Here is a 72089-nt window from a genome sequence, read left to right as displayed (position 1 = left end):
GGGAGGGAGAGAAGGGGCCGAGGGGGAGGGAGAGAAGGGGCCGAGGGGGAGGGAGAGAGGGGCCGAGGGGGAGGGAGAGAAGGGGCCGAGGGGGAGGGAGAGAAGGGGCCGAGGGGGAGGGAGAGAAGGGCCGAGGGGGAGGGAGAGAAGGGGCCGAGGGGGAGGGAGAGAAGGGGCCGAGGGGGAGGGAGAGAAGGGGCCGAGGGGGAGGGAGAGAAGGGCCGAGGGGGAGGGAGAGAAGGGGCCGAGGGGGAGGGAGAGAAGGGGCCGAGGGGGAGGGAGAGAAGGGCCGAGGGGGAGGGAGAGAAGGGCCGAGGGGGAGGGAGAGAAGGGGCCGAGGGGGAGGGAGAGAAGGGCCGAGGGGGAGGGAGAGAAGGGCCGAGGGGGAGGGAGAGAAGGGCCGAGGGGGAGGGAGAGAAGGGGCCGAGGGGGAGGGAGGAGGATCAACAGCATGTGAGAGAGGAGTGGGGAGAGAAAGAGAGGGAGGAAGAGAGAGAATAAAGAAAGTGAACAACAAGGAACACCTGCATCAGAGGTCAGTGTAGCAACTCCCCTCACCCTTCCATATCTCCCTCACCCCTCCATATCCCCCCTCACCCCTCCATATCCCCCCTCACCCCTCCATATCCCCCTCACCTTCCAATCAACCTCACCCTTCCATATCAACCTCACCCCTCCATATCCCCCTCACCCCTCCATACCCCCTCACCCCTCCATATCCCCCTCACCCTTCCATATCCCCCCTCACCCTTCCATATTCCCTCACCCCTCCATATCCCCCCTCACCCCTCCATATCCCCCTCACCCTTCCATATCAACCTCACCCCTCCATATCCCCCTCACCCCTCCATATCCCCCTCACCCTTCCATATCCCCCCTCACCCTTCCATATTCCCTCACCCCTCCATATCCCCCTCACCCCTCCATATCTCCCTCACCCCTCCATATCCCCCTCACCCCTCCATATCCCCTCACCCCTCCATATCTCCCTCACCCTTCCATATCCCCTCACCCCTCCATATCTCCCTCACCCCTCCATATCTCCCTCACCCCTCCATATCCCCCCTCACCCCTCCATTTCCCCCTCTCCCATCCATATCCCCCTCACCCCTCCATATCTCCCTCACCCCTCCATATTCCCTCACCACTCCATATCTCCTCACCCCTCCATATCTCCCTCACCCCTCCATATCTCCCTCACCCCTCCATATCTCCCTCACCCCTCCATATTCCCTCACCCCTCCATATCCCCCTCACCCCTCCATATCCCCCTCACCCCTCCATATCCCCCTCACCCCTCCATATCCCCTCACCCCTCCATATCTCCCTCACCCCTCCATATCTCCCTCACCCCTCCATATCCCCCCTCACCCCTCCATTTCCCCCTCACCCATCCATATCCCCCTCACCCCTCCATATCTCCCTCACCCCTCCATATTCCCTCACACCTCCATTTCTCCCCTCACCCCTCCATATCCCGCTCACCCCTCCATATCTCCTCACCCCTCCATATCTCCCTCACCCCTCCATATCTCCCTCACCCCTCCATATTCCCTCACCCCTCCATATCTCCCCTCTCACCCCTCCATATCCCCCTCACCCCTCCATTTCCCCCTCACCCATCCATATCCCCCTCACCCCTCCATATCTCCCGCACCCCTCCATATTCCCTCACCCCTCCATTTCCCCCCTCACCCCTCCATATCCCCCTCACCCCTCCATATCTCCTCACCCCTCCATATCTCCCTCACCCCTCCATATCTCCCTCACCCCTCCATATCTCCCTCACCCCTCCATATCCCCCTCACCCCTCCATTTCCCCCTCTCCCATCCATATCCCCCTCACCCCTCCATATCTCCCTCACCCCTCCATATTCCCTCACCCCTCCATATCTCCTCACCCCTCCATATCTCCCTCACCCCTCCATATCTCCCTCACCCCTCCATATCTCCCTCACCCCTCCATATTCCCTCACCCCTCCATATCCCCCCTCACCCCTCCATATCCCCCTCACCCCTCCATATCCCCCTCACCCCTCCATATCCCCTCACCCCTCCATATCTCCCTCACCCCTCCATATCTCCCTCACCCCTCCATATCTCCCTCACCCCTCCATATCCCCCCTCACCCCTCCATTTCCCCCTCACCCATCCATATCCCCCTCACCCCTCCATATCTCCCTCACCCCTCCATATTCCCTCACACCTCCATTTCCCCCCACACCCTTCCATATCCCGCTCACCCCTCCATATCTCCTCACCCCTCCATATCTCCCTCACCCCTCCATATCTCCCTCACCCCTCCATATTCCCTCACCCCTCCATATCCCCCCTCACCCCTCCATATCCCCCTTACCCCTCCATATCCCTCTCACCCCTCCATTTCCCCCTCACCCATCCATATCCCCCTCACCCCTCCATATCTCCTGCACCCCTCCATATTCCCTCACACCTCCATTTCCCCCCTCACCCCTCCATATCCCCCTCACCCCTCCATATCTCCTCACCCCTCCATATCTCCCTCACCCCTCCATATCTCCCTCACCCCTCCATATTCCCTCACCCCTCCATATCCCCCCTCACCCCTCCATATCCCCCTTACCCCTCCATATCCCCTTACCCCTCCATATCCCCTCTCACCCCTCCACACCCCCAGTCTTCACCAACTCCAACAGCCCGTGGCTCCTCTCCTCTGATCAGTAGGCCTGAGTTGGGGCCATCATGCTGGGACAGCCCCTTTGTTTAACCCTCCCATCTCCCTGATCTTGCCACAGTTTGTAGATCCATAGTTAAATGCTCCAGGAACGTCAGGCTTGGGGTGGGGTAGAGACTGGGCTGGGTCTAGGGTAGAGGTTGGGCTGGGTTGGGGCTGGGGTAGAGACTGGGCTGGGTCTAGGGTAGAGACTGGGCTGGGTCTAGGGTAGAGGTTGGGGCTTGGGTATAGGGCTGGGTTGGGGTTGGGTCTGGGGTAGAGAATGTGTTAGGATTGGGTCTGGGGTAGAGGTTGGGTCTTGGGTATAGGGCTGAGATGGGGTTGGGGCTGGGATAGAGACTGGGTTAGGATTGGTCTGGGGTAGAGGTTGGGGCTTGGGTATAGGGCTGAGATGGGGTTGGGGCTGGGATAGAGGCTGGGTTAGGTTTGGGTCTGGGGTAGAGGCTGGGTTAGGATTGGGTCTGGGGTAGAGACTGGGTTGGGGCTGGGATATAGGCTGGGTTGGGGCTGGGATATAGGCTGGGTTGGGGCTGGGATATAGGCTGGGTTGGGGCTGGGATATAGGCTGGGTTAGGATTGGGTCTGGGGTAGAGTCTGGGCTGGGTTGGATCTGGTGTAGAGGCTGGGTTGGGATTGGATCTGGGGTAGAGACTGGGTTGGGCCTGGGGTATAGGGCTGGGTTAGGATTGGGTCTGGGGTAGAGGCTGGGTTGGGGTAGAGGCTGGGTTGGGGTAGAGACTAGGGTTGTGGTTGGTGTAGGGGCTGGGTTGGGGTTGGGGTAGAGACTGGGCTGGGATGGGGAATAGGCTGGGTTGTTGTTGGGGTTGAGGATGGGTTGTTGTTGGGGTAGAGTCTGGGCTGGGGTTGAGGTAGAGCCTAGGGTTGTGGTTGGGGTAGAGGCTGGGTTGGGGTTGGGGTAGAGGCTGGGTTGGGGTTGGGGTAGATGCTGGGCTGGGTTGAGGTAGAGACTGGGTTGTTGTTGGGGTAGAGGATGGGTTGTGGTTGGGGTAGAGGCTGAGTTGGGGTTGGGGTAGAGGCTGGGTTGGTGTTGGGGTAGATGCTGGGCTGGGTTGAGGTAGAGACTGGGTTGTTGTTGGGGTAGAGGGTGGGTTGTGGTTGGGTAGAGGCTGGGTTGTGGTTGGGGTAGAGGCTGGGTTGGGGTTGAGGTAGAGCCTGGGTTGAGATGGAGGTTGGGGTACAGTGCTGGGCCTCAGCTATAGCTCCATGGTTAAATGCTCCAGGCCGTCAGGCTGGGATAGAGGGCTGGGCCTCAGCTATAGCTCCATGGTTAAATGCTCCAGGCCGTCAGGCTGGGATAGAGGGCTGGGCCTCAGCTATAGCTCCATGGTTAAATGCTCCAGTGACTCTGCCGTCCCTAGACATGATGAACACTTTCACAGCCCTCTGTAATAGGAAGGTTGTTACTGCGGTTGCTATGCATCGTGTTGGACGGCAACGACGGAAGATGACGGAAGATCATAAATCTACAACAACAAAAGGAATAAAAGAGGCATCACTCTGGAGAGAGGGAGAGATGGAGGGAGAGAGAGAGGGGGGCTAGAGAGAGGGAGAAAGGAGGAAGAGAGAGAGCGGGGGGGGGGGGGAGGGAGAGAGGGAGAGATGGAGGGAGAGAGAGAGAGAGATTGATGGAGGGAGAGAGAGAGGGGGGCTAGAGAGAGGGAGAAAGGAGGAAGAGAGAGAGAGGGCGGGAGGGAGGGAGAGAGAGAGAGATATTGATGGAGGGAGAGAGAGAGGGCGGGAGAGAGGGAGAAAGGAGGAAGAGAGAGAGAGGGCGGGAGGGAGGGAGAGAGAGAGAGATATTGATGGAGGGAGAGAGAGAGAGAGAGAGAGAGAGATATTGATGGGGGCTAGAGAGAGAGAGGGGGGCTAGAGAGAGAGAGAAGGAGGAGGAGGGAGAGAGGGAGGGAGAGGGAGGGAGGGAGGGAGGGAGGGAGGGAGGGAGGGAGGGAGGGAGGGAGGGAGGGAGGGAGGGAGGAATGAGAGATTAACACAGTAAAGATGAGAATGGCAGGCCTGAACAGAACAGAACACTCATCCTTTCCACTGATTCTCCAATGACTGGAACAGCAGAGGTCATTTATTAGGGATTCCTTTGTTGGGGTTGTTTTGTTCCAAGTTCCCAAAGTCACATCAGAACCCTTCAGCTGGTCTGATCTGGTCTCCATAAAGGCCAGTGATACCTATCAACAACTATTTCAATAACCACAATCATTTCAGGCTGAGAGTAACACAAAGCAACAATCATTTCAGGCTGAGAGTAACACAAAGCAACAATCATTTCAGGCTGAGAGTAACACAAAGCAACAATCATTTCAGGCTGAGAGTAACACAAAGCAACAATCATTTTAGGCTGAGAGTAACACAAAGCAACAATCATTTCAGGCTGAGAGTAACACAAAGCAACAATCATTTTAGGCTGAGAGTAACACAAAGCAACAATCATTTTAGGCTGAGAGTAACACAAAGCAACAATCATTTCAGGCTGAGAGTAACACAAAGCAACAATCATTTCAGGCTGAGAGTAACACAAAGCAACAATCATTTAAGGCTGAGAGTAACACAAAGCAACAATCATTTTAGGCTGAGAGTAACACAAAGCAACAATCATTTCAGGCTGAGAGTAACACAAAGCAACAATCATTTCAGGCTGAGAGTAACACAAACCAACAATCATTTCAGGCTGAGAGTAACACAAAGCAACAATCATTTCAGGCTGAGAGTAACACAAAGCAACAATCATTTCAGGCTGAGAGTAACACAAAGCAACAATCATTTCAGGCTGAGAGTAACACAAACCAACAATCATTTTAGGCTGAGAGTAACACAAAGCAACAATCATTTCAGGCTGAGAGTAACACAAACCAACAATCATTTTAGGCTGAGAGTAACACAAAGCAACAATCATTTCAGGCTGAGAGTAACACAAAGCAACAATCATTTTAGGCTGAGAGTAACACAAAGCAACAATCATTTCAGGCTGAGAGTAACACAAAGCAACAATCATTTCAGGCTGAGAGTAACACAAAGCAACAATCATTTCAGGCTGAGAGTAACACAAAGCAACAATCATTTCAGGCTGAGAGTAACACAAAGCAACAATCATTTCAGGCTGAGAGTAACACAAACCAACAATCATTTTAGGCTGAGAGTAACACAAAGCAACAATCATTTCAGGCTGAGAGTAACACAAAGCAACAATCATTTTAGGCTGAGAGTAACACAAAGCAACAATCATTTCAGGCTGAGAGTAACACAAACCAACAATCATTTCAGGCTGAGAGTAACACAAAGCAACAATCATTTCAGGCTGAGAGTAACACAAACCAACAATCATTTTAGGCTGAGAGTAACACAAACCAACAATCATTTCAGGCTGAGAGTAACACAAAGCAACAATCATTTCAGGCTGAGAGTAACACAAAGCAACAATCATTTTAGGCTGAGAGTAACACAAACCAACAATCATTTCAGGCTGAGAGTAACACAAACCAACAATCATTTTAGGCTGAGAGTAACACAAACCAACAATCATTTTAGGCTGAGAGTAACACAAAACAACAATCATTTTAGGCTGAGAGTAACACAAAGCAACAATCATTTCAGGCTGAGAGTAACACAAACCAACAATCATTTTAGGCTGAGAGTAACACAAAGCAACAATCATTTCAGGCTGAGAGTAACACAAACCAACAATCATTTTAGGCTGAGAGTAACACAAAACAACAATCATTTCAGGCTGAGAGTAACACAAACCAACAATCATTTCAGGCTGAGAGTAACACAAACCAACAATCATTTCAGGCTGAGAGTAACACAAACCAACAATCATTTCAGGCTGAGAGTAACACAAACCAACAATTATTTCAGGCTGAGAGTAACACAAACCAACAATCATTTCAGGCTGAGAGTAACACAAACCAACAATCATTTCAGGCTGAGAGTAACACAAACCAACAATCATTTCAGGCTGAGAGTAACACAAACCAACAATCATTTTAGGCTGAGAGTAACACAAAGCAACAATCATTTCAGGCTGAGAGTAACACAAAGCAACAATCATTTCAGGCTGAGAGTAACACAAACCAACAATCATTTTAGGCTGAGAGTAACACAAACCAACAATCATTTTAGGCTGAGAGTAACACAAAACAACAATCATTTTAGGCTGAGAGTAACACAAAGCAACAATTTGAGTTGCAGTTGTAGGTGTGACACCACTTCAAGCAGCTTTGCTGATACATGAAGCAAATGACATGCAAAAGCTAGACATGAAGGATCCACAACCGTATAGGAGCAGAAACACACCTGTATACATGAATGACCAGAACCCAGTTCATTTTAGATGGGGAGGACTGGACAGGAAATGGTTGGGAAGCAGTTTGAAGATGTGTCTCAAAAGTCCCATGGGCTCTGGTCAAAAAGTTGTGGACTTTAATAGGGAAAAGTGTACCTTTTGGGAGTCAACTTGAATGAGAAGCAGTGACCACGTTTACATGCCGCAGAGTATTCCACATAATAACTCATATGCCCCATAAGGTCTTAATTCAGAATAAGCTGTTTACATGTACCTTTTATATCTTGCTCACGAGTATCCCTGTATAAACCCAATATTCGTAATTTGATCAGGGACGGCCGAAAGATTTTTTGACATGGGGTGCAGGACAAAAAAGGTTTAAACCTAATTCCAATATAATTTGTGACATTTTGAAGGCTATTTGTAGGTCAACCTGTCTGTAATTAGGTACACACAACTTCTCTTCTGTCTGTACTTCATGCTCTAGAATACTAAATAAAGCCTTGAATATTGTCATGGATATTGTCATGAATTGATAGAATGAATCAACAATCTACTTTTGTCATTTCTGCTTCTCTCGCAGAGCCAGACGTTCATGGACCAGGGAGATTCTCTGAGCAAAACAATGACAAATGACAACAGTTTGTTTATCATTTTCCAGGAAATGGAAAGCTGTGATAACAGTCCAACATGTTTCTAAAAATATTACAGTTCGTCATGGAAGCATATTTTTATGTGGTTGAAAGTGAAATACTGTCAGCTTTTATATCGCTGACGTTTAGGCAACACAACACGGTCCTTTAGCGCACATTCGCATTTTCTCAAGATTAAATAAATCATATTTCCCCACTCCTGTTTAATGCAAGAAGCAATTCATTCTGCAGCTGTTAATAGTACAATAATCTACATGAGGTCTACAGTCAGCGTCCAGACTTCAGTTACCATTCCAACTATAACTGCTCCCATCTGAACAGCAAAGGAGATACTATGGTAATACTATATAATATGGTGATATTATATACTATGGTGATACTATAGAAATACTATATACTATGGTGATACTATATACTATGATGATACTATGGTAAAACTATATACTATGGTGATACTATATACTATGGTGATATTATATACTATGGTGATATTATATACTATGGTGATACTATATACTATGGTGATATTATATACTATGGTGATATTATATACTATGGTGATACTATGGTGATACTATATACTATGGTGATACTATATACTATGATGATACTATAGTAAAACTATATACTATGGTGATACTATATAATATGGTGATATTATATACTATGGTAATACTATATACTGTCATGATACTATGGTAAAACTATATACTATGGTGATACTATATAATATGGTGATATTATATACTATGGTAATACTATATACTATGATGATACTATGGTAAAACTATATACTATGGTGATACTATATAATATGGTGATATTATATACTATGGTGATACTATGGTAATACTATATAATATGGTGATACTATATACTATGATGATACTATGGTAAAACTATATACTATGGTGATACTATATAATATGGTGATATTATATACTATGGTGATACTATGGTAATACTATATAATATGGTGATACTATATACTGTGATGATACTATGGTAAAACTATATACTATGGTGATACTATATAATATGGTGATATTATATACTATGGTGATACTATGGTAATACTATATAATATGGTGATACTATATACTATGATGATACTATGGTAAAACTATATACTATGGTGATACTATATAATATGGTGATATTATATACTATAGTAATACTATATACTGTGATGATACTATGGTAAAACTATATACTATGGTGATACTATATAATATGGTGATATTATATACTATGGTGATACTATGGTAATACTATATAATATGGTGATACTATATACTATGATGATACTATGGTAAAACTATATACTATGGTGATACTATATACTATGGTGATACGATGGTAATACTACATAAAATGGTGATACTATATACTATGGTGATATTATATACTATGATGATACTATATACAATGGTGATATTATATACTATGATGATACTATATACTATGGTGATACTATATACTATGGTGATATTATATAAAATTGTGATATTATATACTATGGTGATACTATGGTAATACTATATAATATGGTGATACTATATACTATGGTGATACTATATACTATGGTGATACCATAGCATCCGCCAACTCCTGGACAGTCTGTGGTGCAACGTGGCGTTGGTGGATGGAGCGAGCCATGATGTCCCAGATGTGCTCAAGTGGATTCAGGTCTGGGGAACGGGCGGGCCAGTCCATAGCATCAATGCCTTCCTCTTGCCGGAACTGCTGACACACTCCAGCCACATGAGGTCTAGCATTGTCTTGCATTAGGAGGAACACAGGGCCAACTGCACCAGCATATGGTCTCACAAGGGGTCTGAGGATCTCATCTCGGTACCTAATGGCAGTCAGGCTACCTCTGGCGAGCACATGGAGGGCTGTGCGGCCCCCCAAAGAAATGCCACCCCACACCATGACTGACCCACCGCCAAACCGGTCATGCTGGAGGATGTTGCAGGCAGCAGAACGTTCTCCACGGCGTCTCCAGACTCTGTCACGTCTGTCACGTGCTCAGTGTGAACCTGCTTTCATCTGTGAAGAGCACAGGGCGCCAGTGGCGAATTTGCCATCTTGGTGTTCTCTGGCAAATGCCAAACGTCCTGCACGGTGTTGGGCTGTAAGCACAACCCCCACCTGTGGACGTCGGGCCCTCATACCACCCTCATGGAGTCTGTTTCTGACCGTTTGAGCAGACACATGCACATTTGTGGCCTGCTGGAGGTCATTTTGCAGGGCTCTGGCAGTGCTCCTCCTGCTCCTCCTTGCACAAAGGCGGAGGTAGCGGTCCTGCTGCTGGGTTGTTGCCCTCCTACGGCCTCCTCCACGTCTCCTGATGTACTGGCCTGTCTCCTGGTAGCGCCTCCATGCTCTGGACACTACGCTGACAGACACAGCAAACCTTCTTGCCACAGCTCGCATTGATGTGCCATCCTGGATGAGCTGCACTACCTGAGCCACTTGTGTGGGTTGTAGACTCCGTCTCATGCTACCACTAGAGTGAAAGCACCGCCAGCATTCAAAAGTGACCAAAACATCAGCCAGGAAGCATCGGAACTGAGAAGCGGTCTGTGCGCCCCACCTGCAGAACCACTCCTTTATTGGGGGTGTCTTGCTAATTGCCTATAATTTCCACCTGTTGTCTATTCGATTTGCACAACAGCATGTGAAATTTATTGTCAATCAGTGTTGCTTCCTAAGTGGACAGTTTGATTTCACAGAAGTGTGATTGACTTTGAGTTACATTGTGTTGTTTAAGTGTTCCCTTTATTTTTTTGAGCAGTGTATATACTATGGTGATATTATATAGGGATACTCGGTGATAGGGCTATATACTATGGTGATACTATGGTAATATTAAATAATATGGTGATACTATATACTATGGTGATACTGTATACTATGGTGATACTATGGTAATACTATATAATATGGTGATACTATATACTATGGTGATATTATATAATATGGTGATACTATACACTATGGTGATATTATATACTATGAAGATACTATGGTAATACAATATACAATGGTGATACTATACACTATGGTGATATTATATACTATGGTGATATTATGGTGATATTATATACTATGGTGATATTATATACTATGGTGATATTATATACTATGGTGATACTATATACTATGGTGATACTATAAACTAAGGTGATGCTATGGTGATACTATGGTAAAACTATATTCTATGGTGATACTATGGCAATACTATATACTATGGTGATACTATGGTGATACTATGGTGATACTATGGTAAAACTATATTCTATGGTGATACTATGGCAATACTATATACTATGGTGATACTATGGTGATACCATATACTATGGTGATACGATGGTAATACTATACACTATGGTGAAACTATATACTATTGTAATACTATATACAATGGTGATACTATATACTATGGTGATATTATATACTATGGTGATACTGTAAACTAAGGTGATGCAATGGTGATACTATGGTAATACTATATTCTATGGTGATACTATGGCAATACTATATACTATGGTGATACTATGGTGATACTATGGTGATACTATGGTAAAACTATATTCTATGGTGATACTATGGCAACTTACTATGGGATACTATGGCTCCGGGATACTATGGTGATACCATATACTATGGTGATACGATGGTAATACTATACACTATGGTGAAACTATGTACTATTGTAATACTATATACAATGGTGATACTATATACTATGGTGATATTATATACTATGGTGATACTATGGTGATACCATATACTATGGTGATATTATATACTATGGTGATATTATATACTATGGTGATACTGTAAACTAAGGTGATGCAATGGTGATACTATGGTAATACTATATTCTATGGTGATACTATGGCAATACTATATACTATGGTGATACTATGGTAATCCTATATGCAATGGTGATAATATACACTAAGGTGATTCTATGTTGATACTATGGTAATACTATATACTATGGTGATACTATGGTAAAACTATATACTATGGTGATACTATGGCAATACTATATACTATGGTGATACTATGGAAATACTTTGGTGATACTATATACTATGGTGATACTATAAACTAAGGTGATGCTATGGTGATACTATGGTAATACTATATACTATGGTGATACTATGGTAAAACGATATACTATGGCAATACTACATGCTATGGTGATACAATGGTGATATCATGTACTATGGTGATACAATGGTAATACTATATACAATGGTGATACTATTGAGATACTATATACAATGGTGAAACTATATACTATTGTAATACTATATACTATGGTGATAATATGGTAATATATTATAGAATGGTGATACTATGAAGATAATACGGTGATATTATATACTATGGTGATACTATGGTGATACTATATACTATGGTGAAACTATATACTATGGTGATGATATGGTGATACTATGGTAAAACTATATACTATGGTGATACTATATACTATGGTGATATTATATACTATGGTGATACTATGGTGATATTATATACTATGGTGATATTATATACTATTGTGAAACTATATACTATGGTGATACTATATACTTTGGTGATACTATATACTAAGGTGATGATATGGTGATACTATGGTAAAACTATATACTATGGTGATACTATATACTATGTTGATACTATGGTGATATTATATACTATGGTGATACTATGGTGATATTATATACTATGGTGATATTATATACTATGGTGATACTATGGTGATATTATATACTATGGTGATATTATATACTATGGTGATATTATATACTATGGTGATACTATGGTGATATTATATACTATGGTGATACTATGGTGATATTATATACTATGGTGATATTATATACTATGATGATACTATGGTGATATTATATACTATGGTGATATTATATACTATGGTGATATTATATACTATGGTAATACTATAAACTAAGGTGATGCTATGGTGATGCTATGGTAATACTATGTACTATGGTGATACTATATACTATGGTGATACTATGGTAATACTATATAATGATTTTAATTTTGGTTATTTGTGTGAGGTGCATCCGGGGTCTGCACCTTTTTTTTGGGGGGGGGGGGTACTGTCACGTCCTGACCAGTAAAGGGGTTATTTGTTATTGTAGTTTGGTCAGGACGTGGCAGGGGGGTGTTTGTTTTATGTGGTTCAGGGTGTGTTTTGTGTATGTGTTTAGGTAGAGGGGGTATTTGATTTATTAGTCCGGGGTTTGTTAGTCATTGTTCTATGTTAGTATATTTCTATGTTCTATCTAGTCTTTTGTATTTCTATGTTTAGTTAATTGGGGTTGGACCTTCAGTTGGAGGCAGCTGGTTATTGTTGCCTCTGATTGAGGGTCCTATAATTAGGAGTTTGGAGGCAGCTGGTTATTGTTGCCTCTGATTGAAGGTCCTGTAATTAGGAGTTTGGAGGCAGCTGGTTATTGTTGCCTCTGATTGAAGGTCCTGTAATTAGGAGTTTGGAGGCAGCTGGTTATTGTTGCCTCTGATTGAGGGTCCTATAATTAGGAGTTTGGAGGCAGCTGGTTATTGTTGCCTCTGATTGAGGGTCCTATAATTAGGAGTTTGGAGGCAGCTGGTTATTGTTGCCTCTGATTGAGGGTCCTGTAATTAGGAGTTTGGAGGCAGCTGGTTATTGTTGCCTCTGATTGAGGGTCCTATAATTAGGAGTTTGGAGGCAGCTGGTTATCGTTGCATCTGATTGAGGGTCCTGTAATTAGGAGTTTGGAGGCAGCTGGTTATTGTTGCCTCTGATTGAAGGTCCTGTAATTAGGAGTTTGGAGGCAGCTGGTTATCGTTGCCTCTGATTGAAGGTCCTATAATTAGGAGTTTGTTTTTTCATGGGTTTTTGTGGGAGATTGTTCTGGTTTAGCTGTTGTGCCTGACGAGACTGTCCAGTTCGTTTGTGTTTTTGTATAAGTTTTATGTGTTTTCCTTCTTCACCAATAAAAAAGAAGATGAGTATATATTTTCCCGCTGCGTCTTGGTCTCTACCCTACGACACCCGTGACAGAATCTCCCACCAACCACGGACCAAGCAGCGGAGAAGGGAGCAGCAACAGAAGGACTGTCGGGAATCATGGACGTGGGAGGAGATTCTGGACGGGTCTGGACCATGGCACCAGGCTGGGGAATACCGTCGCCCACCGGAGGAGATAGAGGCAGCCAAGGCGGAGCGGCGCTGGTATGAGGCTTTACGCGCCGATGGGGAAGCACGAGAGGCACCCCCAATAATATTTTTTTTGGGGGGGGCACACTGGTAGTTTGACGGGGCCAGTATTGAGCCGCAAGCCAACTCCCCGTGCTTATTATGGGAAGCAACTGGAGGGGAGAGTGCCGGGGTATGCAGAAGTGCGCACGATGCGAGCGATCCCAGCACCTCGCAAGTGCCGTGCTAGAGTGGGCATCCAGCCTGGAAGGAGGATGCCTGCACAGCACATCTGGCCACCAGTGCTCCTCCTAGGCCCAGGCTACCCTACGCCTGCTCTACGCACGGCAACCATCAGGCCTCTGCACAGCCCAGTTCGCCCTGTACCAGCACTCCGCTATTTCCATCCAGCCAGGACGGGTTGTGCAAGAGGTGCGCTCCAGACCTCCAGTACTTACCCATGGCCCGGTATATCCAGTTCCTGCTTCTCGTGCTGACCCTGAGGTGCGTATCCATAGTCTGGCGTCTCCTAAACCAGCACCACGCACCAGGCTTCCAGTGGTTCAGCCCAGTCCAACTCGTCCTGTTCCTGCTCCCCGCACTAGCCCTGAGGTGCGTGTCCCCAGTCTGGCACATTCGGTACCAGCATCACGCATCAGGCTTCCAGTGCGCCAGCCCAGTCCCGAGCTTCCGACGACAGTGCCTCGTCCAGAGTATCCGGAACCAAGAGAGACGGCCCACTGTCCGGAACCAGGAGAGACGGCCCACTGTCCGGAACCAGGAGAGACGGCCCACTGTCCGGAACCAGGAGAGACGGCCCACTGTCCGGAACCAGGAGAGACGGCCCACTGTCCGGAACCAGGAGAGACGGCCCACTGTCCGGAACCAGGAGAGACGGCCCACTGTCCGGAACCAGGAGAGACGGCCCACTGTCCAGAACCAGGAGAGACGGCCCACTGTCCAGAACCAGGAGAGACGGCCCACTGTCCAGAACCAGGAGAGACGGCCCACTGTCCAGAACCAGGAGAGACGGCCCACTGTCCAGAACCAGGAGAGACGGCCCACTGTCCGGAGCTCCCAGAGTCGGCCCACTGTCCGGAGCTCCCAGAGTCGGCCCACTGTCCGGAGCTCCCAGAGTCGGCCCACTAAGCCACCTCCACTGTAGGAGGTTTGGGGAGGGGGGGTGTAGCACAGTGCCGTCGTTGACGGCAGCCACCCTCCCCCCTCCCTTTAGTAGGGGGATTTATTTTGGTTATTGGTGTGAGGTGTCTCCGGGGTCTGCACCTTACACCAATAAAGAAAAAGATGAGTGTACATTTTCCCGCTGCGTCTTGGTCTCTACACTACGACACCCGTGACAATACTATGGTGATACTATGGTAAAACTATATACTATGGTGATACTATGGTAAAACTATATACTATGGTGATACTATATACTATGGTGATACTATGGTAAAACTATATACTATGGTGATACTATGGTAAAACTATATACTATGGTGATACTATATACTATGGTGATACTATATACTATGGTGATGCTATACACTATGATGATACTATGGTAAGTACTTTGATGACACTATATACTACAGTGATACTATATACCATGGTGATACTATATACTATGGTAATACTATATACTATGGTGATACTATGGTAAAACTATATTCTATAGTGATACTATGGTAAAACTATATTCTATAGTGATACTATGGTAAAACTATATTCTATGGTGATACTATGGCAATACTATATACTATGATGATACTATATACTATGGTGATATTATATACTATGGTGATGCTATACACTATGATGATACTATGGTAATACTTTGGTGATACTATATACTACAGTGATACTATATACCATGGTGATACTATATACTATGGTTATACTATGATGATATTATATACTGTGGAGATTTTTATTCAGTATATTCAGTACCAGTCGAAAGTTTGGACACACCTACTCATTCAAGGGTTTGTCTTTATTTTTCTATTTTCTACATTGTAGAATAATAGTGAAGACAATTAAACTATTAAATAACACACATGGAATCATGTGGTAAGCAAAAAAAGTGTTAAACAAATCAAAATACAGTATATGTTATATTTTAGATTCTTCCACCCTTTGCCTTGATGACAGATTTGAACACTATGTGTTATTTCATAGTTTTGATGTCTTCACAATTATTCTACAATGTAGAAAATAGTAAAAATTAAAGACAAACCCTTGAATGAGTAGGTGTGTCCAAACTTTCGACTGGTCCTGTACATTATGGTGATACTGTCGTGATACTGTCGTGATAAACTGAACCTGGCAGACAAACGACAGTAGAAGGAAAAGTCATTTACATGCCACAGTATCCAGTCTAATATCAGCATATCCTAAGCAGCTTATTACGGTTTCTACTCTGATAGCAGCTTATTCCGGTTTGTACTCTGATAGCAGCTTATTCCGGTTTCTACTCTGATAGCAGCTTATTCCGGTTTCTACTCTGATAGCAGCTTATTCCGGTTTCTACTCTGATAGCAGCTTATTCCGGTTTCTACTCTGATAGCAGCTTTTTCCGGTTTCTACTCTGATAGCAGCTTATTCCGGTTTCTACTCTGATAGCAGCTTATTCCGGTTTCTACTCTGATAGCAGCTTTTTCCGGTTTCTACTCTGATAGGAGCTTATTCAGGTTTATTTAAACTCTGATAGCAGCTTATTCAGGTTTATAGTAAACAGGATATGGTGTTTATATGCGGAAACTCAAAAAACAGAACACTTGAGCATCACAAGAAAAATTACGGGGTATTGGTGTGCATGTAAACATAGTCAGCGATAAGGGGAGTTCAGCTGCTCGGGCTCATTGGGTTTAGCTTGGTCCTGTAGCGCCCACTGCTGGTAACCAGGTGTAACGTCTACACATGGTGGATACGATTGGCTAGTGTTGTTTTTTTTTACTATTGTTCAACAAATGTGAGCTCAGCTCAGCTTGGTTTTAAGTGGTCACAGAATTATGGTGACATAACCATGCCCCAGCCCAGGCCAGTAAAGCATGGTCACCTCCTAAATAGCACCCTATTCCCTTTACAGTGCACTACTTTTGACCACTATGGGCCCGATAAGCTCTGGTCAAAGGTTGTGCACTACATAGGGAATAAGGTGCCATTTGGGACTGGCCCATGAATTCTGGAGGAGAGCTATCACTGTTTCCATGAGTAATCATGTAACGTATGAACAGAACAGAGTGCTAGATGTCAAACACATTTTTAAAAAAGTTTTTAAAATAATGAACCTTTATTTAACTAGACAAGTCAGTTAAAGAACACATTTTTATTTACAATGACGGCCTACCAAAAGGCCTGCTGACAAAACACAACGCTACATAAAGAGAGACCTAAGGCAACAACACAGCATGGCAGCAACACATGACAACACAGCATGGCAGCAACACATGACAACACAGCATGGTAGCAACACATGATAACACAACATGGTAGCAACACAACATGACAACACAGCATGGTAGCAACACATGACAACACAGCATGGTAGCAACACAACATGATAAAACACAACATGGCAGCAACACAACATGACAACAACATGGTAGCAACACATGACAACACAGCATGGTAGCAACACATGACAACACAGCATGGTAGCAACACAACATGACAACAACATGGTAGCAACACAACATGACAACAACATGGCAGCAACACATGACAACACAACATGGCAGCAACACATGACAACACAGCATGGTAGCAACACATGACAACACAGCATGGTAGCAACACATGACAACACAACATGGCAGCAACACATGACAACACAGTATGACAGCAACACAACATGGCAGCAACACAACATGGCAGCAACACAACATGGCATCAACACAACATGGCAGCAACACAACATGGCAGCAACACAACATGGCAGCAACACAACATGGCAGCAACACAACATGGTAGCAACACAACATGACAACAACATGGTAGCAACACAACATGGTAGCAGCACAAAACATGGTACAAACATTATCGGGCACAGACAACAGCACAAAGGGCAAGAAGGTAGAGACAACAATACATCACGCAAAGCAGCCACAACTGTCAGTAAGAGTGTCCATGATTGAGTCTTCGAAGCCTTCCCTGTAGCTCAGTTGGTAGAGCATGGTGTTTGCAACACCAGGGTTGTGGGTTCGATTCCCACGGGGGGCCAGCACAGAAAAAAATGTATGAAATTGTATGAAATGTATGCATTCACTACTGTAAGTCGCTCTGGATAAGAGCGTCTGCTAAATGACTAAAATGTTTGAATGAAGAGATTGAGATAAAACTGTCCAGTTTGAGTGTTTGTTGCAGCTCGTTCCAGTTGCTAGCTGCAGCGAACTGAAAAGAGCAGCGACCCAGGGATGTGTGTGCTTTGAGGACCTTTAACAGAATGTGACTGGCAGAACGGGTGTTGTATGTGGAGGATGAGGGCTGCAGTAGATATCTCAGATAGGGGGGAGTGAACGGGTGTTGTATGGGGAGGATGAGGGCTGCAGTAGATATCTCAGATAGGGGGGAGTGAACGGGTGTTGTATGGGGAGGATGAGGGCTGCAGTAGATATCTCAGATAGGGGGGGAGTGAACGGGTGTTGTATGTGGAGGATGAGGGCTGCAGTAGATATCTCAGATAGGGGGGGAGTGAACGGGTGTTGTATGTGGAGGATGAGGGCTGCAGTAGATATCTCAGATAGGGGGGAGTGAACGGGTGTTGTATGGGGAGGATGAGGGCTGCAGTAGATATCTCAGATAGGGGGGGAGTGAACGGGTGTTGTATGGGGAGGATGAGGGCTGCAGTAGATATCTCAGATAGGGGGAAGTGAACGGGTGTTGTATGTGGAGGATGAGGGCTGCAGTAGATATCTCAGATAGGGGGGAGTGAACGGGTGTTGTATGGGGAGGATGAGGGCTGCAGTAGATATCTCAGATAGGGGGGGAGTGAACGGGTGTTGTATGTGGAGGATGAGGGCTGCAGTAGATATCTCAGATAGGGGGGGAGTGAACGGGTGTTGTATGTGGAGGATGAGGGCTGCAGTAGATATCTCAGATAGGGGGGAGTGAACGGGTGTTGTATGGGGAGGATGAGGGCTGCAGTAGATATCTCAGATAGGGGGGGAGTGAACGGGTGTTGTATGGGGAGGATGAGGGCTGCAGTAGATATCTCAGATAGGGGGGGAGTGAACGGGTGTTGTATGGGGAGGATGAGGGCTGCAGTAGATATCTCAGATAGGGGGGGAGTGAACGGGTGTTGTATGGGGAGGATGAGGGCTGCAGTAGATATCTCAGATAGGGGGGGAGTGAACGGGTGTTGTATGTGGAGGATGAGGGCTGCAGTAGATATCTCAGATAGGGGGGAGTGAACGGGTGTTGTATGGGGAGGATGAGGGCTGCAGTAGATATCTCAGATAGGGGGGGAGTGAACGGGTGTTGTATGGGGAGGATGAGGGCTGCAGTAGATATCTCAGATAGGGGGGGAGTGAACGGGTGTTGTATGTGGAGGATGAGGGCTGCAGTAGATATCTCAGATAGGGGGGAGTGAACGGGTGTTGTATGTGGAGGATGAGGGCTGCAGTAGATATCTCAGATAGGGGGGAGTGAACGGGTGCTGTATGGGGAGGATGAGGGCTGCAGTAGATATTTCAGATAGGGGGGAGTGAACGGGTGCTGTATGGGGAGGATGAGGGCTGCAGTAGATATTTCAGATAGGGGGGGAGTGAACGGGTGTTGCATGTAGAGGATGAGGGCTGCAGTAGATATCTCAGATAGGGGGGGAGTGAACGGGTGTTGTATGTGGAGGATGAGGGCTGCAGTAGATATCTCAGATGGGAGGGAGTGAACGGGTGTTGTATGGGGAGGATGAGGGCTGCAGTAGATATCTCAGATGGGAGGGAGTGAACGGGTGTTGTATGTGGAGGATGAGGGCTGCAGTAGATATCTCAGATGGGAGGGAGTGAGGCCTAAGAGGGTTTTATAAATAAGCATCAACCACTGGGTCTCCCAATGGGTTTATTTATTTTATTTCACCTTTATTTAACCAGGTAGGCTAGTTGAGAACAAGTCCTTTATTTAACCAGGTAGGCTAGTTGAGAACAAGTCCTTTATTTAACCAGGTAGGCTAGTTGAGAACAAGTCCTTTATTTAACCAGGTAGGCCAGTTGAGAACAAGTCCTTTATTTAACCAGGTAAGCTAGTTGAGAACAAGTTCCCATTTGCAACTGCGACCTGGCCAAGATAAAGCAAAGCAGTTCGACACAAACAACAACATAGAGTTACACATGGAGTAAAACAACATACAATCAATAATACAGTAGAAAAATCTACATAATACAGCATGTGCAAATGAGGTAGGATAAGGGAGTTAAGGCAATAAATAGGCCATAGTGGCAAAGTAATTACAATATAGCAATTAAACACTGGAATGGTAGGATGTGCAAAAGATGAATGTGCAAGTAGAGATACTGGGGTGCAAAGGAGCAAGATAAATAAATAATTACAGTATGGGGGATGAGGTAGGTAGATAGATGGGCTGTTTACAGATGGGCTATGTACAGGTGCAGTGATCTGTGAGCTGCTCTGACAGCTGGTGCTTAAAGCTAGTGAGATAAGTGTTTCCAGTTTCAGCGATTTTTGCAGTTTGTTCCAGTCATTGGCAGCAGAGAACTGGAAGGAGAGGCGGCCAAAGGAAGAATTGGCTTTAGGGGTGACCAGTGAGATATACCTGCTGGAGCTCGTGCAACAGGTGGGTGCTGCTATGGTGACCAGTGAGCTGAGATAAGGTGGGGCTTTACCTAGCAAAGACTTGTAGATGACCTGGAGCCAGTGGGTTTGGCGACGAGTATGAAGCGAGGGTCAACCAATGAGAGCGTACAGGTCGCAACGGTGGGTAGTATATGGGGCTTTGATGACAAAACGGATGGCACTGTGATAGACTGCATCCAGTTTGTTGAGTAGAGTGTTGGAGGCTATTTTGTAAATGACATCGCCGAAGTCGAGGATCGGTAGGATAGTCAGTTTTACGAGGGTATGTTTGGCAGCACGAGTGAAGGATGCTTTGTTGCGATATAGGAAGCTGATTCTAGATTTAATTTTGGATTGGAGATGTTTAATGTGAGTCTGGAAGGAGAGTTTACAGTCTAACCAGACACCTAGGTATTTGTAGTTGTCCACATATTCTAAGTCAGAACCGTCCAGAGTAGTGATGCTGGACGGGCTGGCAGGTACGGGCAGCGATCGGTTGAAGAGCATGCATTTAGTTTAACTTGCATTTAAGAGAAGTTGTAGGCCACGGAAGGAGAGTTGTATGGCATTGAAGCTCATCTGGAGATTAGTTAACAGGGATGACCATGTATACAAAGATGACCAGTTTACAGAGGAGTATAGAGTGCAGTGATGTGTCCTATAAGGAGCATTGGTGGCAAATCTGATGGCTGAATGGTGAAGAGACATCTAGCCGCTCGTGACATCATTGAGGACCTTTAAGGTTGCAGTGACACATCCATAACCTGAGTGAAAACCAAATTGCAAACCAGAGATAATACTATAGACATCAAGAAAGCCAGTCAGTTGATTATTGACAAGTTTTTCCAACACTTTTGATAAACAGGGCAAAATAGAAAAAGGCCTATAACAGTTAGGATCAGCTTGATCTCCCCCTTTAAATAAAGGATGAACCGTGGCTGCCTTCCAAGCAATGGGAACCTCCCCAGAAAGGAGAGACAGGTTAAAAAGTTCAGAGATAGGCTTGGTGATGATAGGGGCAGCAACCTTAAAGAAGGTTCTTAACCATCTGACCCAGATGTTTTTTTGGGGATCAAGTTTAAGGAGCTCCTTTAGCACCTCGGACTCAGTGACTGCCTGCGGGGAGAAACTTTGTAGTGGGGCAGAGGAGAAAGAGGGAGAAGCATAGGGGATAGTCGCATTAGAAGGGGTGGGAGATGAGGAAATTTTGGATGGGCAAGGAGGCATGGCTGAGTCAAATAGGAATCCTGACTTAATGAAGTGGTGATTAAAGAGCTCAGCCATGTGCTTCTTGTCAGCAACAACATCATCAACATTAAGGGACATGAGCAGCTGTGAGGAGGAGGGTTTATTCTCCAGGTCTTTAACCGTTTTCCAGAACTTCTTGGGGTTAGACGCACAGAGAGAGAACTGCTCCTCAAAGTAACTAACTTTGCAGCTGCTCCTTAAAGTAACTAACTTTGGCCTTCCGGATAGCCTGAGTGCATTTATTTCTCATTTGCCTGAACGAGAGCCAGTCAGCCTGAATATGCGTGTGCCGAGCCTTTCGCCAAATGCAATTCTTGAGGTGGAGTAACTCTGCCAGATCACGGTCGAACCAGGGGCTGAACCCGTTTTTAATTCTCATTTTCTTTATGGGGGCGTGTTTGTTAACAATATCATTGAAAATATCAAAAAAGAAGGTCCAAGCATCTTCGACAGAGGGGATCAAGCTGATTCTATACCATTTTATGGAGGCCAGTTCATGAAGGCAGGCTTGCTCATTAACTTCTTATGGCTGGGTGGCAGTACTGAGTAGCTTGGATGAATACGGTGCCCAGAGTAAACTGCCTGCTACTCAGGCCCAGAAGCTAAGGTATGCATATTATTAGTAGATTTGGATAGAAAACACTCTGAAGTTTCTAAAACTGTTTGAAAGATGTCTGTGAGTATAACAGGACTCATATGGCAGGCAAAAACCTGAGAAAGAATCCAACTAGGAAGTGGGAAATATGAGGTTTGTAGTTTTTTCAAGTTTTGGCCTATCCAATATACAGTGTCTGTGGGGTCATATTGCAGTTCCTACGGCTTCCACTAGATGTCAACAGTCTTTAGAACCTTGTTTGAGGCTTCAATTGTGAAGTGGGGGAGAAAAAGAGCTGATTGAATGAGGGGTCTGCCAGATGGGCATGAGCTTCAGCGGTAGCTGAGTTCCATTGCATTTCTAAAGACAAGGAATTCTCCGGTTGAAATCTTATTGAAGATTTATGATAAAAACATCCTAAAGATTGATTATTTCGTTTAACATGTTCCTACGAACTGTAATGGAATTTTTTGAGTTTGCGTCTGGCCTGCGCGTCGTGAATTTTGATTTGTGAACTGAAGGCGCGAACAAAAAGGAGGTATTTGGACATAAAGGATGGACTTTATCGAACAAAACAAACATTTATCGTGGAACTGGGATTCCTGGGAGTGCATTCCGATGAAGATCATCAATGGTAAGTGAATATTTATAATGCTATTTCTGACTTCTGTCGACTCCAACATGGCGGAGATATTGTATGGCTTGTTTTTGTGTCTGAGCGCCGTACTCAGATTATTGCATGGTGTGCTTTTTCGGTAAAGCTTTTTTGAAATCTGACACAGCGGTTGCATTAAGGAGAAGTTTATCTAAAGTTCCATGCATAACACTTGTATTTTCATCAACGTTTATGATGAGTATTTCTGTAAATTGATGTGGCTCTCTGTAAAATCACCGGATGTTTTGGAAGCAAAAGATTACTGAACATAACGTAATGTAAACTGAGATTTTTGGATATAGATATGAGCTTTATCGAACAATACATACATGTATTGTGTAACATGAAGTCATATGAGTGTCATCTGATGAAGATCATCAAAGGTTAGTGATTCATTTTATCTCTATTTCTGCTTTTTGTGACTCCTCTCTTTGGCTGGAACATGGCTGTGTTTTTCTGTGACTAGGCGCTGACCTAACATAATCGTTTGGTGTGCTTTTGCTGTAAAGCCTTTTTGAAATCGGACACTATGGTGGGATTAACCTGTTATGGATAGGGGGCAGTATTTTCACGGCCGGATAAAAAACGTATCCGATTTAATCTGATTATTACTCCTGCCCAGAAACTAGAATATGCATATAATTATTAGCTTTGGATAGAAAACACTCCAAAGTTTCTAAAACTGTTTGAATGGTGTCTGTGAGTATAACAGAACTCATTTGGCAGGCCAAAACCTGAGAAGATTCTGTACAGGAAGTACCCTGTCTGACCATTTCTTGGCCTTCTTGATCATCTCTATCCAAAACAAGGGATCTCTGCTGTAACGTGACACTTCCTACGGGTCCCATAGGCTCTCAGAAGGCGGGAAAAAGCTGAATGATGTCTTTGGAGCCCCTGGCTGAAAAACATTAGCGCCTTTGGTAAGTGGTCGATCAGAGGACAATGAGACTGAGGCGCATGCACGAGGCGACCCCATGTTTTTATTCTTTCGTCTTTGAACGAAAACAACGACTCCCGGTCGGAATATTATCATTTTTTTACGAGAAAAATAGCATAAAAATTTATTTTAAACAGCGGTTGACATGCTTTGAAGTACGGTAATGGAATATTTAGATTTTTTTTGTCACGAAACGCGTCGGGCGCGTAACCCTTCGTCACCCTTGGATAGTGTCTTGAATGCACGAACAAAACGCCGCTATTTGGATATAACTATGGATCATTTGGAACCAAACAACATTTGTTATTGAAGTAGAAGTCCTGGGAGTGCATTCTGACGAAGAACAGGAAAGGTAATCCAATTTTTCTTATAGTAAATCTGAGTTTGGTGAGGGTCAAACTTGGTGGGTGTCAAAATAGCTAGCCTGTGATGGAGAGCTATCTACTCAGAATATTGCAAAATGTGCTTTCACCGAAAAGCTATTTTAAAATCGGACACCTCGATTGCATAAAGGAGTTCTGTATCTATAATTCTTAAAATAATTGTTATGTTTTTTGTGAACGTTTATCGTGAGTAATTTACTAAATTCACCGGAAGTGTTCGGTGGGAATGCTAGTTCTGAACTTCACATGCTAATGTAAAAAGCTGTTTTTTGATATAATTATGAACTTGATTGAACAAAACATGCATGTATTGTATAACATAATGTCCTAGGCGTGTCATCTGATGAAGATCATCAAAGGTTAGTGCTGCATTTAGCTGTGGTTTTGTTTTTTGTGACATTATATGCTAGCTTGAAAAATGGGTGTCTGATTATTTCTGGCTGGGTACTCTGCTGACATAATCTAATGTTTTGCTTTCGCTGTAAAGCCTTTTTGAAATCGGACAGTGTGGTTAGATAAAGGAGAGTCTTGTCTTTAAAATGGTGTAAAATAGTGATATGTTTGAAAAATTGAAGTTTTGGGATTTTTGAGGAATTTGTAATTCGCGCCACGCCCTATCATTGGATATTGGAGCAGGTGTTCCGCTAGCGGTACGTCTAGATGTAAGAGGTTAACCTGTCTGGGGTATGTGGGATGCTAGCGTCCCACCGGCGGGACACACTGCCAACAGCCAGTGAAATAGCAGCGCACCAAATTCAAAACAACAAAAATCTCATAATTCAAATTTCTCAAATATAGAACTATTTTACACCATTTTAAAGATGAACTTCTTGTTAATCCAACCATATTGTCCGATTTCAAAAAGACTTTACGGTGAAAGCATAGCAATAGATTATGTTAGGACAGCACCTAGACAAGAAAAACCCCACAGCCATTTTCCAAGCAAGGAGAGGCGTCACAAAAACCAGAAATACAGCTAAAATGAATCACTAACCTTTGATGATCTTCATCAGATGGCACTCATAGGACTTCATGTTACACAATACATGTATGTTTTGCTCGATAAAGTTCATATTTATATCCAAAAAACCCATTTTACATTGGCGTGTAATGTTCAGAAATGTTTTGCCTCCCAAAACTTCCGGTGAATGAGCACATCAATTTACAGAAATACTCATCATAAACGTTGATAAAATATTAAACTGTTATTCAAAGAATTATAGATACACTTCTCCTTAATGCAACCGCTGTGTCAGATTTCAAAAAGACTTTACAGCGAAAGCACACTGCAATAATCTGAGTACAGCATTCAGACACGAAACCAAAGCGCCATTTTGTGGAGTCAACAAAACTCAGACATAATATTAGAAATATTTACTTACCTTTGATGATCTTCGTCGGAATGCACTCCTAGGAATCCCAGTTCCCCAATAAATGTTCATTTGTTTCGATAAAGTCCATATATATGTCCAAATACCTCCTTTTTGTTCGCGCGTTCGGTCGAGTACTCCAAATGCGCCGTGCTCGCGCATTAAGTTCAGACGAAAAGTCAAAAAAGTTATATTACAGTTCATAGAAACATGTCAAACGATGTATAGAATCAATCTTTAGGATGTTTTTATCATAAATCTTCCATAATATTCCAACCGGACGATTCCTTTGTCTTCAAAAAAGAAAAGGAACACAGCTAACTCTCATGTGAGCGCGCGCCACTGAGCTCATGTCATTTTCTCACTCATCTACTTCCAGGAGCTCTTATTCTCTCCCTATTCACAGTAGAAGCATGAAACAACATTCTAAAGGCTGTTTAAATCTAGTGGAAGCCTTAGGAAGTGTAAAATGAACCCTAAGTCACTGTATACTGTATAGGCAATCACTTGAAAAACTACAAACCTCAGATTTCCACACTTCCTGGTTGGATTTTTCTCTGGTTTATTCCTGCCATATGAGTTCTGTTATGCTCACAGACATCACTCAAACAGTTTTAGAAACTTCAGAGTGTTTTCTATCTAAATCTACTAATAATATGCATATCCTACCTTCTGAGCCTGAGTAGCAGGCAGTTTACTACGGGCACGCCTTTCATCCGGACGTCAAAATACTGCCCCCTACCCTAGAGATGTTAACAACAAGTTTATCTTCAAAATTAGGCAGAATGGAGGAACTATTAGGCAGAATGGAGGAACTATTAGGCAGAATGGAGGAACTATTAGACAGAATGGAGGAACTATTAGACAGAATGGAGGAACTATTAGACAGAATGGGGGAACTATTAGACAGATTGGAGGAACTATTAGGCAGAATGGAGAATGGAGGAACTATTAGACAGAATGGGGGAACTATTAGGCAGATTGGAGGAACTATTAGGCAGAATGGAGGAATGGAGGAACTATTAGGCAGAATGGAGGAACTATTTGGCAGAATAGAGGAACTATTAGGCAGAATGGAGGAACTATTAGACAGAATGGAGGAACTATTAGGCAGAATGGAGAATGGAGGAACTATTAGACAGAATGGAGGAACTATTAGGCAGAATGGAGGAACTATTAGGCAGAATGGAGGAATGGAGGAACTATTAGGCAGAATGGAGGAACTATTTGGCAGAATAGAGGAACTATTAGGCAGAATGGAGGAACTATTAGACAGAATGGAGGAACTATTAGGCAGAATGGAGAATGGAGGAACTATTAGGCAGACTGGAGGAACTATTAGGCAGAATGGAGGAACTATTAGACAGAATGGAGGAACTATTAGACAGAATGGAGGAACTATTAGACAGAATGGAGGAACTATTAGACAGAATGGAGGAACTATTAGACAGAATGGAGGAACTATTAGACAGAATGAAGGAACTATTAGGCAGAATGGAGGAACTATGAGGAATGGTCCAAAACCTCTCATCATTACAATGCCTAGGTTTACCACCACTGTATTCACATCCTACCATACCCTTGTCTGTACATTATGCCTTGAATCTATTCTATCGTGCCCAGAAATCTGCTCCTTTTACTCTCTGTTCAGAACGCACTAGACGACCAGTCCTTATAGCCTTTAGCCGTACCCTTATCCTACTCCTCCTCTGGTGATGTAGAGGTTAACCCAGGCCCTGCAGCCACCAGCACCACTCCCATTCCCCAGGTTCTTATAGCCTTTAGCCGTACCCTTATCCTACTCCTCCTCTGTCCCTCTGGTGATGTAGAGGTTAATCCAGGCCCTGCAGCCACCAGCACCACTCCCATTCCCCAGGTTCTTATAGCTTTTAGCCGTACCCTTATCCTACTCCTCCTCTGGTGATGTAGAGGTTAATCCAGGTCCTGCAGTGCCTAGCTCCACTCCCACTCCCCAGGCGCTCTCATTTGTTGACTTCTGTAACCGTATAAGCCTTGGTTTCATTCCAGTTAACATCAGAAGCCTCCTCCCTAAGTTTGTTTTATTCACTGCTTTAGCACACTCCGCCAACCCTGATGTCCTAGCCATGTCTGAATCCTGGCTTAGGAAGGCCACCAAAAATTCTGAAATTTCCATCCCTATTTATAACATTTTCTGACAAGATATAACTGCCAAAGGGGGCGGAGTTGCAATCTACTGCAGAGATAGTCTGCAGAGTTCTGTCATGCTATCCAGGTCTATGCCCAAACAATTCGAGCTTCTACTTTTAAAAATCCACTTTTCCAGAAGCAAGAATAATAATAAGAATAATAACAATAAGTCTCTCATTGTTGCCACTTGTTAAAGACCCCCTTCAGCCCCCAGCTGTGCCCTGGACACCATATGAGTTGATCGAGTTGATCGCCCCCCATCTATCTTCAGAGATTCTACTGTTAGGTGACATCAACTGGGATATGCTTAACACCCCGGCCATCCTACAATATAATTTAGATGCCCTCAGTCTCACACAAATTATCAAGGAACCTACCAGGTACAACCCTAAATCCATAACCATGGGCACCCTCTTAGATATCATCCTGACCAACTTGACCTCTAAATACACCTCTGCTGTCTTCAACCAGGATCTCAGCGATCACTGCCTCATTGCCTGCGTGCGTAATGGGTCCGCGATCAAACGACCACCCCTCATCACTGTCAAATGCTCCCTAAAACACTTCAGCGAGCAGGCCTTTCTAATCGACCTGGCCCGGGTATCCTGAAAGGATATTGACCTCATCCCGTCAGTAGAGGATGCCTGGTTGATCTTCAAAAGTGCTTTCCTCACCATCTTAAATAAGCATGCCCCTTTCAAAAAATGTAGAACTAAGAACAGATATAGCCCTTGGTTCACTCCAGACCTGACTGCCCTTAACCAGCACAAAAACATCCTGCGGCTTTCTGCATTAGCATCGAATAGTCCCCGCGATATGCAACTTTTCAGGGAAGTCAGGAACCAATATACTCAGTTAGTTAGGAAAGCTAAGGCTAGCTTTTTCAAACAGAAATGTGCATCCTGTAGCACAAATTCCAAAAAGTTTTGGGACACTGTAAAGTCCATGGAGAATAAGAGCACCTCCTCCCAGCTGCCCACTGCACTGAGGATAGGAAACACTGTCACCACCGATAAATCTACGATAATCGATCATTTCAATAAGCATTTTACTACAGCTGGCCATGCTTTCCACCTGGCTACCCCTACCCTGGTAAACAGCCCAGCACCACCCACAGTAACTCTCCCAAACCTCCCCCACTTCTCCTTCACCCAAATCCAGACAGCTGATGTTCTGAAACAGCTGCAAAATCTGGATCCCTACAAATCAGCTGGGCTAGACAATCTGGACCCTTTCTTTCTAAAATGATCCACCGAAATTGTTGCAACCACTATAACTAGCTTATTCAACCTTTCTTTCGTATCGTCTGAGATCCCCAAAGATTGGAAAGCTGCCGCGGTCATCCCCCTCTTCAAAGGGGGAGACACTCTAGACCCAAACTGTTATAGACCTATATCCATCCTGCCCTGCATTTCTAAAATCTTTGAAAGTCAAGTTAACAAACAGATCACCGACCATTTCGAATCCCACCGTAATTTCTCCACTATGCAATCTGGTTTCCGAGCTGGTCATGGGTGCACCTCAGCCACGCTCAAGGTACTAAACAATATCATAACCGCCATCGATAAAAAACAGTCCTGTGCAGCCGTCTTCATCGACCTGTCAATCACCGCATTCTTATCGGCAGACTCAACAGCCTTGGTTTCTCAAATGATTGCCTCGCCTGGTTCACCAACTACTTCTCAGACAGAGTTCAGTGTGTCAAATCGGAGGGCCTGTTGTCCGGACCTCTGGCAGTCTCTATGGGGGTGCCACAGGGTTCAATTCTCGGGCCGACTCTTTTCTCTGTATACATCAATGATGTCGCTCTTGCTGCTGGGGATTCTCTGATCCAGCTCTACGCAGACGACACCATTCTGTATACTTCTGGCCCTTCTTTGGACACTGTGTTAACAAACCTCCAAATGAGCTTCAATGCCATACAACTCTCCTTCCGTGGCCTCCAACTGCTTTTAAATGCTAGTTAAACTAAGTGCATGCTCTTCAACCGATTGCTGCCCGCCTGTCCAGCATCACTACTCTGGACGGTTCTAACTTAGAATATGTGGACAACTAGAAATACCAAGGTGTCTGGTTAGACTGTAAACTCTCCTTCCAGCCTCACATTAAGCATCTCCAATCCAAAATTAAATCTAGAATCAGCTTCTTATTTCACAACAAAGCCTCCTTCACTCATGCTGCCAAACATACCCTCGTAAAACTGACCATCCTACCGACTCCTCGACTTCGGCGATGTCATTTACAAAATAGCCTCCAACACTCTACTCAGCAAAATGGATGCAGTCTATCACAGTGCCATCCGTTTTGTCACCAAAGCCCCATATACTACCCACCACTGCGACCTGTATGCTCTCGTTGCCCTCACTACATATTCGTCACCAAACCCACTGGCTCCAGGTCATCTATAAGTCTTTGCTAGGTAAAGCTCACTGGTCACCATAGCAACACCCACCTGTAGCATACGCTTCAGCAGGTATATTTCACTGGTCACTCCCAAAGCCTATTCTTCCTTTGGCCGTCTTTCCGTCCAGTTCTCTGCTGCCAATGACTGGAACGAATTGCAAAAGTCTCTGAAGCTGGAGTCTTATATCTCCCTCACTAACTTTAAACATTAGCTGTCAGAGCAGCTTACCGATCACTGTACCTGTACACAGCCAATCTGTAAATAGCACAAACTATAATCATGAAAGAAGTAATGGCTGCTGTCTTTTTTGACATCGAAAAGGCTTATGACACTACGTGGAGAGAGGTGAGAAGGCCTACTGATTAAGATGGAAAGACTTGGTATTGGTGGTATTGGTTATATAACTGGGTTTCGGCCTTCTTATTTAATCGTATTGAGGTATTCCTCAAGGCAGTGCTGTCAGTCCTACTTTGTTCAACATTATGATTAATGATGTGTTTTTGAATGTAGGTATTGGGGTATTGGGGCTTCCCTATATGCTGATGATGGAGCTATTTTGGAAGAGGGGAAGGAATGTCTCTCGTGTGATCAAATCTATTCAACAAGCAACTAGTAGATGGTTAAAAATGTTTGATTGACTGGGGTTTTAAATTGTCAGTGGCGATGTCTTCTCTGTTCTTCTCGAAAAAAGAAAGTTGCTGATATAATTCAGTTGTTTCTGTTATGGACAGCCTATGGGGAGGGTTTCTAAGTATAAATACTTGGGTCTATGGTTCAATGAGCGATATACATGGAAAGATAATGTCCTAAATGTTGAAACAAAGTGCAAAGAAGGTGGTGAATTTAATGCGCTCGGTCTCTGGTAATGAATGGAGTTATGAATGGGGTTATGAATGGGGTGCTGACAGACAATCGTTGATGGATATTTATAGAGCTCTGATCAGGATGACAATTGATTACGGGGTTCAGAAGCTGGACAGAATCCAGTATATAGCTTTTTGTTGTTGTTGTATTGGTGCATTTAAATCAACATCTGTATGTGGAGTCAGGAGAGATGCCTTTGTAAAAAAATAAAAAAAATAAAAACGTGATTAGCTTATTGGGTTGAAAAGCTGTGAGGTTGAGCGTCACACTGCTACTGTTCTAGATGACTGTTGGGAATATACTAGTAGACAAGGCAGTGGTTTTGGTTGGACAGTTGGAAAGCTTGCTGATGAGAGTGGTTTGAGGGAGTTGGAGGTTGGCCGTTCAGTGGTGATAGGGGATGCTCCTCCACGGTTACTCCCAGATCCTGTTGTTGATCTAACCTTGAAAAGGAAAGATTGGGTCAGAAGTCAGTGATAAAGGGAAACTGGTTGACAATTACATTGGTAGAAGTTTTTATGCTTTTTTTATAGCTTTTCACAGATGGATCCAAGGACACAAATAGTGGGGCTCACAGGAGCAGGTGTTTTCGTTCCTGAATTTGATGTGCAGATATGTAAACTCAGCAAAAAAAGAAACGTCCTCTCACTGTCAACTGTGTTTATTTTCAGCAAACTTAACATGAGTAAATATTTGTATGAACATAACAAGATTCAACAACTGAGACATAAATTGAACAAGTTCCACAGACATGTGACTAACAGAAATGGAATAATGTGTCCCTGAACAAAGGGGGGGTCAAAATCAAAAGTAACAGTCAGTATCTGGTGTGGCCACCAGCTGCATTAAGTACTGCAGTGCATCTCCTCCTCATGCACTGCACCAGATTTGCCAGTTCTTGCTGTGAGATGATACCCCACTCTTCCACCATGGCACCTGCAAGTTCCCGGACATTTCTGGGAGGAATGGTCCTAGCCCTCACCCTCAGATCAAACAGGTCCCAGACGTGCTCAATGGGGTTGAGATCTGGGCTCTTCGCTGACCATGGCAGAACACTGACATTCCTGTCTTGTAGGAAATCACGCACAGAATGAGCAGTATGGCTGGTGGCATTGTCATGCTGGAGGGTCATGTCAGGATGAGCTTGCAGGAGGGGTACCACATGAGGGAGGAGGATGTCTTCCCTGTAACGCACAGCGTTGAGATTGCCTGCAATGACAACAAGCTCAGTCCGATGATGCTGTGACACACCGCCCCAGACCATGACGGACCCTCCACCTCCAAATCGATCCCGCTCCAGAGTACAGGCCTCGGTGTAACGCTCATTCCTTCGACGATAAACGCGAATCCGACCATCACCCCCGGTGAGACAAAACCGCGACTCGTCAGAGAAGACGAGTAACAGATGTTACTGTTGAAATGGTTGTTGACGTGCTGAACAATCCTAAGGGTGTGTTTTCAGCATGATATAGATACATTTGAATGGGGTTTGGGAGGGGTTTTGGGGGAGGGGGAGTTATAAGTTAGGGATTTATTTGGCTTAGAATTTTATTTTCATGTATTTATTTTATTTATTTATTTTCATATTTTCTGGTTGTACAGAATTGGGCAGATCATGATTGATCATACATTCCAGCACAATGGGTGGCGGCATGCACTTAAACGATTGTTTACGGACCTCCATGTTTCCATAGAAGAAGAAGAAGGAGGAGGAGGAGGAGGAGGAGAAGGAGGAAGGAGGAAGGAAGAAAGAAGCAGTGGAGTGGATCGGAGCGGAGTGGAACGGAGTAGAGTGGAATGGAATCGTGGAGTGGAGCGGAGTGCTGAGAATATGATTGTGGAGCCAGTTTGGTCGGAGATGGATAATGGCTCTTTCCCGAGGTCTGAGATGCTGTGCCCGGGTGTTTTCCTGGATACCTGTCCTCATAATCACCTCCGTGGTGCTGTGGTCCTACTACGCCTATGTGTTTGAGCTATGTTTATGTAAGTATGGGGATTATGACTGTTGTCTGTTTATGTTTTCGTCGTTTTGTCCGCGATGCTAGCTAGCTAGCTAACGTTTCCGACGCAGTGATGCCCAATACAAAAAGCTCTTTAAACCTGCTAGCTAAACCTAGCATCATGCTAACCAGGAAGCGTTTATAAATTAGTCTTTATAAATCTAGCTAGTGACCATATTGTACTGTTTTTTGTTGTTGTTTCCAATTCCATTTGAGAACGAATTATACTGTTGTTACATTTACCTACCAAATCTAGCAAATAAACAAATAGCTAGCTAGCTATATATTTATTAAAGGCAATTAACGTTCCGGAATGTAGCTAACTATGTTGTGATAAGACAGTATGTTAGTTAGCTACCTGTAAGTACAGGTGTGAAGTAAACACTGTAACATGTTGTTTTGCTGTCTTCACAACCCAAGTGTTAGCTGCTTCAACTACCAAATATCTATCGGAAGTACTGCTGTCTGCATGTCAATAATTCACAATTGTCCAATGTGTGTTCTTTACAGTCACTATCAGCAACACATTGGAGAAGGGTGAGTTTTTAAACACATATACCTAATCAATGGTCAGAATAGTCATCTGACATCTTGTAGACACTTGAATATCAGCTTAACAGTCGAGGTTTCCTAAGTGTTGTATCTGTCTGTGTTTCCAGTGGCCTACCTACTGGTGTTCCACGTGTGTTTTGTGATGTTCTCCTGGACCTATTGGAAGGCCATCTTCACTCCTCCTGCCTCACCCTGCAAGAAGGTAGGAGATCATTGTTGATGGTTTATCCCATCTGGAATAGGCCTACATGGCCAAGCAAGACATCGTAAAGACTTAGCTTGTTCACACTGCAGGCCTTAATGCTAAAATTAGTTTTTTTCTCCCTTCTTTTTTTCATATCTGTTTTGGAATACTGACTGTTCAAACAGCAAGTTACAAAGTGACCAAATCAGATTTATGTGTTCAGACAGCAGTCATTAGCTGACTTGGCTACATTACACTAACTGCATAGTAACGACTGGTGTGTGTCTACTCTTCTTGGGGTTTATTATGGATCCCCATTAGTTCCTGCCAAGGCAGCAGCTACTCTTCCTGGGGTTTATTATGGATCCCCATTAGTTCCTGTTGCCAAGGCAGCAGCTACTCTTCCTGGGGTTTATTATAGATCCCCATTAGTTCCTGCCAAGGCAGCAGCTACTCTTCCTGGGGTTTATTATGGATCCCCATTAGTTCCTGTTGCCAAGGCAGCAGCTACTCTTCCTGGGGTTTATTATGGATCCCCATTAGTTCCTGCCAAGGCAGCAGCTACTCTTCCTGGGGTTTATTATAGATCCCCATTAGTTCCTGCCAAGGCAGCAGCTACTCTTCCTGGGGTTTATTATGGATCCCCATTAGTTCCTGTTGCCAAGGCAGCAGCTACTCTTCCTGGGGTTTATTATGGATCCCCATTAGTTCCTGCCAAGGCAGCAGCTACTCTTCCTGGGGTTTATTATGGATCCCCATTAGTTCCTGTTGCCAAGGCAGCAGCTACTCTTCCTGGGGTTTATTATGGATCCCCATTAGTTCCTGTTGCCAAGGCAGCAGCTACTCTTCCTGGGGTTTATTATGGATCCCCATTAGTTCCTGCCATGGCAGCAGCTACTCTTCCTGGGGTTTATTATGGATCCCCGTTAGTTCCTGCCAAGGCAGCAGCTACTCTTCCTGGGGTTTATTATGGATCCCCATTAGTTCCTGCCAAGGCAGCAGCTACTCTTCCTGGGGTTTATTATGGATCCCCATTAGTTCCTGCCAAGGCAGCAGCTACTCTTCCTGGGGTTTATTATGGATCCCCGTTAGTTCCTGCCAAGGCAGCAGCTACTCTTCCTGGGGTTTATTATGGATCCCCATTAGTTCCTGCCAAGGCAGCAGCTACTCTTCCTGGGGTTTATTATGGATCCCCATTAGTTCCTGTTGCCAAGGCAGCAGCTACTCTTCCTGGGGTTTATTATGGATCCCCATTAGTTCCTGTTGCCATGGCAGCAGCTACTCTTCCTGGGGTTTATTATGGATCCCCGTTAGTTCCTGCCATGGCAGCAGCTACTCTTCCTGGGGTTTATTATGGATCCCCGTTAGTTCCTGCCAAGGCAGCAGCTACTCTTCCTGGGGTTTATTATGGATCCCCATTAGTTCCTGCCAAGGCAGCAGCTACTCTTCCTGGGGTTTATTATGGATCCCCATTAGTTCCTGTTGCCAAGGCAGCAGCTACTCTTCCTGGGGTCCAGCAAAATTAATGCAGTTTATACAATTTTAAAACATTACAATACATTCACAGATGCTTGACAACACATGCTTCATCAAGGCTCATAATTGCTTATGAGCAGTAGTAGAGCATTATAATGTGTTTGTTGGTTCCAGTTCCAGCTGTCGTACTCCGATAAGGAGCGTTACGAGATGGAGGAGAGGCCTGATGCTCAGAAACAGATCCTGGTGGACATCGCTAAGAGTCTCCCCATCTTCACTAGAGCTACGTCTGGAGGTGAACCGCTCATATCTAAAGCAGCGACCCAAATGGCTCCCTATTCCCTTTGTAGTGCACTATACGAGGAACACGGGTTCCATTTGGGACGCAACCAAGCTTTTCCAGTCCTGTTAGCAAACCTCCTATTAAACATTTACAACACGCCAGCAACTGACTGTACCGATCAGTTAGTGTCTGGAAGATAAGGAAGGATCATATGACCTGTCTCTCTCTCTCTGTCTCGTCTCTCTGTCTCGTTCTCTGTCTCTGTCTCGTTCTCTGTCTCGTCTGTCTGTCTGTCTGTCTGTCTGTCTGTCTGTCTGTCTGTCTGTCTGTCTGTCTCCCCTCAGCTATCAGGTTCTGTGACCGGTGCCAGGTGCTGAAGCCTGACCGCAGTCACCATTGCTCTGTCTGTGAAATGTAAGTCTCCTCCACCCGCTGCTGTCATTATACACACAGACCCATACCTGTCTTCCTGTCTGTGTACAGATAACACTGATCTGATTGGACAGCGTTAGAAAGGTGACACCAGTCCACCTCTGATTGGACAGCATTAGTATCTCTTGTTTACCTGGAGAACAACACCTGTCCTGTTAATGATGATGACTAAACACTCTGGCCAGCTACTAGAATCTTCCTTCCCTTGGGGCCTGATTGATAAATGGGCTGTGTATATAATGAATTGGACCTGTTTACTGCCGTTGTCTATCGACAGACATTTGAACCCCCAAAATGCATCTCTTTACAGTTTTTTTCAGAGTAATGAAAAAAAGTTGCACGCCTTTTTACGTTGATTGAATGCTGAATTTTCTTACATTTTCCAATGGTAGTTGCTTACTTTAAACCAGTGATATATGTGTTGTCTGTTGCAGGTGTGTCCTGAAGATGGATCATCACTGTCCATGGTGGGTTAATACAGTCTGTTTATTGGGTATTAGATCATCACTGTCCATGGTGGTTAATACAGTCTGTTTATTGGGTATTAGATCATCACTGTCCATGGTGGTTAATACAGTCTGTTTATTGGGTATTAGATCATCACTGTCCATGGTGGTTAATACAGTCTGTTTATTGGGTATTAGATCATCACTGTCCATGGTGGGTTAATACAGTCTGTTTATTGGGTATTAGATGGATCATCACTGTCCATGGTGGTTAATACAGTCTGTTTATTGGGTATTAGATCATCACTGTCCATGGTGGGTTAATACAGTCTGTTTATTGGGTATTAGATCATCACTGTCCATGGTGGTTAATACAGTCTGTTTATTGGGTATTAGATCATCACTGTCCATGGTGGTTAATACAGTCTGTTTATTGGGTATTAGATCATCACTGTCCATGGTGGTTAATACAGTCTGTTTATTGGGTATTAGATCATCACTGTCCATGGTGGTTAATACAGTCTGTTTATTGGGTATTAGATCATCACTGTCCATGGTGGTTAATACAGTCTGTTTATTGGGTATTAGATCATCACTGTCCATGGTGGTTAATACAGTCTGTTTATTGGGTATTAGATCATCACTGTCCATGGTGGTTAATACAGTCTGTTTATTGGGTATTAGATCATCACTGTCCATGGTGGTTAATACAGTCTGTTTATTGGGTATTAGATCATCACTGTCCATGGTGGTTAATACAGTCTGTTTATTGGGTATTAGATCATCACTGTCCATGGTGGTTAATACAGTCTGTTTATTGGGTATTAGATCATCACTGTCCATGGTGGTTAATACAGTCTGTTTATTGGGTATTAGATCATCACTGTCCATGGTGGTTAATACAGTCTGTTTATTGGGTATTAGATCATCACTGTCCATGGTGGTTAATACAGTCTGTTTATTGGGTATTAGATCATCACTGTCCATGGTGGTTAATACAGTCTGTTTATTGGGTATTAGATCATCACTGTCCATGGTGGTTAATACAGTCTGTTTATTGGGTATTAGATCATCACTGTCCATGGTGGTTAATACAGTCTGTTTATTGGGTATTAGATCATCACTGTCCATGGTGGTTAATACAGTCTGTTTATTGGGTATTAGATCATCACTGTCCATGGTGGTTAATACAGTCTGTTTATTGGGTATTAGATCATCACTGTCCATGGTGGTTAATACAGTCTGTTTATTGGGTATTAGATCATCACTGTCCATGGTGGTTAATACAGTCTGTTTATTGGGTATTAGATCATCACTGTCCATGGTGGTTAATACAGTCTGTTTATTGGGTATTAGATCATCACTGTCCATGGTGGTTAATACAGTCTGTTTATTGGGTATTAGATCATCACTGTCCATGGTGGTTAATACAGTCTGTTTATTGGGTATTAGATCATCACTGTCCATGGTGGTTAATACAGTCTGTTTATTGGGTATTAGATCATCACTGTCCATGGTGGTTAATACAGTCTGTTTATTGGGTATTAGATCATCACTGTCCATGGTGGTTAATACAGTCTGTTTATTGGGTATTAGATCATCACTGTCCATGGTGGGTTAATACAGTCTGTTTATTGGGTATTAGATCATCACTGTCCATGGTGGTTAATACAGTCTGTTTATTGGGTATTAGATCATCACTGTCCATGGTGGTTAATACAGTCTGTTTATTGGGTATTAGATCATCACTGTCCATGGTGGTTAATACAGTCTGTTTATTGGGTATTAGATCATCACTGTCCATGGTGGGTTAATACAGTCTGTTTATTGGGTATTAGATCATCACTGTCCATGGTGGTTAATACAGTCTGTTTATTGGGTATTAGATCATCACTGTCCATGGTGGTTAATACAGTCTGTTTATTGGGTATTAGATCATCACTGTCCATGGTGGTTAATACAGTCTGTTTATTGGGTATTAGATCATCACTGTCCATGGTGGTTAATACAGTCTGTTTATTGGGTATTAGATCATCACTGTCCATGGTGGTTAATACAGTCTGTTTATTGGGTATTAGATCATCACTGTCCATGGTGGTTAATACAGTCTGTTTATTGGGTATTAGATCATCACTGTCCATGGTGGTTAATACAGTCTGTTTATTGGGTATTAGATCATCACTGTCCATGGTGGTTAATACAGTCTGTTTATTGGGTATTAGATCATCACTGTCCATGGTGGTTAATACAGTCTGTTTATTGGGTATTAGATCATCACTGTCCATGGTGGTTAATACAGTCTGTTTATTGGGTATTAGATCATCACTGTCCATGGTGGTTAATACAGTCTGTTTATTGGGTATTAGATCATCACTGTCCATGGTGGTTAATACAGTCTGTTTATTGGGTATTAGATCATCACTGTCCATGGTGGTTAATACAGTCTGTTTATTGGGTATTAGATCATCACTGTCCATGGTGGTTAATACAGTCTGTTTATTGGGTATTAGATCATCACTGTCCATGGTGGTTAATACAGTCTGTTTATTGGGTATTAGATCATCACTGTCCATGGTGGTTAATACAGTCTGTTTATTGGGTATTAGATCATCACTGTCCATGGTGGTTAATACAGTCTGTTTATTGGGTATTAGATCATCACTGTCCATGGTGGGTTAATACAGTCTGTTTATTGGGTATTAGATCATCACTGTCCATGGTGGTTAATACAGTCTGTTTATTGGGTATTAGATCATCACTGTCCATGGTGGTTAATACAGTCTGTTTATTGGGTATTAGATCATCACTGTCCATGGTGGTTAATACAGTCTGTTTATTGGGTATTAGATCATCACTGTCTCTCTCTCCAGGGTGAATAACTGTCTCTCTCTCTCCAGGGTGAATAACTGTCTCTCTCTCTCTCCAGGGTGAATAACTGTCTCTCTCTCTCTCCAGGGTGAATAACTGTCTCTCTCTCTCCAGGGTGAATAACTGTCTCTCTCTCTCCAGGGTGAATAACTGTCTCTCTCTCTCCAGGGTGAATAACTGTCTCTCTCTCTCCAGGGTGAATAACTGTCTCTCTCTCTCCAGGGTGAATAACTGTCTCTCTCTCTCTCTCTCCAGGGTGAATAACTGTCTCTCTCTCTCCAGGGTGAATAACTGTCTCTCTCTCTCCAGGGTGAATAACTGTCTCTCTCTCTCCAGGGTGAATAACTGTCTCTCTCTCTCCAGGGTGAATAACTGTCTCTCTCTCTCCAGGGTGAATAACTGTCTCTCTCTCTCCAGGGTGAATAACTGTCTCTCTCTCTCCAGGGTGAATAACTGTCTCTCTCTCTCCAGGGTGAATAACTGTCTCTCTCTCTCCAGGGTGAATAACTGTCTCTCTCTCTCCAGGGTGAATAACTGTCTCTCTCTCTCCAGGGTGAATAACTGTCTCTCTCTCTCCAGGGTGAATAACTGTCTCTCTCTCCAGGGTGAATAACTGTCTCTCTCTCTCCAGGGTGAATAACTGTCTCTCTCTCTCCAGGGTGAATAACTGTCTCTCTCTCTCCAGGGTGAATAACTGTCTCTCTCTCCAGGGTGAATAACTGTCTCTCTCTCTCCAGGGTGAATAACTGTCTCTCTCTCTCCAGGGTGAATAACTGTCTCTCTCTCTCCAGGGTGAATAACTGTCTCTCTCTCTCCAGGGTGAATAACTGTCTCTCTCTCTCCAGGGTGAATAACTGTCTCTCTCTCTCCAGGGTGAATAACTGTCTCTCTCTCTCTCCAGGGTGAATAACTGTCTCTCTCTCTCTCCAGGGTGAATAACTGTCTCTCTCTCTCCAGGGTGAATAACTGTCTCTCTCTCTCCAGGGTGAATAACTGTCTCTCTCTCTCCAGGGTGAATAACTGTCTCTCTCTCTCCAGGGTGAATAACTGTCTCTCTCTCTCCAGGGTGAATAACTGTCTCTCTCTCTCCAGGGTGAATAACTGTCTCTCTCTCTCCAGGGTGAATAACTGTCTCTCTCTCTCCAGGGTGAATAACTGTCTCTCTCTCTCCAGGGTGAATAACTGTCTCTCTCTCTCCAGGGTGAATAACTGTCTCTCTCTCTCCAGGGTGAATAACTGTCTCTCTCTCCTGGGTGAATAACTGTCTCTCTCTCTCCAGGGTGAATAACTGTCTCTCTCTCCTGGGTGAATAACTGTCTCTCTCTCTCCAGGGTGAATAACTGTCTCTCTCTCTCCAGGGTGAATAACTGTCTCTCTCTCTCCAGGGTGAATAACTGTCTCTCTCTCTCCAGGGTGAATAACTGTCTCTCTCTCTCCAGGGTGAATAACTGTCTCTCTCTCTCCAGGGTGAATAACTGTCTCTCTCTCTCTCCAGGGTGAATAACTGTCTCTCTCTCTCCAGGGTGAATAACTGTCTCTCTCTCTCCAGGGTGAATAACTGTCTCTCTCTCTCCAGGGTGAATAACTGTCTCTCTCTCTCTCCAGGGTGAATAACTGTCTCTCTCTCTCCAGGGTGAATAACTGTCTCTCTCTCTCCAGGGTGAATAACTGTCTCTCTCTCTCCAGGGTGAATAACTGTCTCTCTCTCTCCAGGGTGAATAACTGTCTCTCTCTCTCCAGGGTGAATAACTGTCTCTCTCTCTCCAGGGTGAATAACTGTCTCTCTCTCTCCAGGGTGAATAACTGTCTCTCTCTCTCCAGGGTGAATAACTGTCTCTCTCTCTCCAGGGTGAATAACTGTCTCTCTCTCTCCAGGGTGAATAACTGTCTCTCTCTCTCCAGGGTGAATAACTGTCTCTCTCTCCAGGGTGAATAACTGTCTCTCTCTCTCCAGGGTGAATAACTGTCTCTCTCTCTCCAGGGTGAATAACTGTCTCTCTCTCTCCAGGGTGAATAACTGTCTCTCTCTCTCCAGGGTGAATAACTGTCTCTCTCTCTCCAGGGTGAATAACTGTCTCTCTCTCTCCAGGGTGAATAACTGTCTCTCTCTCTCCAGGGTGAATAACTGTCTCTCTCTCCAGGGTGAATAACTGTCTCTCTCTCCAGGGTGAATAACTGTCTCTCTCTCCAGGGTGAATAACTGTCTCTCTCTCTCCAGGGTGAATAACTGTCTCTCTCTCTCCAGGGTGAATAACTGTCTCTCTCTCTCCAGGGTGAATAACTGTCTCTCTCTCTCCAGGGTGAATAACTGTCTCTCTCTCTCCAGGGTGAATAACTGTCTCTCTCTCTCCAGGGTGAATAACTGTGTGGGATTCTCCAACTACAAGTTCTTCCTGCTCTTCCTGTCGTACTCCATGGTCTACTGTGTGTTCATCTCTGCCTCCGTCTTCAGATACTTCATCAACTTCTGGGTGGTGAGTAGTGGACGTCTCAAAATCCCCCCTGTTCCCTATATAGTACCCTACTCCTGTCCAGGGCCCATAGAGCTCTGGTGGACGTCTCAAAATCCCCCCTATTCCCTATATAGTACCCTACTCCTGTCCAGGGCCCATAGAGCTCAGGTGGACGTCTCAAAATCCCCCCTATTCCCTATATAGTACCCTACTCCTGTCCAGGGCCCATAGAGCTCAGGTGGACGTCTCAAAATCCCCCCTGTTCCCTATATAGTACCCTACTCCTGTCCAGGGCCCATAGAGCTCTGGTGGACGTCTCAAAATCCCCCCTATTCCCTATATAGTACCCTACTCCTGTCCAGGGCCCATAGAGCTCAGGTGGACGTCTCAAAATCCCCCCTATTCCCTATATAGTACCCTACTCCTGTCCAGGGCCCATAGAGCTCAGGTGGACGTCTCAAAATCCCCCCTATTCCCTATATAGTACCCTACTCCTGTCCAGGGCCCATAGAGCTCAGGTGGACGTCTCAAAATCCCCCCTGTTCCCTATATAGTACCCTACTCCTGTCCAGGGCCCATAGAGCTCTGGTGGACGTCTCAAAATCCCCCCTATTCCCTATATAGTACCCTACTCCTGTCCAGGGCCCATAGAGCTCAGGTGGACGTCTCAAAATCCCCCCTATTCCCTATATAGTACCCTACTCCTGTCCAGGGCCCATAGAGCTCAGGTGGACGTCTCAAAATCCCCCCTATTCCCTATATAGTACCCTACTCCTGTCCAGGGCCCATAGAGCTCAGGTGGACGTCTCAAAATCCCCCCTGTTCCCTATATAGTACCCTACTCCTGTCCAGGGCCCATAGAGCTCTGGTGGACGTCTCAAAATCCCCCCTATTCCCTATATACAGGCTGCGTCTCAAAATCCCCCCTATTCCCTATATACATGCTGCGTCTCAAAATCCCTCCTATTCCCTATATAGTACCCTACTCCTGTCCAGGGCCCATAGAGCTCAGGTGGACGTCTCAAAATCCCCCCTATTCCCTATATAGTACCCTACTCCTGTCCAGGGTCCACAGAGCTCTGGTCAACAGTGAAGCGCTGTGTAGAGAATAGGGCTCCATTTCCCACAGTCATTTAGCAGACACTCCTATCCACTGCATTACAGAGCTAGTCAGATCACATGACTTCCTGCTGGCGTAACCATAGTAACATATTAATGTCAGCCGTGTCGACAGTCAGATCACATGACCTCCTGCTGGCGTAACCATAGTAACATATTGATGTTAGCCGTGTCGACAGTCAGATCACATGACTTCCTGCTGGCGTAACCATAGTAACATATTGATGTCAGCCGTGTCGACAGTCAGATCACATGACTTCCTGCTGGCGTAACCATAGTAACATATTAATGTCAGCCGTGTCGACAGTCAGATCACATGACTTCCTGCTGGCGTAACCATAGTAACATATTGATGTCAGCCGTGTCGACAGTCAGATCACATGACTTCCTGCTGGCGTAACCATAGTAACATATTGATGTCAGCCGTGTCGACAGTCAGATCACATGACTTCCTGCTGGCGTAACCATAGTAACATATTGATGTCAGCCGTGTCGACAGTCAGATCACATGACCTCCTGCTGTTCTCCGGTCTGTGTGTGTTCTCCTACAGGGGGACCTGCCAAACGGACCCGCTAAGTTCCACGTTCTCTTCCTGATGTTCGTAGCGTTGATGTTCTTGGTCAGTCTCATGTTCCTGTTGGGTTACCACTGCTGGCTGGTCGTCCAGAACAGGTCCACACTAGGTAATACACACAGCTGTTGGGTTACCACTGCTGGCTGGTCGTCCAGAACAGGTCCACACTAGGTAATACACACAGCTGTTGGGTTACCACTGCTGGCTGGTCGTCCAGAACAGGTCCACACTAGGTAATACACACAGCTGTTGGGTTACCACTGCTGGCTGGTCGTCCAGAACAGGTCCACACTAGGTAATACACACAGCTGTTGGGTTACCACTGCTGGCTGGTCGTCCAGAACAGGTCCACACTAGGTAATACACACAGCTGTTGGGTTACCACTGCTGGCTGGTCGTCCAGAACAGGTCCACACTAGGTAATACACACAGCTGTTGGGTTACCACTGCTGGCTGGTCGTCCAGAACAGGTCCACACTAGGTAATACACACAGCTGTTGGGTTACCACTGCTGGCTGGTCGTCCAGAACAGGTCCACACTAGGTAATACACACAGCTGTTGGGTTACCACTGCTGGCTGGTCGTCCAGAACAGGTCCACACTAGGTAATACACACAGCTGTTGGGTTACCACTGCTGGCTGGTCGTCCAGAACAGGTCCACACTAGGTAATACACACAGCTGTTGGGTTACCACTGCTGGCTGGTCGTCCAGAACAGGTCCACACTAGGTAATACACACAGCTGTTGGGTTACCACTGCTGGCTGGTCGTCCAGAACAGGTCCACACTAGGTAATACACACAGCTGTTGGGTTACCACTGCTGGCTGGTCGTCCAGAACAGGTCCACACTAGGTAATACACACAGCTGTTGGGTTACCACTGCTGGCTGGTCGTCCAGAACAGGTCCACACTAGGTAATACACACAGCTGTTGGGTTACCACTGCTGGCTGGTCGTCCAGAACAGGTCCACACTAGGTAATACACACAAGCTGCCATTTTGAGTTCAATAAGAGCAGCTCCAAGGAGTTAGCAATGTAGGTCTTCACTTTCATGGAGAAACAACTACTGAAGTCTATTCCTCTTTTCTTCTCTCCCTCCCTCTCCCCTCCCCCCTCCCTTCCCTCTCCCCCTCCCTCTCCCTCTCCCCCTCCTCCCTCTCCCCCCTCCTCCCTCTCCCCCCTCCTCCCTCTCCCCCTCCTCCCTCTCCCCCTCTCCCTCTCCCCCTCCCCTCTCCCCCTCCTCCCTTCCCCCTCTCCCCCTCCCCCTCCCTCTCCCCCCTCCTCCCTCTCCCCCTCCCTCTCCCCCTCCTCCCTTCCCCCTCTCCCCCTCCCCCTCCCTCTCCCCCCTCCTCCCTCTCCCCCTCCTCCCTCTCCCCCTCTCCCTCTCCCTCTCCCCCTCCTCCCTTCCCCCTCCTCCCCCTCCCTCTCCCCTCCCTTCCCTCTCCCCTCCCCCCTCCCTCTCCCCCTCCCTCTCCCTCTCCCCCCTCCTCCCCTCCCTCTCCCCCCTCCTCCCTCTCCCCTCCTCTCCCTCATCCAGAGGCATTCTCTGCTCCAGTCTTCCCTACAGGACCAGACCGTAATGGTTTCAATGTGGGGATCAGGAGGAACCTGCAGCAGGTGTTTGGAGAGAACAAGAGACTCTGGTTTCTACCGATCTGCACCAGGTAAGACCCTCCCCCCTACCCCCTACCCTCTACCCCCTAGACCCTACCCCCTACCCTCTACCCCCTAGACCCTACCCTCTACCCCCTAGACCCTACCCTCTACCCTCTACCCTCTACCCCCTAGACCCTACCCTCTACCCCCTAGACCCTACCCTCTACCCCCTACCCTCTAGACCCTACCCCCTACCCTCTACCCCCTAGACCCTACCCTCTACCCCCTACCCTCTACCCCCTAGACCCTACCCTCTACCCTCTACCCCCTAGACCCTCCCCCCTACCCTCTACCCCCTAGACCCTACCCCCTAGACCCTACCCTCTAGACCCTACCCCCTAGACCCTACCCCCTACCCCCTAGACCCTACCCTCTACCCCCTAGACCCTACCCTCTACCCCCTAGACCCTCCCCCCTACCCTCTACCCCCTACCCTCTACCCCCTAGACCCTACCCCCTAGACCCTACCCTCTACCCCCTAGACCCTCCCCCCTACCCTCTACCCCTAGACCCTAACCCCTACCCCCTAGACCCTCTACCCCCTACCCTCTACCCCCTAGACCCTACCCCCTAGACCCTACCCCCTAGACCCTAACCCCTACCCCCTAGACCCTACCCCCTAGACCCTCCCCCCTACCCCCTAGACCCTCCCCCCTAGACCCTAGACCCTCCCCCCTACCCTCTACCCCCTAGACCCTACCCCCTAGACCCTACCCCCTAGACCCTCCCCCCTACCCTCTACCCCCTAGACCCTACCCCCTAGACCCTACCCCCTAGACCCTACCCCCTAGACCCTACCCCCTAGACCCTACCCTCTACCCCCTAGACCCTCCCCCCTAGACCCTACCCCCTAGACCCTACCCCCTAGACCCTCCCCCCTACCCTCTACCCCCTAGACCCTACCCTCTACCCTCTACCCCCTACCCCCTAGACCCTACCCCCTACCCCCTAGACCCTACCCCCTAGACCCTAACCCCTACCCTCTACCCCCTAGACCCTACCCCCTAGACCCTACCCCCTAGACCCTAACCCCTAGACCCTACCCCCTAGACCCTACCCCCTAACCCCTACCCCCTAGACCCTACCCCCTAGACCCTACCCTCTACCCTCTACCCCCTAGACCCTACCCTCTACCCCCTAGACCCTAGACCCTAACCCCTACCCTCTACCCCCTAGACTCTACCCCCTAGACCCTAACCCCTACCCCCTAGACCCTCCCCCCTACCCCCTAGACCCTACCCCCTAGACCCTCCCCCCTACCCTCTACCCCCTACCCTCTACCCTCTACCCCCTAGACCCTACCCCCTACCCTCTAGACCCTACCCCCTACCCCCTACCCCCTAGACCCTACCCCCTAGACCCTAACCCCTACCCTCTACCCCCTAGACCCTACCCCCTACCCTCTACCCCCTAGACCCTACCCCCTAGACCCTAACCCCTACCCTCTACCCCCTAGACCCTACCCCCTACCCCATAGACCCTAACCCCTACCCCCTAGACCCTACCCCCTACCCTCTAACCCCTAGACCCTACCCCCTAGACCCTAACCCCTACCCCCTAGACCCTCCCCCCTACCCTCTACCTCCTAGACCCTACCCCCTAGACCCTAACCCCTACCCCCTACCCTCTACCCCCTAGACCCTACCCCCTACCCCCTAGACCCTACCCCCTACCCCCTAGACCCTACCCCCTAGACCCTAACCCCTACCCCCTAGACCCTACCCCCTAGACCCTACCCCCTACCCCCTAGACCCTAACCCCTACCCCCTAGACCCTACCCCCTAGACCCTAACCCCTACCCTCTACCCCCTAGACCCTACCCCCTAGACCCTACCCCCTACCCTCTACCCCCTAGACCCTACCCCCTAGACCCTAACCCCTACCCCCTACCCTCTACCCCCTAGACCCTACCCCCTAGACCCTAACCCCTACCCCCTACCCTCTACCCCCTAGACCCTACCCCCTACCCCCTAGACCCTACCCCCTAGACCCTACCCCCTAGACCCTAACCCCTAGACCCTACCCTCTACCCTCTACCCCCTAGACCCTCCCCCCTACCCTCTACCCCCTAGACCCTACCCTCTACCCCCTAGACCCTACCCCCTAGACCCTAACCCCTACCCCCTACCCTCTACCCCCTAGACCCTACCCTCTACCCCCTACCCTCTACCCCCTAGACCCTAACCCCTAGACCCTCCCCCCTACCCTCTACCCCCTACCCCCTAGACCCTAACCCCTACCCTCTACCCCTAGACCCTACCCCCTAGCCCCTACCCTCTAACCCCTACCCCCTAGACCCTACCCTCTACCCCTAGACCCTACCCTCTAACCCCTACCCTCTACCCCCTAGACCCTACCCCCTAGACCCTAACCCCTAGACCCTAACCTCTACCCCCTAGACCCTCCCCCCTACCCTCTACCCCCTAGACCCTAACCCCTAGACCCTACCCCCTACCCTCTAACCCCTACCCTCTACCCCCTAGACCCTACCCCCTACCCTCTACCCCCTAATCCCTACCCCCTACCCCCTACCCTCTACCCCCTACCCTCTACCCCCTAGACCCTACCCCCTAGACCCTACCCTCTACCCCCTACCCTCTACCCCCTAGACCCTACCCCCTAGACCCCACCCCCTACCCCCTAGACCCTACCCCCTAGACCCTACCCCCTAGACCCTACCCTCTACCCCCTAGACCCTACCCCCTACCCCCTAGACCCTACCCTCAACCCCTACCCCCTAGACCCTACCCTCTACCCCCTAGCCCCTAACGCCTACCCTCTAACCCCTACCCCCTACCCTCTAACCCCTAGACCCTACCCCCTAGACCCTACCCCCTGACCTCTACCCCCTAGACCCTAACCCCTACCCCCTACCCCTACCCCCCCTAGACCCTAACCTCTACCCCCTAGACCTCTACCCCCTAACCTCTACCCCCTAACCTCTACCCCCTAACCTCTAACCCCTACCCCCTACCCTCTAACCCCTACCCTCTACCCCCTAGACCCTATCCTCTACCCCCTAACCCCTACCCTCTAACCCCTACCCTCTACCCCCTAGACCCTACCCCCTAACCCCTAGACCCTAACCTCTACCCCCTAACCTCTACCCCCTAACCTCTACCCCCTACCCTCTACCCCCTAGACCCTAACCCCTACTCTCTACCCCCTAACCCCTAGACCCTACCCCCTAACCCCTCTACCCCCTAACCCCTAGACCCTACCCCCTAACCCCTCTACCCCCTAACCCCTAGACCCTAACCCCTAGACCCTACCCTCTAGACCCTAACCCCTACCCCCTACCCCCTAACCTCTAACCCCTAACCCCTACCCCCTAGACCCTAACCCCTAGACCCTAACCCCTACCCCCTAGACCCTAACCCCTAGACCCTAACCCTCTACCCCCTAGACCCTAACCCCTACCCCCTAGACCCTCCCCTCTACCCCCTAGACCCTACCCCCTACCCTCTACCCCCTAGACCCTAACCCCTACCCTCTACCCCCTAGACCCTACCCCCTAGACCCTACCCTCTAACCCCTACCCCCTAGACCCTACCCTCTAACCCCTAGCCCCTAACGCCTACCCTCTAACCCCTAGACCCTAACCCCTACCCCCTAACCCTACCCCTAGACCCTAGACCCTAACCCTACCCTCTACCCCCTAGACCCTACCCCCTAGACCCTAACCCCTAGACCCTAACCCCTAGACCCTAACCTCTACCCCCTAGACCCTCCCCCCTACCCTCTACCCCCTAGACCCTCCCCCCTACCCTCTACCCCCTAGCCCTCTACCCCCTAGACCCTACCCCCTAGCCCTCTACCCCCTACCCCCTACCCCTAGACCCTACCCCCTACTCCTCTACCCCCTACTCCTCTACCCCCTACCCTCTACCCCCTAGACCCTACCCCCTAGACCCTCTACCCCCTAGACCCTCTACCCCCTACCCTCTACCCCCATACCCTCTACCCCCTACCCTCTACCCCCTAGACCCTACCCCCTAGACCCTACCCCCTAGCCCCTAGACCCCTACCCCCTACCCTCTAACCCCTACCCCCTAGACCCTACCCCCTAGACCCTAACCCCTACCCTCTACCCCCTAGACCCTAACCCCTAGACCCTAACCCCTAACCTCTACCCCCTAGACCCTCCCCCCTACCCTCTACCCCCTAGACCCTCCCCCCCACCCCCTACCCTCTAACCCCTACCCTCTACCCCCTAGACCCTACCCCCTAGACCCTACCCCCTACCCTCTACCCCCTAATCCCTAGACCCTACCCCCTACCCTCTACCCCCTAATCCCTACCCCCTAGACCCTACCCTCTACCCCCTAGACCCTACCCCCTAGACCCTACCCCCTACCCTCTACCCCCATACCCTCTACCCCCATACCCTCTACCCCCTAGACCCTACCCCCTAGACCCTACCCCCTAACCCTACCCCCTAGACCCTACCCCCTAGACCCTAACCCTACCCCCTAGACCCTACCCTCTACCCCCTAGCCCCTAACGCCTACCCTCTAACCCCTACCCCCTACCCTCTAACCCCTAGACCCTACCCCCTAGACCCTACCCCCTACCCTCTACCCCCTAGACCCTACCCCCTAGACCCTAACCCCTAGACCCTAACCTCTAACCCCTACCCTCTACCCCCTAGACCCTACCCCCTAGACCCTACCCCCTAGACCCTACCCCCTACCCTCTACCCCCTAATCCCTACCCCCTAGACCCTACCCTCTAACCCCTAGACCCTACCCCCTACCCTCTACCCCCTAGACCCTACCCTCTACCCTCTACCCCCATACCCTCTACCCCCTAGACCCTACCCCCTACCCCCTAGACCCTACCCCCTAGACCCTACCCCCTAGACCCTAACCCCTACCCCCTAGACCCTACCCCCTAGACCCTACCCCCTACCCTCTAACCCCTACCCCCTAGACCCTACCCTCTACCCCCTAACGCCTACCCTCTAACCCCTACCCCCTACCCTCTAACCCCTAGACCCTACCCCCTAGACCCTACCCCCTAGACCCTACCCCCTAACCTCTACCCCCTAACCCCTAGACCCTACCCCCTAACCCCTCTACCCCCTAACCCCTAGACCCTAACCCCTAGACCCTACCCTCTAGACCCTAACCCCTACGCCCTAACCTCTAACCCCTAACCCCTACCCCCTAGACCCTACCCTCTTACTCCTACCCTCTACCCCCTAACCCCTACCCTCTAAACCCTACCCCCTACCCTCTAGACTCTAGCCCCTACCCCCTAACCCCTAGACCCTAGCCCCTAACCCCTAGCCCCTACACCCTAACCCCTAGACCCTAACCCCTACCCCCTAGACCCTAACCTCTAACCCCTACCCTCTAACTCCTACCCCCTAGACCCTACCCCCTAGACCCTACCCCCTAGACCTTACCCTCTACCCCCTAACCTCTACCCCCTAGACCCTAACCCCTACCCCCTAGACCCCTTACCCCTACCCTCTACCCCCTAGACCCTAACCCCTACCCCCTACCCCCTACCCCTAGACCCTACCCCCTACCCCCTAACCCCTACCCCCTACCCTCTACCCCCTAGACCCTAACCCCTAGACCCTACCCCCTAACCCCCTACCCCCTAGACCCTACCCCCTACCCTCTAGACCCTACCCCCTAACCCCTAGACCCTACCCCCTAGACCCTACCCCCTACCCTCTACCCCCTAGACCCTAACCCCTACCCCCTAATCCCTACCCCCTAGACCCTAACCCCTACCCCCTAACCTCTAACCCCTACCCCCTAGACCCTAACCCCTACCCCCTAATCCCTACCCCCTAGACCCTAATCCCTACCCCCTAACCTCTAACCCCTAACCCCTACCCCCTAGACCCTAGACCCTAACCCTCTACCCCTAGACCCTAACCCCTACCCCCTAACCTCTAACCCCTAACCCCTACCCCCTAACCCCTACCCCCTAGACCCTAACCCCTAGACCCTAACCCTCTACCCCCTAGACCCTACCCCCTACCCTCTAGACCCTAACCCCTACCCTCTACCCCTTAGACCCTACCCTCTAACCCCTAGACCCTACCCCCTAGACCCTACCCTCTACCCCCTAGACCCTCCCCCCTACCCTCTACCCCCTAGACCCTACCCTCTACCCCCTAGACCCTACCCTCTACCCCCTAGACCCTACCCCCTAGACCCTAACCCCTACCCCCTACCCTCTACCCCCTACCCCCTACCCTCTACCCCCTAGACCCTACCCTCTACCCCCTACCCCCTAGACCCTACCCCCTAGACCCTACCCTCTACCCCCTAGCCTCTACCCCCTAGACCCTAACCCCTACCCTCTTACTCCTACCCTCTAGACCCTAACCCCTACCCTCTACCCCCTACCCCTAGACCCTACCCCCTACCCTCTACCCCCTAGACCCTACCCTCTACCCTACCCCCTAGACCCTAACCCCTACCCCCTAGACCCTACCCCCTACCCTCTACCCCCTAGACCCTACCCCCTACCCTCTACCCTACCCCCTAGACCCTACCCTCTACCCTACCCCCTAACCCCTACCCTCTAACCCCTACCCTCTAACCCCTAGACCCTAACCCCTAGACCCTAACCTCTACCTCCTAGACCCTAACCCCTACCCTCTAGCCCCTACCCTCTACCCCCTAGACCCTAACCCCTACCCTCTACCCCCTAGACCCTAACCCCTACCCTCTAGACCCTAACCCCTAGACCCTACCCCCTACCCCCTAGACCCTACCCCCTAGACCCTAACCCCTAACCTCTACCCCCTAACCTCTACCCCCTAGACCCGAACCCCTAGACCCTACCCCTACCCTCTAGACCCTACCCCCTAACCCCTAGACCCTAACCCCTAGACCCTACCCCCTAGACCCTACCCCTAGACCCTACCCCCTACCCTCTACCCTACCCCCTAGACCCTAACCCCTACCCTCTACCCTAACCCCTATCCTCTAACCCCTATCCTCTACCCCCTAGACCCTAACCCCTATCCTCTAACCCCTACCCCCTAGACTCTACCCTCTACCCCTAGACCCTACCCTCTACCCCCTAGACCCTAACCCCTACCCTCTACCCCCTAATCTCTACCCCCTAGCCCCTACCCTCTAACCCCTACCCTAGACCCTAACCCCTACCCTCTACCCCCTAGACCCTACCCTCTACCCCCTAATCCCTACCCTCTACCCCCTAGACCCTAGCCCCTACCATCTACATCCTAGACCCTAACCCCTACCCTCTACCCCCTACCCTCTAACCCCTACATCCTAGACCCTAACCCCTAACCTCTAACTTCTAGTCTCTACCCTCTAACCCCTAACCCTTACCCCCTACCTTCTACCCCCTACCTTCTACCCCCTAACCTCTAACCCCTACCCTCTACCCCCTAACCTCTACCCTCTAACCCCTATCCTCTACCCCCTACCCTCTACCCCCTAACCTCTACCCTCTAACCCCTATCCTCTACCCCCTAACCTCTACCCCCTAACCTCTACCCTCTAACCCCTATCCTCTACCCCCTACCCTCTACCCTCTACCCCCTACCCTCTAACCCCTACATCCTAGACCCTAACCCCTACCCTCTACCTTCTACCCTCTAACCCCTAACCCCTACCCTCTAACCCCTACCCTCTACCTTCTAACCCCTACCCTCTAACCCCTACCCTCTAACCCCTACCCTCTAACCCCTACCCTCTAACCCCTACCCTCTAACCCCTAACCCCTACCCTCTACCCCTACCCTCTAACCCCTACATCCTAGACCCTAACCCCTACCCTCTACCTTCTAACCCCTACCCTCTAACCCCTAACCCCTACCCTCTACCCCCTACCCTCTACCTTCTAACCCCTACCTTCTAACCCCTACCCTCTAACCCCTACCCTCTAACCCCTACCCTCTACCCCCTACCCTCTACCCTCTAACCCCTATCCTCTACCCCCTAACCCCTACCCTCTAACCCCTAACCCCTACCCTCTACCCCCTAACCTTTACCCTCTAACTTCTAGTCTGTACCCTCTACCCCCTACCCTCTAACCTCTACCTCATCTAACCTGACCTTTAACCCCTTGGCCTTAACTTAACCCCTAGACCCTTACATCCTATCCTCTAGACCCTTAACCCCTAGACCCTTAATCCTTACATCATATCCTCTAGACCAGGGGTAATTCAACTCTGACCCTACGAGGTCCAGAGTACTGCTGGGGGATCTAGCTCACCACCATATAGACCAGGGGTAATTCAACTCTGACCCTACGAGGTCCAGAGTACTGCTGGGGGATCTAGCTCACCACCATATAGACCAGGGGTAATTCAACTCTGACCCTACGAGGTCCAGAGTACTGCTGGGGGATCTAGCTCACCACCATATAGACCAGGGGTAATTCAACTCTGACCCTACGAGGTCCAGAGTACTGCTGGGGGATCTAGCTCACCACCATATAGACCAGGGGTAATTCAACTCTGACCCTACGAGGTCCAGAGTACTGCTGGGGGATCTAGCTCACCACCATATAGACCAGGGGTAATTCAACTCTGACCCTACGAGGTCCAGAGTACTGCTGGGGGATCTAGCTCACCACCATATAGAGCAGTGATATTCAACTCTGACCCTACGAGGTCCAGAGTACTGCTGGGGGATCTAGCTCACCACCATATAGACCAGGGGTAATTCAACTCTGACCCTACGAGGTCCAGAGTACTGCTGGGGGATCTAGCTCACCACCATATAGACCAGGGGTAATTCAACTCTGACCCTACGAGGTCCAGAGTACTGCTGGGGGATCTAGCTCACCACCATATAGACCAGGGGTAATTCAACTCTGACCCTACGAGGTCCAGAGTACTGCTGGGGGATCTAGCTCACCACCATATAGACCAGGGGTAATTCAACTCTGACCCTACGAGGTCCAGAGTACTGCTGGGGGATCTAGCTCACCACCATATAGACCAGTGATATTCAACTCTGACCCTACGAGGTCCAGAGTACTGCTGGGGGATCTAGCTCACCACCATATAGACCAGGGGTAATTCAACTCTGACCCTACGAGGTCCAGAGTACTGCTGGTTTTCTGTTCTACCTGATAATTATTTGTACACACCTGGTGTCCCAGGTCTACATCAGTCCCTGATCAGAGGGGAACAATGAAAAACGCTGTGGAACTGGCTTCAAAATCCAGAGATTAGTTTGAGGGCTCCTACCACAGGGCTGTCCAAACCTGTTCCTGGAGAGATACCCTCCTGGAGGTTTACACTCCAACCCTGTTCCAGGAGATACCCTCCTGGAGGTTTACACTCCAACCCTGTTCCAGGAGATACCCCTCCTGGAGGTTTACACTCCAACCCTGTTCCAGGAGATACCCCTCCTGGAGGTTTACACTCCAACCCTGTTCCTGGAGAGATACCCTCCTGTAGGTTTACACTCCAACCCTGTTCCAGGAGAGATACCCCTCCTGGAGGTTTACACTCCAACCCTGTTCCAGGAGAGATACCCCTCCTGGAGGTTTACACTCCAACCCTGTTCCTGGAGAGATACCCCTCCTGGAGGTTTACACTCCAACCCTGTTCCTGGAGAGATACCCTCCTGTAGGTTTTAACTCCAACCCTGTTCCTGGAGAGATACCCTCCTGTAGGTTTACACTCCAACCCTGTTCCTGGAGAGATACCCCTCCTGGAGGTTTACACTCCAACCCTGTTCCTGGAGAGATACCCTCCTGTAGGTTTACACTCCAACCCTGTTCCTGGAGAGATACCCTGTTCCTGGAGGTTTATACATAAATGTATGTAAACTTCCGACTTCAACTGTATGTGACCTTCTTACATCAGCTGCGCAATGCAGGTGTAGAAGCACGGTGGCTAGGAAAAACTCCCTAGAAAGGCCAGAACCTAGGAAGAAACCTAGAGAGGAACCAGGCTATGAGGGGAGGCCAGTCCTCTTCTGGCTGTGCCGGGTGGAGAGGAACCAGGCTATGAGGGGTGGCCAGTCCTCTTCTGGCTGTGCCGGGTGGAGATTATAACAGAACATGGCCAAGATGTTCATAAATGACCAGCAGGGTCAAATAATAATAATCATAGTAGTTGTCGAGGGTGCAACAAGTCAGTAACACAAGAGTAAGTGTCAGTTGGCTTTTTCATAGCCGATCTTTGAGAGTATCTCTACCGCTCCTGCTGTCTCTAGAGAGTTGAAAACAGCAGGTCTGGGACAGGTAGCACGTCCGGTGAACAGGTCAGGGTTCCATAGCCGCAGGCAGAACAGTTGTAACTGGAGCAGCAGCACGGCCAGGTGGACTGGGGACAGCAAGGAGTCATAATGCTAGGTAGTCCTGAGGCATGGTCCTAGGGTTCAGGTCCTCCTCCGAAAGAAGGAGAATTAGAGAGAGAATACTTAAATTCACACAGGACACCGGATAAGACAGGAGAAATACTCCAGATATAACAGACTGACCCTAGCCCCCCGACACGTAAACTACTGCAGCATAAATATTGGAGGCTGAGACAGGAGGGGTCAGGAGACACTGTGGCCCAATTCGTGTTTCCCAGCCAAGGAGACGGCCACTACTTCCCCCTGACTATGGATATTTAACCCCATCCTGTCTGTGTTTCTGTTTTGCCCAGCCAAGGAGATGGCCACTACTTCCACCTGACTATGGATATTTAACCCCATCCTGTCTGTGTTTCTGTTTTGCCCAGCCAAGGAGATGGCCACTACTTCCACCTGACTATGGATATTTAACCCCATCCTGTCTGTGTTTCTGTTTTGCCCAGCCAAGGAGACGGCCACTACTTCCCCCTGACTATGGATATTTAACCCCATCCTGTCTGTGTTTCTGTTTTGCCCAGCCAAGGAGACGGCCACTACTTCCCTCTGAAGAGCCTGAGTGAGTCCTCAACTTCTCTATTAGCCAATGAGGAGAAATGGGATGAGGAAGAGGAGTCAGAGGACGACAACATAGGTAAGGAGGCCAATAGGACTGATTTCTTAGATGAATTTCTATCAGGGAAGAATATATGATGTGGTGGTGGTTCAACCGTGTGCTTGGGGACAATAAAAGGCCACTCTAAAATGTGCAATTTTGTCACACAACACAATGCCACAGATGTCTCAAGTTATGAAGGAGCGTGCAGTTGGCATGGCGACTACAGGGATGTCCACCGAAGCTGTTGCCGGATAATTTAATGTTAATTTCTCTACCATAAGCCGCCTCCAACGTCGTTTTAGAGAATTTGGCAGTACGTCCAACCGGTTTCAAAATCGCAGACCACGTGTAGCCACACCAGCCCAGGACCTCCACATCCGGCGTTTTCACCTGTGGGATCGTCGGTGACCAGACACCCGGACAGATGATGAAACTGAGGAGTATTTCTGTCTGTAATAAAGTCCTTTTGTGGGGAAAAACTCATTGTGATTGGGCCTATGTCCTCCCAGTCATGTGAAAATCCATAGATTAGGGCCTAATGAGTTTTTCAATTGACTGATTTCCTTCTACGAACTGTAACTAACTAAAATCATTGAAATTGTTTCATGTTGCATTTTATATTTTTGTTCTGTATACTAAATTAGGACAGATGTGGTATTGCATTAATTAATGTGATTTCTGAATTATATAATATTGTCTGTCTGGGGAAGCGACACTGAACAGAAATATAAATGCAACATGTAAAGTGTTGGTCCCATGTTTCATGAGCTGAAATAAAACAAATATTCCATACGCTTATTTCTCTAAAATTCTGTGCACAAATTTATTTACAACCCTGTTAGTGAGCATTTCTCCGTGTCGCAAGGATCTGTACACAATTTCTGGAAGCTGAAAATGTCCCAGTCCTACGTGCTTACCAGCCATGTCACCCATTGAGCGCGTTTGGGATGCTTCGCACAGACATTGAAGAGGAGTGGGACAACATTCCACCAATCAACAGCCTGATCAACACTCGGAAGGAGATGTGTCACGCTGCATGAGACAAATGGTGGTCACACCAGATACTGACTGGTTTTCTGATCCACTCCCTGACCCTTTTGGTTAAGGTATCTGTGACTAACAGATGCATACCTTTATTACCCAGTCATGTGAAATCCATAGATTAGGACCCAAAGAATTTATTTCAATTGACTAATTTCCTCCATATGAACTATAACTCAGTAAAATCTTGAAATTGTTGTGGTTTTTTTTTGGGGGGGGGGGGCGGGTTGAACTTTGAATAAAACTATGTTCCTGTATGAATCTGTATTTTCCAGGTGGTGACAGGGATCCCTCTGTTACCGTAGAGATGGACGAAGAGGAGTAGGATCACTTTATGGACCTTTATAAAGGGTGCAGTACCCTGAGGAGGCTGACAAACCTACCCTGAGGGACCATCAGACACACGGAAGAACTCAACGTGCAGCCAAAACGTTTTCAGATGTCACCATCTCAATATCATGTATAGTTTTCAGTTCACCATGGAGGAAGGACAATGTGTCGGGGAACAGAAGTCAACCGCTATATCACATTACACGATTGTTTTAAGAGAAAGACCATGTCTAGCACTGTCTCCCTACCTCTCCTGTATTATTGTGTATCTTATATAGTACTAGGCTGCTACCTGGCTTTTAATTTCTCGACAGTTTTTTTTATTTTTTTTGCCCGTATTTTGTTAATGTAAATAGCTTTGTGATTTACATCTTTAAATGAAAAGAGATCTACAAATGTAAATGTATTATCATTATTCCATATGCAGGGCCCTTAAGGCCCAATCAGAATGGAGAAAGCCCATTAAAACCACCAATGTATTTGTTGCCATCCTATGGCCATACACCTGTTGTTCCTTTGTCTTGTAAAGATGATGCCCCTGCGCAAATCAAATGGTACGTGCACCAAATACAACCTTACAGTGAAATGCTGAATACAAGCACTTAACCAACAAAGCAGTTTTAATGAAAATAAATGTTAAAGTATTTACTAAAATAAAAAAATAAAGAGGCTATATACAGGGTATTACGGTACAGAGTCAATGTGGAGGCTATATACAGGGGTTACCGGTACAGAGTCAATGTGGAGGCTATATACAGGGGGTACCGGTACAGAGTCAATGTGGAGGCTATATACAGGGTATTACGGTACAGAGTCAATGTGGAGGCTATATACAGGGGCTACCGGTACAGAGTCAATGTGGAGGCTATATACAGGGGGTACCGGTACTGAGTCAATGTGGAGGCTATATACAGGGGGTACCGGTACAGAGTCAATGTGGAGGCTATATACAGGGGGAACCGGTACAGAGTCAATGTGGAGGCTATATACAGGGGGTACCGATACAGAGTCAATGTGGAGGGGCACCGGTTAAGGTAATATGTACATGTAGGTAGAGTTATTAAAGTGACTATTCATAGATAATAAACAGAGGGGGGTGCAATGCAAATAGTCCCGGTAGCCATTTGATTAATTGTTCAGCAGTCTTATGTCTTGGGGGTAGAAACTGTTAAGGAGCATTTTGGTCCTAGACTTGGTGCTCCGGTACCGCTTGCCGTGTGGTAGCAGAGAGAACAGTCTATGACTAGGGTGGCTGGAGTCTTTGACAATTTTTAGGACCTTCCTCTGACACCGCCTGGTATAGAGGTCCTGGATGGAAGGAAGCTTGGCCCCAGTGATGTACTGGGCCGTATGCACTACGGTCGGAGGCCGAGCAATTGCCGTACCAGGCAGTGATGCAACCAGTCAGGATGCTCTCGATGGTGCAGCTGTAGAACATTTTGAGGATCTGATGACCCATGCCAAATCGAACAGACAAAAACAAGTTATTGATGAGGGTTATGTCGTCTCTTCTATTCAGCAAAAAATGTTCCTTATGCTGTCAATGTTCATTTACACTCATATCTGTATATCTTGAGTTGTGTGAATGATTCAGTGTTTGATGATTGTCTGTGTGGGAGAGAGTGAAGAGAGGGTGGATCTTCATGGATGTTGAGTGATATGTCTTCCCGTCGCTGAGAGGAGGTGGTGTTCGGGTGGGACAGTTGGCCCCGCCCAACTGAACAGGCATGAGTTGTAAACTATGAAACACGCCCTTCTTTCACCACTATATAAACCTGTTGACGAAAATTCTACTTCCTGTTCCGAGGACAACGGTCCGACGTTAAAAAGGCTCAGATAATAACCTAACGAAATAATGTTCAGGTGACGATCGACACGCCGAAAGGATGAATTTCGACTATACCAGCCAGAATATAACACGAGCTTAAAAGTACGGCAACTTGGTATGAACTTTGAACTCTTATTCACTCCAGAAGTGATACCTCCTAGCCGTTGAGTTAGCAGCAGCCGCTGTAAACGTGGGCTAGGAGAGGACGGACGACGTATCCAATCTAACACACACAATGATACTTCAATGTATCCAGTTTACCACCAGACATCTATGGGGGTACCACAGGGTTCAATTCTTGGGCCAACTCTTTTCTCTGTATACATAAATGATGTCGCTCTTGCTGCTGGTGAATCTCTGATCCACCTCTACGCAGACGACACCATTCTGTACACTTCTGGCCCTTCTTTGGACACTGTGTTAACTAACCTCCAGACGAGCTTCAATGCCATTCAACTCTCCTTCCGTGGTCTCCAACTGCTCCTAAACACAAGTAAAACTAAATGCATGCTCTTCAACCGATCGCTGCCTGCACCTGCCCGCCTGTCCAGCATCACTTCTCTGGACGGTTCTGACTTAGAATTTGTGGACAACTACAAATACCTGGGTGTCTGGTTAGACTGTAAACTCTCCTTCCAGACTCACATCAATCATCTCCAATCCAAAGTGAAATCTTGAATTGGCTTCCTATTTCGCAACAAAGCATCCTTCACTCATGCTGCCAAACATACCCTCGTAAAACTGACCATCCTACCAATCCTCGACTTCGGCGATGTCATTTACAAAATAGCTTCCAATACTCTACTCAGCGAACTGGATGCAGTCTATCACAGTGCCATCCGTTTTGTTACCAAAGCCCCATATACTACCCACCACTGCGACCTGTACGCTCTCGTTGGCTGGCCTTCGCTTCATAATCGTCGCCAAACACATTGGCTCCAGGTCATCTACAAGACCCTGCTAGGTAAAGTCCCCCCTTATCTCCGCTCACTGGTCACCATAGCAGCACCCACCTGTAGCACGCGCTCCAGCATGTATATCTCTCTGGTCACCCCTAAAGCCAACTCCTCCTTTGGCCGTCTCTCCTTCCAGTTCTCTGCTGCCAATGACTGGAACGAACTACAAAAATCTCTGAAACTGGAAACACTTATCTCCCTCACTAGCTTTAAGCACCAGCTGTCAGAGCAGCTCACAGATCACTGCACCTGTACATAGTCCATCTATAATTTAGCCCAAAATACTACCTCTTCCCCTACTGTATTTATTTCTTTTATTTATTTTGCTCCTTTGCATCATATTATTTATATTTTATCTCTGAACTTTCTTCAAACTACAAATCTACCATTCCAGTGTTTTTCTTGCTATACTGTATTTACTTTGCCACCATGGCATTTTTTTGCCTTTACCTCCCTTATCTCACATCATTTGCTCACATTGTATATAGTCTTATTTTTTTTTCTTCTACTGCATCATTGATTGTATGTTGTTTTAGAACGCATAAGATTCCCTTCGTTCCTCAGTCTTCCCGCTCTTTCACTCAAACCCAACCCCCTTTTCTTTGTTTAACCAGCCGTCGTATCTGTTCTGTCCGCCAGGGACGTTTTCCTTTATGGACACAATTTGTAATCAATTTATGATACATTCTGTGTGATTATTTAGGTAAGATAAATAATTAAACCAAATTTTGTATTGCTGATTCAACTTGTTAGTCAGGGTTCGTGAAGATAACCAAGAATGTACCACTTTCAGATGAGACTAAACAAGGTAACGATTAAATATTGACTGCCATTGATGTAAAGATTACCAAGTCTTTAAGAGTTTATTCAGAAGATAACAGCTCTTTACACATTTTTCCGTGGTGCCCCGACTTTGTAGTTAATTACATTTACCTGATTAGCTTAATCAGGTAATATTAATTACAGAGAAAGGATTTTATAGAATAGCATGTCATATCACTCAATAGCCAAAGACACGACAATGTGGTGAGGTCTAGTGTGGTGAGGTCTAGTGTGGTGTGGTCTAGTGTGGTGAGGTCTAGTGTGGTGAGGTCTAGTGTGGTGAGGTCTAGTGTGGTGAGGTCTAGTGTGGTGAGGTCTAGTGTGGTGAGGTCTAGTGTGGTGTGGTCTAGTGTGGTGAGGTCTAGTGTGGTGAGGTCTAGTGCGGTGAGGTCTAGTGTGGTGAGGTCTAGTGTGGTGAGGTCTAGTGTGGTGAGGTCTAGTGTGGTGAGGTCTAGTGTGGTGTGGTCTAGTGTGGTGAGGTCTAGTGTGGTGAGGTCTAGTGTGGTGAGGTCTAGTGTGGTGAGGTCTAGTGTGGTGAGGTCTAGTGTGGTGAGGTCTAGTGTGGTGAGGTCTAGTGTGGTGAGGTCTAGTGCGGTGAGGTCTAGTGTGGTGAGGTCTAGTGCGGTGAGGTCTAGTGCGGTGAGGTCTAGTGCGGTGAGGTCTAGTGTGGTGAGGTCTAGTGCGGTGTGGTCTGGTGTGGTGAGGTCTAGTGTGGTGAGGTCTAGTGCGGTGAGGTCTAGTGTGGTGAGGTCTAGTGCGGTGTGGTCTGGTGTGGTGAGGTCTAGTGTGGTGAGGTCTAGTGTGGTGTGTTCGTCATTCTGTGCCAAAGTACTTCTGTCCAAAGTGTGTGGGGGCGACCGGGTGCAGCTCTGTGGTGAGCAGGGTGATCTCTGGGAACTCTTGGAGGATGGCCTTGGCTCCTAGACAGAGAAGTAGAGAAAGGAGAAGATAGTGGAGGAGGGATGTATAGAGGCTGAATAAAGGGAGGATGAGAGAGAGGAGGAGAGTGTTACCTACCGTGTGGAGTGGAGAAGAGAGAGAGGAGGAGGATGTGTTTGGGTTGGAGTCCATGCTCAATCAACACCTGCACTGCCTCGATCACTGTGTTACCTGTACCTGGACACACACACACACACACCACACACACACACACACACAGTGTTACCTGTACCTGGTGTCATGACGTTGCCCTCTTTGAGTACAGGGAGGACAGTTGACCCCTCCCCCTTGCACCATCCCCCAACCTACCTCCCCCCACCCAGGCCCTGTGTGAAGGGGTGGTAAAATTCTAAAGGAGAATGTCCTGCCGCATGGCCCAGTTGAGACACAGAGGGGTTTCATAGAGAGACGCAGGAAATTCTTCCAACTCACAGAATTGGGGAACCGAACGACATTTATGTTCTGGAGAAGGTATAAAAGATCGGTGAAGAATCCAGCTACGAACTGGTCCGCTTGGTACAATTTTGTGATACTCAGAAGAGACAATATGGCGATATTACCATAATACTGTTTATATAATAGCCTCAGCTATGGGACTTGCATCTAAATGGTTGTATAAAATGTATTAATAAGGATAAAGATATTTGGAATACGTTGAGAGTTAATTACAGTTAAACGATTAATCAGTTTAATCGCGTAATAATAATAATAATAATAATGGAGTTATTTTGATAAACATGTCTTCAGTTTAATGGTGCCCCAAAGACAGGACACACACAGTTCAGTGCTAGGGTGCATGATGACTAACCCGTGTTACCTGGACACACACAGTTCAGCGCTAGGGTGCATGATGACTAACCCGTGTTACCTGGACACACACAGTTCAGTGCTAGGGTGCATGATGACTAACCCGTGTTACCTGGACACACACAGTTCAGCGCTAGGGTGCATGATGACTAACCCGTGTTACCTGGACACACACAGTTCAGCGCTAGGGTGCATGATGACTAACCCGTGTTACCTGGACACACACAGTTCAGTGCTAGGGTGCATGATGACTAACCCGTGTTACCTGGACACACACAGTTCAGTGCTAGGGTGCATGATGACTAACCCGTGTTACCTGGACACACACAGTTCAGTGCTAGGGTGCATGATGACTAACCCGTGTTACCTGGACACACACAGTTCAGTGCTAGGGTGCATGATGACTAACCCGTGTTACCTGGACACACACAGTTCAGTGCTAGGGTGCATGATGACTAACCCGTGTTACCTGGACACACACAGTTCAGTGCTAGGGTGCATGATGACTAACCCGTGTTACCTGGACACACACAGTTCAGTGCTAGGGTGCATGATGACTAACCCGTGTTACCTGGACACACACAGTTCAGTGCTAGGGTGCATGATGACTAACCCGTGTTACCTGGACACACACAGTTCAGTGCTAGGGTGCATGATGACTAACCCGTGTTACCTGGACACACACAGTTCAGTGCTAGGGTGCATGATGACTAACCTGTGTTACCTGGACACACACAGTTCAGCGCTAGGGTGCATGATGACTAACCCGTGTTACCTGGACACACACAGTTCAGTGCTAGGGTGCATGATGACTAACCCGTGTTACCTGGACACACACAGTTCAGTGCTAGGGTGCATGATGACTAACCCGTGTTACCTGGACACACACAGTTCAGTGCTAGGGTGCATGATGACTAACCCGTGTTACCTGGACACACACAGTTCAGTGCTAGGGTGCATGATGACTAACCCGTGTTACCTGGACACACACAGTTCAGTGCTAGGGTGCATGATGACTAACCCGTGTTACCTGGACACACACAGTTCAGTGCTAGGGTGCATGATGACTAACCTGTGTTACCTGGACACACACAGTTCAGTGCTAGGGTGCATGATGACTAACCCGTGTTACCTGGACACACACCGCAGTACCGGGTCGCAGTCTGGTAACATTATATCTGGATCTAGCAGCAGTACCGGGTCGCAGTCTGGTAACATTATATCTGGATCTAGCAGCAGTACCGGGTCGCAGTCTGGTAACATTATATCTGGATCTAGCAGCGGTACCGGGTCATTCAGCAGTCTGGTAACATTATATCTGGATCTAGCAGCAGTACCGGGTCGCAGTCTGGTAACATATCTGTATCTAGCAGCAGTACCGGGTCATTCAGCAGTCTGGTAACATATCTGGATCTAGCAGCAGTACCGGGTCGCAGTCTGGTAACATTATATCTGGATCTAGCAGCAGTACCGGGTCATTCAGCAGTCTGGTAACATATCTGGATCTAGCAGCAGTACCGGGTCGCAGTCTGGTAACATTATATCTGGATCTAGCAGCAGTACCGGGTCATTCAGCAGTCTGGTAACATTATATCTGGATCTAGCAGCAGTACCGGGTCATTCAGCAGTCTGGTAACATTATATCTGGATCTAGCAGCAGTACCGGGTCGCAGTCTGGTAACATTATATCTGGATCTAGCAGCAGTACCGGGTCGCAGTCTGGTAACATTATATCTGGATCTAGCAGCAGTACCGGGTCGCAGTCTGGTAACATTATATCTGGATCTAGCAGCAGTACCGGGTCGCAGTCTGGTAACATTATATCTGGATCTAGCAGCAGTACCGGGTCATTCAGCAGTCTGGTAACATTATATCTGGATCTAGCAGCAGTACCGGGTCATTCAGCAGTCTGGTAACATTATATCTGGATCTAGCAGCAGTACCGGGTCGCAGTCTGGTAACATTATATCTGGATCTAGCAGCGGTACCAGGTCATTCAGCAGTCTGGTAACATTATATCTGGATCTAGCAGCAGTACCGGGTCGCAGTCTGGTAACATTATATCTGGATCTAGCAGCAGTACCGGGTCGCAGTCTGGTAACATTATATCTGGATCTAGCAGCAGTACCGGGTCATTCAGCAGTCTGGTAACATTATATCTGGATCTAGCAGCAGTACCGGGTCATTCAGCAGTCTGGTAACATTATATCTGGATCTAGCAGCAGTACCGGGTCATTCAGCAGTCTGGTAACATTATATCTGGATCTAGCAGCGGTACCGGGTAATTCAGCAGTCTGGTAACATTATATCTGGATCTAGCAGCAGTACCGGGTCATTCAGCAGTCTGGTAACATTATATCTGGATCTAGCAGCAGTACCGGGTCGCAGTCTGGTAACATTATATCTGGATCTAGCAGCAGTACCGGGTCGCAGTCTGGTAACATTATATCTGGATCTAGCAGCAGTACCGGGTCATTCAGCAGTCTGGTAACATTATATCTGGATCTAGCAGCAGTACCGGGTCGCAGTCTGGTAACATTATATCTGGATCTAGCAGCAGTACCGGGTCATTCAGCAGTCTGGTAACATTATATCTGGATCTAGCAGCAGTACCGGGTCGCAGTCTGGTAACATTATATCTGGATCTAGCAGCAGTACCGGGTCATTCAGCAGTCTGGTAACATTATATCTGGATCTAGCAGCAGTACCGGGTCGCAGTCTGGTAACATTATATCTGGATCTAGCAGCAGTACCGGGTCGCAGTCTGGTAACATTATATCTGGATCTAGCAGCAGTACCGGGTCATTCAGCAGTCTGGTAACATTATATCTGGATCTAGCAGCAGTACCGGGTCATTCAGCAGTCTGGTAACATTATATCTGGATCTAGCAGCAGTACCGGGTCGCAGTCTGGTAACATTATATCTGGATCTAGCAGCGGTACCGGGTCATTCAGCAGTCTGGTAACATTATATCTGGATCTAGCAGCGGTACCGGGTCATTCAGCAGTCTGGTAACATTATATCTGGATCTAGCAGCAGTACCGGGTCATTCAGCAGTCTGGTAACATTATATCTGGATCTAGCAGCAGTACCGGGTCATTCAGCAGTCTGGTAACATTATATCTGGATCTAGCAGCGGTACCGGGTCATTCAGCAGTCTGGTAACATTATATCTGGATCTAGCAGCAGTACCGGGTCGCAGTCTGGTAACATATCTGGATCTAGCAGCAGTACCGGGTCATTCAGCAGTCTGGTAACATTATATCTGGATCTAGCAGCAGTACCGGGTCGCAGTCTGGTAACATTATATCTGGATCTAGCAGCGGTACCGGGTCATTCAGCAGTCTGGTAACATTATATCTGGATCTAGCAGCAGTACCGGGTCGCAGTCTGGTAACATTATATCTGGATCTAGCAGCAGTACCGGGTCGCAGTCTGGTAACATTATATCTGGATCTAGCAGCAGTACCGGGTCGCAGTCTGGTAACATTATATCTGGATCTAGCAGCAGTACCGGGTCATTCAGCAGTCTGGTAACATTATATCTGGATCTAGCAGCAGTACCGGGTCGCAGTCTGGTAACATTATATCTGGATCTAGCAGCAGTACCGGGTCGCAGTCTGGTAACATTATATCTGGATCTAGCAGCAGTACCGGGTCATTCAGCAGTCTGGTAACATATCTGGATCTAGCAGCGGTACCGGGTCATTCAGCAGTCTGGTAACATTATATCTGGATCTAGCAGCAGTACCGGGTCGCAGTCTGGTAACATATCTGGATCTAGCAGCAGTACCGGGTCATTCAGCAGTCTGGTAACATTATATCTGGATCTAGCAGCAGTACCGGGTCATTAGCAGTCTGGTAACATTATATCTGGATCTAGCAGCAGTACCGGGTCATTCAGCAGTCTGGTAACATTATATCTGGATCTAGCAGCAGTACCGGGTCATTTAGCAGTCTGGTAACATTATATCTGGATCTAGCAGCAGTACCGGGTCATTCAGCAGTCTGGTAACATTTATCTGGATCTAGCAGCAGTACCGGGTCATTTAGCAGTCTGGTAACATATCTGGATCTAGCAGCAGTACCGGGTCATTCAGCAGTCTGGTAACATTATATCTGGATCTAGCAGCAGTACCGGGTCGCAGTCTGGTAACATTATATCTGGATCTAGCAGCAGTACCGGGTCGCAGTCTGGTAACATTATATCTGGATCTAGCAGCAGTACCGGGTCGCAGTCTGGTAACATTATATCTGGATCTAGCAGCAGTACCGGGTCCGCAGTCTGGTAACATTATATCTGGATCTAGCAGCGGTACCGGGTCATTCAGCAGTCTGGTAACATTATATCTGGATCTAGCAGCAGTACCGGGTCATTCAGCAGTCTGGTAACATTATATCTGGATCTAGCAGCAGTACCGGGTCATTCAGCAGTCTGGTAACATATCTGGATCTAGCAGCAGTACCGGGTCGCAGTCTGGTAACATTATATCTGGATCTAGCAGCAGTACCGGGTCATTCAGCAGTCTGGTAACATATCTGGATCTAGCAGCAGTACCGGGTCGCAGTCTGGTAACATTATATCTGGATCTAGCAGCAGTACCGGGTCATTCAGCAGTCTGGTAACATATCTGGATCTAGCAGCAGTACCGGGTCGCAGTCTGGTAACATATCTGGATCTAGCAGCAGTACCGGGTCGCAGTCTGGTAACATATCTGGATCTAGCAGCAGTACCGGGTCGCAGTCTGGTAACATTATATCTGGATCTAGCAGCAGTACCGGGTCGCAGTCTGGTAACATTATATCTGGATCTAGCAGCAGTACCGGGTCGCAGTCTGGTAACATTATATCTGGATCTAGCAGCAGTACCGGGTCGCAGTCTGGTAACATTATATCTGGATCTAGCAGCAGTACCGGGTCGCAGTCTGGTAACATTATATCTGGATCTAGCAGCGGTACCGGGTCATTCAGCAGTCTGGTAAGATTATATCTGGATCTAGCAGCAGTACCGGGTCGCAGTCTGGTAACATTATATCTGGATCTAGCAGCAGTACCGGGTCGCAGTCTGGTAACATTATATCTGGATCTAGCAGCAGTACCGGGTCGCAGTCTGGTAACATTATATCTGGATCTAGCAGCAGTACCGGGTCGCAGTCTGGTAACATTATATCTGGATCTAGCAGCAGTACCGGGTCGCAGTCTGGTAACATTATATCTGGATCTAGCAGCAGTACCGGGTCGCAGTCTGGTAACATTATATCTGGATCTAGCAGCAGTACCGGGTCGCAGTCTGGTAACATTATATCTGGATCTAGCAGCAGTACCGGGTCGCAGTCTGGTAACATTATATCTGGATCTGTATGTTCTGAGCAACGAACTGAAACGTTAGTTTTATTTATTTTTTTACACATAATACACTTACTTTCTTCTCCAACACTGTGTTTTTGTATTTAAACCAAATTGAACATGTTTCATTGTTTATTTGAGACTAAATAGATTTTCTTTATGTATTATATTAAGTTGAAATAAAAGTGTTCCTCCTTTAATTCTCTGATATATATATATATATATATATATATATAAAATAATAAAAATAAAAAAATCGAAAAGAAATCTACAAAAAAAAAATCTGAGAATTAAAATCGGTATCGGCTTTTTGGGTCCTCCAATAATCGGTATCGGCTTTTTGGGTCATCCAATAATCGGTATCGGCGTTGAAAAATCATAATCGGTCGACCTCTAGACCTTAGGTGTGCGTCTTTCCAAGATTGAACTCTTTGGCCTGAATGTCAAGCGTCACGTCTGGAGGAAACCTGGCACCATTCCTATGGTGAAGCATGGTGGTGGCAGCATCATGCTGTGGGGATGTTTTTCAGTGGCAGGGACTGGGAGACTAGTCAGGATCGAGGGAAAGATGAATGGAGCAAAGTAAAGCTTCCCATCCAACCTGATAGAGCTTGAGAGGATCTGCAGAGAAGATTGAGAGAAATTCCCCAAATACAGGTGTGCCAAGCTTGTAGCGTCATACCAGAGAAGACACACCAGACTTGAGGCTGTAATCGCTGCCAAAGGTGCTTCAACAAAGTACTGAGTAAAGGGTCTGAATAATTATGTAAAATGTGATATTTCATTTATTACTGATGCACGTTAAGAATATCATTTGAAGTTATTAGCTGAGAGTTTTCCAGTCATTTTAATAAGTTTGCAAGGCAAGAGAGTTTATAAATTGGGTGTTAGTTATCTAGGTCAGAAGGATCCATGAGGAGGGGGAGGACTGCCCTCCAGATCTTACGAATAGCACCAGAAGCAATTGTTAAATCTGCACTAAAAAGGGATCAAGCAAATCATAATCTGTACATCATTAAAAATAAAATGGTTTGAATGCTGTCTGTTAAGGAGGTGAATAAAGGACTCCCTTCAAAGTGGAACTTTAGGTATTTTCAGAAACCATTATTTTCTCCCGATATGTGGCCAGCTGACGGGGAAATGGTTAATATAAACCATCACAAATGTCTATTTTTTGTGTTGTGGGACCAGAAGCATAACCTGCTGGGCTATGAGGGTCTGGAGTTTGACTGACTGCTGCTTCTAATGTATTTGACCTAAAGTTAAATGACGACGTGTTAACAACAGGAAGTGCTACTTTTTCACCATTAGCACCGACTGAAAAAAAAAAACCCTCCAGGAAAAACGCCCCAACATTCAAGACATCTGTAATATCTTCCCCTTTGACAGAGATGTTTTTACTTACTCAGTATTGGGTACATGAGCAGCACTTTCCTCCTGTTTATGTCTGGGGGGAACTTGGCATAGTAGACCTTAGCCTCCTGGGTGTCTTCATCACTCTGGATCAGGATCTTCCCGATGCGGATGGACCTACAACAGTCCCTCAGACCCTGCTCCATGGCCTCACCTGGGGGGATGGACAGACACAGGTTCCTATGTGAAATAACTTGGAAAAGAAGCAGAAAAAAAAAAAAAGACATATTTTGCAGTTGAGGGGAAACTGTGACCTACAGGTAGCAGAAAGGTTGCTTGTCTTGGACTCACCACTTCTCATGATGCTGACTCCACAGTTACCTCTCTCAAACTTTACACCTTCATACATGTGTCCTGGAGAGAGACGAAGGAGAACGGTATCAGCAGCATGTAGAGGATAGGGGTCGGCGTGGAGAGGATAGGGGTCGGCGTGGAGAGGATAGGGGTCGGTGTGGAGAGGATAGGGGTCGGCGTGTAGAGGATAGGGGTCGGCGTGGAGAGGTTAGGGGTCGGCGTGGAGAGGTTAGGGGTCGGCGTGGAGAGGTTAGGGGTCGGCGTGGAGAGGTTAGGGGTCGGCGTGTAGGTGTTCAGAATGTTCAGAAATCACATTTAGTATATGGTAACTCATATAAACAGAACATGCAAGTCGTGGATGCAACGACGTGAGGTAAGCAGGAATCAGGAGGATGGAATTATGGTCAGATTTGCCAAATGGAGGACGAGGGAGTAAAGGCGGTCTTGAGTTATTTTTCCGCTCTGGTTGCACATTTAACATGCCGGTAGAAATGAGGGAAACCGGACTTCAGTTTCCCTGCATTAAAGTCCCCGGCCACTAGGAGCGCCGCCTCTGGATGAGCGTTTTCCTGTTTGCTCATTGAGTGCAGTCTTAGCGCCAGCGCATCGGTCTGTGGTGGTAGACAGCTACGAAGAATATAGATGAGAACTCTTTTGGTAGATAGTGTGGTCTACAGCTTATCATGAGATACTTTACCTCAGGCAGGCAAAACCTCGAGACTTCCTTAGATTTCGTGCACTAGCTGTTATTTACAAATATACATAGTCCTCCGCCCCTTGTCTTATCAGAGGCTGCTGTTCTATCCTGCCGATACAGCGTAAAACCTGCTAGCTGTATGTTATTCATGTCGTCGTTCAGCCACGACTCAGTAAAACATAAGATATTACAGTTAATGTACCGTAGGTAGGACATACGTGCCCGTCGTTCATCTATTTTATTATCCAATGATTGCACGTTGGCTAATAGGACCGATGGTAAAGGCAGACGACCCGCTCGCCGTCGGATCCCTGTCTTTCTCCTGCGAATGACGGGGACGACGGCCTTGTCGGGGGTGTCTGGAGTAAATCCTTCGCGTCCGACTCGTTATAGAAAACAAACCGTATTCCAGTTCGGGGCGAGTAATCGCTGTCCTGATATCTAGAAGCTAATTACAGTCACAAGAAACGGTGGCAGAAACGTTATGTACAAAATAAGTTACGCTAAAAAAAAAAAAAAAAAAAAAAAAATAAACACACAAAATAGCACAATTGGGGACCGTAAAACGGCAGCCATTATTATTGACAAAGACGAAGAACAAAAAAAACAGCCATTAGATATTTAGATCTATTTTCTAACAGGCTACTTTAAAGCAAGATAAGACACGCCTCATATGTATCAAAACGTTCACATTTCAAACAACTAAGTACATGTTTTCAAAATGCGTACTTCCTCCAGCTCATTGGGAAGTGGTGTTTATAGCGCTGATAAAACATGCCTTCCTTTCACATTCCACGTTCAAAACAACTGGGATATTTTTCCCCTCTAACTCAGAATTCCAACGCGAGAACTCGGGTATCTTTCTAGAGCTCCGACTTTCCGACCTGAAGATCACTGACGTCATGATTCAACCTCGTATTTTTCCAAGTTCCCACAACGCAGCAGCTCTTGCACTGTCTTACAGATTTTTTTCCACTCAAAAAGGCTCGGTATCTGGATGCTGTACGGTGGGACGAACAAGATGCATAGATAACGAAAACACGTAGCGAATATACTGTACACGCGCCAATTTAATTCCACTAAATGATGCAAATAACCCCATAGACCGATAAGCATGTCCAGAAGAATGTATTTCCATCAATGAAGAAGATAAAAAACATTATTTCACAATGGGATTTTATTCTTCTCCCAGACAATTGGCCTGCGCCAATTTTATTCATAACAAAAACGTCTAGCGGAAACCCTGCTGTAGGAGTGGTCACAGTGCACCCTGGGTAGGGGTTAGGGAGTAAGGGTCAGTACCTGTAGGAGTGGTCACAGTGCACCCTGGGTA

The 72089-nt window shown here is 47.2% G+C and overlaps 2 protein-coding genes across 4 annotated transcripts in view; one reads left to right on the top strand and one right to left on the bottom strand.

Moving 5' to 3' along the window:
- The first annotated feature begins 33062 nt into the window (after window positions 1–33062).
- zdhhc15b (zDHHC palmitoyltransferase 15b) lies at window positions 33063–58337 on the top strand. Of its 2 annotated transcripts, XM_045717801.2 has the most exons (11): window positions 33063–33307; window positions 33835–33861; window positions 33984–34078; window positions 35711–35831; window positions 36164–36233; window positions 36686–36718; window positions 41919–42039; window positions 43689–43821; window positions 45251–45377; window positions 56206–56318; window positions 57599–58337. In XM_045717801.2, exons 1-11 carry the CDS (start codon window positions 33190–33192, stop codon window positions 57646–57648), a joined length of 1008 nt encoding a protein of 335 aa, XP_045573757.1. In that variant the 5' UTR covers window positions 33063–33189; the 3' UTR covers window positions 57649–58337. The 2 variants fall into 2 exon arrangements, with proteins under 2 accessions (XP_045573757.1, XP_045573759.1); XM_045717803.2 differs by lacking the exons at window positions 56206–56318; window positions 57599–58337 and adding an exon at window positions 55906–55963.
- A 2938-nt stretch (window positions 58338–61275) lies between these two features.
- The window catches only part of LOC106604078 (uracil phosphoribosyltransferase homolog), a 15200-nt gene continuing 4386 nt past the window's right edge, over window positions 61276–72089 (bottom strand). The window contains exons 2-5 of one of the 2 annotated variants that reach the window (XM_082974996.1): window positions 70057–70119; window positions 69758–69919; window positions 62277–62375; window positions 61276–62179 (exon numbers count right to left, since the gene is read on the bottom strand). In XM_082974996.1, the coding sequence (XP_082831122.1) occupies window positions 61394–62179; window positions 62277–62330 (840 nt within the window). In that variant the 5' untranslated portion in view covers window positions 62331–62375; window positions 69758–69919; window positions 70057–70119 and the 3' untranslated portion in view covers window positions 61276–61393. The remainder of the gene's footprint in view (window positions 62180–62276; window positions 62376–69757; window positions 69920–70056; window positions 70120–72089) is intronic. The other variant, XM_014198459.3, reaches the window with a different exon arrangement.

The sequence above is a fragment of the Salmo salar genome, chromosome 05 (assembly GCF_965601325.2).
Source record: "Salmo salar chromosome 05, fSalSal1, whole genome shotgun sequence".
NCBI classification, from domain to species: domain Eukaryota; kingdom Metazoa; phylum Chordata; class Actinopteri; order Salmoniformes; family Salmonidae; genus Salmo; species Salmo salar.
The sequence above is the reverse complement of the archived record's forward strand: the minus strand, read 5'-3'. Positions and strand labels throughout refer to the sequence as shown.

Coding starts and splice junctions, on each gene's coding strand:
- zdhhc15b (XM_045717801.2), top strand. CDS start 33,190: ATGGCTCTTTCCCGAGGTCTGAGATGCTGTGCCCGGGTGTTTTCCTGG. Junction 33,862..33,983: donor CAGCAACACATTGGAGAAGG/GTGAGTTTTTAA, acceptor CTGTGTTTCCAG/TGGCCTACCTACTGGTGTTC. Junction 56,319..57,598: donor GTCAGAGGACGACAACATAG/GTAAGGAGGCCA, acceptor TGTATTTTCCAG/GTGGTGACAGGGATCCCTCT.